Source organism: Neoarius graeffei, chromosome 18 (genome assembly GCF_027579695.1).
Source record: "Neoarius graeffei isolate fNeoGra1 chromosome 18, fNeoGra1.pri, whole genome shotgun sequence".
Classification (NCBI taxonomy): domain Eukaryota; kingdom Metazoa; phylum Chordata; class Actinopteri; order Siluriformes; family Ariidae; genus Neoarius; species Neoarius graeffei.
In genome coordinates, this window is record NC_083586.1 from 6050484 (window position 1) to 6111431 (window position 60948).

At 45.5% G+C, this 60948-nt stretch overlaps 3 non-coding genes across 3 annotated transcripts; 1 reads left to right on the plus strand and 2 right to left on the minus strand.

The window, feature by feature from the left end:
• Positions 1–39322: 39322 nt before the first annotated feature.
• Positions 39323–39394, minus strand: trnae-uuc (transfer RNA glutamic acid (anticodon UUC)). The gene has a single exon. It is a non-coding gene; the product is annotated as a tRNA-Glu (tRNA).
• Positions 39395–46670: 7276 nt separating this feature from the next.
• Positions 46671–46742, plus strand: trnae-uuc (transfer RNA glutamic acid (anticodon UUC)). The gene has a single exon. It is a non-coding gene; the product is annotated as a tRNA-Glu (tRNA).
• Positions 46743–57842: 11100 nt separating this feature from the next.
• Positions 57843–57916, minus strand: trnai-aau (transfer RNA isoleucine (anticodon AAU)). The gene has a single exon. It is a non-coding gene; the product is annotated as a tRNA-Ile (tRNA).
• Between the last annotated feature and the right edge of the window lie 3032 nt (positions 57917–60948).

Genomic DNA, 60948 nt, shown 5'->3' on the forward strand with positions numbered 1-60948 from the left:
AATTACACCACCCCCCAAAAAAAATGCAACCCTGAATATTTATGCAGGCTTTTACAAATGTTGTCAACTAATGACTTTCACTTCACAACATTTTCAAGACAAATTTTGTAATTTTCACTTCACTACATTTGAAATTGATCGTACTCGTTACATTACACACACTAAAAAAAAAAACATTGGATTTACTTAACCGAGTTATGGCAACCAGTCCCACGAAACTGTGTTAACCCTTGTAAGGTCTTCGGGTCGGTGTTGACCCGTTTTCAGTTTTCATCTTAAGAAAATGATACAAATAAATATTTTTTCAAACTGAGATTCATTGGCCTTGGCTCATTTTCTGTGAGGAACATAAATCAGGAAAAAAAATAATTGACCCCCCCCCCACATCCCCCCCTACACATTTGTATTACATACAGGGTCTTCGGGTCCACTGGACCCAGGGCTAGTTAAAGTGTGGAAATCATAGGTCCTGTGTACCCTCATTTCCCCTACCTCCTTTCTGGGCCTTTCTGTGTGTGTGTGTGTGTGTGTGTGTGAGAGAGAGTGTGTGTGAGAGAGGGGGAGGGAGAGAGTGTGTGTGAGAGAGGGGGAGGGAGAGAGTAAAGCAGGTGAATGATGAGCTTAGTGTGAGCCACCAGTGCTGTTCCCACACTAGGTTGCAACATTTCTTGCAACATTTCACCCTCTGCCCTGCAGGAAAGAATCTTGGGGAGACAGTATAAATATCTCGGTCAGTGTGGTTCCATACCACACAAGATGGCAAAGCGATTTTCAGTTCAAACTGCTTTGGAATTGATACTGGAAGAGACAGAAGGATTTGAAGATGATGCAGAGGAAGAAGTTTCAGAAAATGAGGATCATATTTCTGAAAATTCAGAGTCTGACACTGAGTTTGAAGAAGAGGATGAGCATCAGCCAGGTCCAAAAAGTAAAATAGCCTCAGGACCAGACCTTCAGCAGCCTGGACGATATGAGCGGCGAGGACAAGCCTCTGAACAGTTGGCGCCAGGACCAGCCTGTGTGGAGCCAGCCGTAGGACCAGCCCGTCAGCCTGCATCAAAACGAAAGAGAACTTCAGGACCAGCCCGCCAGCAGGAAGTCACAAGATCAGCCACTGAGCAGCCAGGCATAGGATCAGACTGTCAGCAGCTTGAAAATGACAACATATGGATGTCAAAATATGCACACAGTGAAACTCTGCTCCTCATGTGTGGTATAGCCTGGCATGAAAATGGCCGTGTTCAAAGGGCCTAGCAGTCCCAGCATTTTTCTGTCTACCTAGAAGACCCACATAGGGGCCATTTGGCCCGACCGCTTTTCCCCAATAGACTAATCACTCATTTTGTTATGGTAATGAGGCTGTTAGTGGCAGTGTGTGGGGTGAGGGGGTCACATTTCACACACTTCACACTTCAGTGGTGAAGTCATGTTGGCTACTTCTGTGTGAATGTGAGAATGAGGAATAAAAACGCATTCTATTCTAAAATGTGAACATGTGAATGTCCCATGTGACCATAACGACTCATGTGACTGCAACCAGACAATTGTTTGATGGATAAATACCTCAGTGCACATGGACTATCGCTTCAGTTCCCTCAAGAATTTTGTGGTGAAAGAAGCTCCTCTCCAAGGAACGAAGATGCAGAGATTCAACATTCAACAGGCATTGTAAGATTTCATTTCTAAGCTGTAAGGTAACTAACAGCCACATTTCCAAAACAAAATGAATGTCTACAGGGAGGACTTGGGGCCAATTGGCCCTCTTGTGGGTTTTCTAGGTAAAAAGGCCAAATGGCCCCTCTCTGGGACTTCTAGTGTTAAATGTTGTTCAGGCAGATATAGTGTAAACTGACCTGATAAGGTTAAATTTCTGATGAAATAGTTCTGGGCAAACTTGCTTAATTTGTCAATTTGTTGATAATTGTCAGTTGTGGCTGTTTTATGATGCAATTCCTTATGTTTTTACATTTTAATAAAAAAATAAACAAAAACGAGTAGCATTTCTATTCATAATCATATGATTTAACACAGGTGAAGGGAACAAATGTAACAAGTTTTGTTTATATTACTTGCAAATGGGATGAAGTAAACATCTGCTGAGTATTTTAACAAAAAAAGGTTTCAATAGGTTGAATTAAGGACCCAAAAATGCCATGGGTCAACCCGACCCAGCAGCTACCCCTGTGTAACACAAAAACGAAGACCCTACAAGGGTTAATTTAGGCCAAGTTTACATTAGACCGTATCTGTCTCGTTTTCTTCGCGGATGCACTGTCCGTTTACATTAAACCGCCTGGAAACGCCGGGAAACGGGAATCCGCCAGCGTCCACGTATTCAATCTAGATCGTGTCTGATCCGGTGCTGTGTAAACATTGAGATACGCGGATACGCTGTGCTGAGCTCTAGCTGGCGTCGTCATTGGACAACGTCACTGTGACATCCACCTTCCTGATTCGCTGGCTTTGGTCATGTGATGCGACTGCTGAAAAACGGCGCGGACTTCCGCCTTCTATCACCTTTCATTAAAGAGTATAAAAGTATGAAAATACTGCAAATACTGATACAAATACTGCCCATTGTGTAGTTATGATTGTCTTTAGGCTTGCCATCCTTCCACTTGCAAGTGGTAAGTGATGTGCGCTGGGATCACACACACAGCGGCTCAGTCCCGAATCACAGCTTGTCCACTTCACTCGCATGCTCTGTGAGCTGCGCAGGGCCAGAGTGCGCACCCTCCAGAGGGCACTCGCTGTTCAGGGCGGAGTGATTTGGAGCGCAGGATGCCTGCGGAGCTGAGCGTATCCGTGTATTGGTGTTGCTGTGTGCACGCAAATCGTGTATTGGTGTTGCTGTGTGCACACTAATCGTTTTGAAAACGTTAATCTGATGATCCGCTGATACGGTCTAATGTAAACATGGGCTTAGATGTATTGAATACAGTTATGTTGAGTTATTCAAAACATAACTGTATTCAATACATCTAAATTAATACCAGGGGCGATTCTAGCATCTGATCTTTGGGGGTGCTTAGCCAGAGCTGACAGAGGCACCTGGCTTGAACGACAGTGTTTCCACGTTTATTCCCCATTTAGACTAGACTTAACTAGACAAGAAGACTAGACTAGACTTATGCAATGTTTTAACAGAAGCTGACCCAATAAACTATGATATCTACACATTTACAGTACAACCACTGACAAATATTTACGTTATATTTTTAACTAAACAAGACCTACTACTGCATTTGTAATGATGGAGCTATTCATTTTGAACAGTGGTAATTGTTAATTAATGTGTTATTGTGTAATAGTATGTATTATGACTTTACATTAGTTTACATTTGTTCTATTTTGGTAGTGTTCTTTTGATAGTCATTTGTTTAATTGTACAGCTCTGCACAAAAGTATCTCGATATGGATGATAAATGTCGTTTTTATCATTCTGTTCATAGACCAGGGAACATCAATATTGTATTATGCATATTATTGTGTTGTGTGTAACAATTGTAACTCCAGTCCGCACTTTCACATCTCGCTATGCCAGTAATACTCAGGTGCTACTTCGAGTTCCTCATCGGCGTGGAATCCAGTTAAAAAAAAAAAAAAACACCATGTCGTAGCAAGCACTCACACGGACAGGCAACCCAATCAGAGGGGACACAGGAAGGAGAGGTATTTTACTGGTCATAGAACTATCACGTAACAGGTGAATTCAAGAACACACACGCCCGCGCACACATTCATTGCGCAGTGCGCAAGGGCACTTATTTCTGAAAATTACGTCCAAAAGCAGTGTTGAGGGTGCTGAGCTAGAGGGTGCTGAGCTCGTTTTTGGGGGTGCTTGAGCACCCTAAAAAATAGGCTAAACACGCCCCTGATTAATACAGTTTCGTGGGACCGGTTGCCGTAACTCGGTTAAGTAAATCCAATGTTTTATTTTTTTGAGTGCATAGGCCTACCTGAATGCGCTCAACTCTTAACTCTTAATGTTCGAAAGTGGCATTTGATTTCATGAACAGATTGATAGATAGATAGATAGATAGATAGATAGATAGATAGATAGATAGATAGATAGATAGATAGATAGATAGATAGATAGATATTTCAAATAGTTTTAATATCATATGTAGGCTATGACACACTGCGTGGCATCTATACTTATGTAATAACAGATAGAAGGTAGCATTTGTGGATGGAGTTGGCAAAATCTGCCAGAATACCAGAAGGACAAAGAAAATAGCAGAAAAAAACCCACTTACCATAGATTGCTGAGCAGTGGGCCCAGTCATTCGGTTCCAGCGAGAATCATTGTGGTTTGCAGTTCCATCATTCTGAGCTGCTATGCCACTTAATGACTCAATGAGCACATTCACGTTATCTAAAACTTGATGAATTACACTGTTGACATCCACCATTATACACCCTTTAGCTTCGACCAGCACAAAATCTACATTTTCTTGAGTGCATATGCAAATACAGCTGCACCGCCTTCTTCGCGAGAAATTGGCACCAGCATAACCAAGTGATGGCGCCAATGAGAATGAGTGAACCATGACCTTTGATATAGGCCTACGTTTACTCTTTTTTTTTTAAATTATCATAGGTCTGTGTTTTTGGCATTGAAATTATCACACGAGAGGATTACAATAATAATTCATTTCTTTATATTTAGTAAATCTTTCACAAACTACCAACTTCATTTACACATGAGTGGGTTAGTAGATTTGAGTGAGAGTGGCCATTGTCATGTAAGGTGTTTTAGAAATGGTAAACTGACAAGATAAGGAACACTGTACATTTGGAAAAGATTCAAATTATATATTAGATGAGATTTTTTGCATGACCTATACAGTGGGGTAAGAAAGTACAACCCCGATTCCAAAAAAGTTGGGGCAAAGCACAAATTGTAAATAAAAATGGAATGCAATAATTTACAAATCTCAAAAACTGATATTGTATTCACAATAGAACATAGACAACATATCAAATGTCGAAAGTGAGACATTTTGAAATTTCATGCCAAATATTGGCTCATTTGAAATTTCATGATAGCAACACATCTCAAAAAAGTTGGGACAGGGGCAATAAGAGGCTGGAAAAGTTAAAGGTACAAAAAAGCAACAGCTGGAGGACCAAATTGCAACTCATTAGGTCAATTGGCAATAGGTCATTAACATGACTGAGTATAAAAAGAGCATCTTGGAGTGGCAGCAGCTCTCAGAAGTAAAGATGGGAAGAGGATCACCAATCCCCCTAATTCTGCGCCGACAAATAGTGGAGCAATAACAGAAAGGAGTTTGACAGTGTAAAATTGCAAAGAGTTTGAACATGTCATCATCTACAGTGCATAATATCATCAAAAGATTCAGAGAATCTGGAAGAATCTCTGTGCGTAAGGGTCAAGGCCGGAAAACCATACTGGGTGCCCGTGATCTTCGGGCTCTTAGACAGCACTGCATCACATACAGGCATGCTTCTGTATTGGAAATCACAAAATGGGCTCAGGAATATTTCCAGAGAACATTATCTGTGAACACAATTCACCGTGCCATCCGCCGTTGCCAGCCAAAACTCTATAGTTCAAAGAAGAAGCCGTATCTAAACATGATCTGGAAGCGCAGACGTCTTCTCTGGGCCAAGGCTCATTTATAATGGACTGTGGCAAAGTGGAAAACTGTTCTGTGGTCAGACGAATCAAAATTTGAAGTTCTTTATGGAAATCAGGGATGCTGTGTCATTCGGACTAAAGAGGAGAAGGACGACCCGAGTTGTTATCAGCGCTCAGTTCAGAAGCCTGCATCTCTGATGGTATGGGGTTGCATTAGTGCGTGTGGCATGGGCAGCTTACACATCTGGAAAGACACCATCAATGCTGAAAGGTATATCCAGGTTCTAGAGCAACATATGCTCCCATCTAGACGACGTCTCTTTCAGGGAAGACCTTGCATTTTCCAACCTGACAATGCCAAACCACATACTGCATCAATTACAGCATCATGGCTGCATAGAAGAAGGGTCCAGATACTGAACTGGCCAGCCTGCAGTCCAGATCTTTCACCCATAGAAAACATTTGGCGCATCATAAAACGGAAGATACAACAAAAAAGACCTAAGACAGTTGAGCAACTAGAATCCTACATTAGATAAGAATGGGTTAACATTCCTATCCCTAAACTTGAGCAACTTGTCTCCTCAGTCCCCAGACGTTTACAGACTGTTGTAAAGAGAAAAGGGGATGTCTCACAATGGTAAACATGGCCTTGTCCCAACTTTTTTGAGATGTATTTGTTAGGACTAGGACTGTTTTGGCCTCTAGAGGCCGCTGTTATTTCCTTTTCATGTCATGTTTATTTTGGCCTCTAGAGGCCGCCACTGTTCCTGTGTTTTGTGTTTGTGTTAATTGCCTAATTATCTTCACCTGTGTCCTTAATTAGTTTGTCTATTTATACCCCTGAGTTCAGTCCTCTTGTCACGGAGTCTTTGTGCTGTTATGTTTATCTCCAGTTTCCTTTGTACTGTGTTTTTTGATCTTCTTAGCTTTTGAATTTTTGCACTTTGCTTTTCTTTTGGATTATACTCTTTGGTTTTTTTTTTGTCTTTTGTTTTGCCCTGTATATAGTGTATATAGTTTAAATAAACCTTTTGATTCTTTTTCTACTTCCGCCTCACGCCTCTGCATTTGAGTCATCCCCCTGGTGGCCTAGTGGGGGTTTGCTGGATTATCACACCAACGAACCAGGTTCGAATCCCAGCAAAACCCTAACAGAAAGACTCCGTCATGACCGACTCAGCAGAGGCTGCTTCAACTGTCTACCCGGCCAACCTTCAGGGAATTATGGCAGCTTTGACACGCTTCGGAGTGACCATGGACGCTCATGGACGTACACTCACCAGCCAACGTGAGGCCCTCGCTCGCCACGAGGAACTGCTTCAGCAAATTGGGAAAACCCTGGCACAGCTGACATCTCTGCCTGCATCTCCTGCTCCTGATCCAGTTCCTGCTCCTGATCCAGTTCCTGCTCCTGATCCAGCTCCCACTCCTGCTCCAGTGCCTCCTGCAATGCTGCCTTCTTCACCTCGCGAACCCAGCCTTCCTGCACCACAGAGGTATGACGGCAAGCACAGTGAGTGCCGAGAGTTCCTTACCCAGTGTCAACTCACCTTTGAGCTTCAGCCTACCACCTACACTACGGATCGCCGCAAGATTGCCTTTGTGATAACCTTATTAGCTGGTAAGGCGCGAGCCTGGGCTACTGCTATCTGGCAAAGACAGGGACCTGAGTGCTTTGATTTCCAGCTGTTTTCTGAAGAGATGCTTCGGGTCTTCGATCAGGCAGACATCAGTACCGACGCAGCCCGAAAGCTCATGTCCATCCGGCAAGGAGGAAGCGTCGCAGATTACGCCATCTCGTTCCGAACACTCGCAGCAGTAAGTGGATGGAACGAGACTGCCCTGGTGTCAGCCTTCCACCATGGTCTGTCTGACCCCATCAAGGACGGTCTGGCCTCTATTGGATGCCCAAGTGACCTCGAAACCCTCATCTCACATGCTATTCGTCTGGACAACAGGATGAGAGAACGCCACCAAGCCTTGAGCCCCCCCAGCCTCCCTACCTCTACCTGGAGACCGTCTACCTCCTTCAGTGACTGTCCAGAACCCATGCAAGTGGGTCGTACTCGCCTCTCCGCATCTGAGAGGGAGCGCAGAAGGAGGGACAAGTGCTGCATCTACTGTGGCAAGCCTGGTCACTTCCGAGCATCATGTCCCGAACTCTTGGGAAAAGGACCGCCCCGTCCAGCCGAGGGAGGGTTGTGACGGGGCCTACCCTCTCTCCCGGACTCCCTGGCCAAGGAATCTACATCCCGGTCTCCATCTCCTGGGGTGAGTCTGTCCACTCTTGTCAAGCTTTGATAGACTCAGGGGCGGCTGGGAACTTTATGGATATTCACTTCGCCCAAAGCATCAATATTCCGACTGCACCTCTTGAAGTCCCACTGTCTGTGTCTGCCCTCGATGGCCAAGCGTTAGGTGATGGAAGAGTCACTCAAGTTACTTCTCCAGTCTTCCTCCAGTCTCAAGGTCACAAGGAAGAAATATCCCTGCACCTGATTCCTTCACCTGAGTTCCCAGTTATTCTAGGCCTTCCTTGGCTTACTCGCCACAACCCTCGCATAGACTGGGTAACAAGCCAGGTTGTGGAATGGGGCCCTGCATGCCATGCCTCTTGTCTGCTCTCTAGCTCTCCTGTGTCTCCTGCCGAGCCCCCTGATCTCACCGAGTTATCTCAAGTTCCCACAGAGTACTGGGATCTCAAGGAGGTATTCAGCAAGAGCAGGGCCGCCGTTCTTCCTCCGCACCGGGCCTACGACTGTGCCATCGACTTGCTCCCTGGGACTACCCCTCCTCATGGCAGACTGTTTTCACTCTCTCAGCCAGAACGCAAGGCCATGGAGGAATACCTCAAAGATGCCCTGGTCTCTGGGTTTATTCGACCCTCCACTTCACCTGCTGGAGCCGGCTTCTTCTTTGTCGGCAAGAAGGATGGGGGGCTCCGACCATGTATTGATTACAGGGGCCTGAATAAGATCACTGTGCGCAACCGATATCCCCTTCCGCTGATGTCCACAGCTTTCGACCTGCTCCAAGGCGCCACCGTCTTCACCAAGTTGGACCTACGGAACGCATACCACCTCATCCGTATCCGACAGGGAGACAAGTGGAAGACTGCCTTTAACACCCCGTCTGGGCACTACGAATACCAGGTGATGCCCTTCGGACTCACCAACGCACCAGCTGTTTTTCAGGCCCTAATCAACGACGTCTTAAGGGACATGATTAACCTATACGTTTTTGTCTACCTCGACGACATCCTTATCTTTTCCAAGACCGTGCAGGAGCACCGCCACCATGTCCGCCAGGTTCTCCAGAGGCTGCTACAGAACAATCTGTTCGCCAAGGCCCAGAAATGCGAATTTCATGTTCCCGAGGTCTCCTTTCTGGGATTTATTGTACGGACAGGCCAACTCCAAATGGACCCTGCCAAGACCCTGGCCGTCCGGGATTGGCCTACTCCCAAGTCCGTTAAGGAGGTTCAGCGGTTCTTAGGATTCGCTAACTTCTACCGCAAGTTCATCAGGAACTTCAGTTCTGTGGCAGCACCCATGTCAGACCTCACCAAAGGGACAGGTGGATCTTATGGCTGGTCTCCTCAGGCAGAAAAGGCGTTCAAAGACCTCAAGGACTGCTTCTGCACGGCACCCATTCTGGTTCTCCCGGACACCTCCCAACCATTCATCGTGGAGGTGGACGCCTCGGACAGTGGTGTCGGCGCGGTGCTCTCTCAACGTTCGGAAGGAAAGCTGCACCCCTGCGCTTACTTCTCTCACCGCCTGAGTCCTGCTGAGTCCCGGTACGATGTGGGGGATCGAGAACTGCTAGCGGTCAAACTGGCCCTTGAGGAGTGGAGGCACTGGCTGGAGGGAGCACAACATCCATTCCTGGTTTGGACTGACCACAAGAACCTGGAGTACCTCCAGCAAGCCAAGAGACTGAACCCTCGACAGGCTAGGTGGGCCCTGTTTTTCAGTCGGTTTGACTTCACCCTCTCATACCGCCCCGGCTCCAAGAACACCAAACCTGACGCACTGTCCAGACTGTTCTCTGCCACTAACAGGGAGAATGAAGTCGGGCCTATTATCCCTGTGTCCCGGATTGTGGCCCCTGTCCGCTGGGGTATTGAGGAGGCTGTCCGACGAGCCCAACGCCAGGACCCCGGTCCTGGGATGGGGCCACCAGGCCTCTTGTACGTCCCACATCAAGCCCGGGCCAAGGTTCTCCAGTGGGGTCACTCTTCCCCTCTCACCGCCCACCCGGGAGCTCGGAGGACCCTGGACTTCCTGAAAAGACGCTTCTGGTGGCCTAACATGGAGAAGGAAGTAAGGTCATTTGTCCTGTCCTGTGAGGTTTGCACCAGAACCAAGAACCCACGACAGTGTCCCCAGGGTCTCCTGCATCCTCTGACCATTCCCCGGCGTCCCTGGTCCCACGTGGCAGTCGACTTTATCACGGGTCTCCCTGAGTCACAAGGTAACACGGTCATTTTGGTCTTAGTTGACAGATTCTCCAAGGCCTGCCGCTTCATACCACTGTGCAAACTCCCCTCTGCTCTTGAAACTGCGAAACTTTTGTTTAATCATGTCTTCCGAGTCTTTGGTCTTCCACAGGACATCGTCTCAGACCGAGGGCCCCAGTTCTCCTCCCGAGTGTGGCACGGGTTCTGCAAGGTCATCGGAGCCACTGCCAGCCTCTCCTCTGGGTTTCACCCACAGTCCAATGGTCAGAGGGAGAGGCTCAACCAGGACCTGGAAACCACCCTGCGAGGCCTGGCTATGGATAACCCGACATCGTGGAGCACCTGGCTGCCATGGGCGGAGTACGCCCACAACACCCTGCAGTCATCGGCCACCAAGCTGTCGCCATTCCAGTGCCAATTCGGGTTCCAGCCACCTCTGTTCCTGGACCAGGAGGAGGACGCGGGGGTGCCCTCGGTCAACCAATATGTGAGACGGTGTCGCAAGACCTGGAGCAAGGTCAGGAAGACCCTCATACAGACCTCCAGAACCAACCAGACTCAGGCCAACCGCCATAGAAGACCTGCACACGCTTTCCGCCCTGGGCAGCGTGTTTGGCTGTCCACTAAGGACCTTCCACTGCGGGTGGAGAACCGCAAGCTTGCTCCTCGCTACATTGGCCCCTTCAAGGTGGTGCGCAGGGTGAACCCTGTCTCCTACCGGCTCCAGTTGCCCCGGACTCTGAGGATCAACCCCACTTTCCATGTTTCCCTGTTACGGCCCGTACTGATGTCTACGTATGCCCCTGCCCCTAGGAACCCCCCACCCCCCCGCATCTTCCAGGGGCAGACTGTGTTCACTGTGAATCGCCTGCTTGACTCCCGCCGGGTCCGCGGCGGGTTGCAATATCTGGTGGACTGGGAGGGCTATGGTCCTGAGGAGCGCTGCTGGGTTCCTGCTCGGGATGTCCTTGATAAAGAACTATGTCGGGACTTCCATTCGGCCCATCCGGATCGCCCTGGGAACGTCAGGAGACGCTCCTAGAGGGGGGGGTCCTGTTAGGACTAGGACTGTTTTGGCCTCTAGAGGCCGCTGTTATTTCCTTTTCATGTCATGTTTATTTTGGCCTCTAGAGGCCGCCACTGTTCCTGTGTTTTGTGTTTGTGTTAATTGCCTAATTATCTTCACCTGTGTCCTTAATTAGTTTGTCTATTTATACCCCTGAGTTCAGTCCTCTTGTCACGGAGTCTTTGTGCTGTTATGTTTATCTCCAGTTTCCTTTGTACTGTGTTTTTTGATCTTCTTAGCTTTTGAATTTTTGCACTTTGCTTTTCTTTTGGATTATACTCTTTGGTTTTTTTTGTCTTTTGTTTTGCCCTGTATATAGTGTATATAGTTTAAATAAACCTTTTGATTCTTTTTCTACTTCCGCCTCACGCCTCTGCATTTGAGTCATCCCCCTGGTGGCCTAGTGGGGGTTTGCTGGATTACCACACCAACGAACCAGGTTCGAATCCCAGCAAAACCCTAACAGTATTGTTGTCATGAAATTTAAAATCACCTAATTTTTCTCTTTAAATGATACATTTTCTCAGTTTAAACATTTGATATGTCATCTATGTTCTATTCTGAATAAAATATGGAATTTTGAAACTTCCACATCATTGCATTCCGTTTTTATTTACAATTTGTACTTTGTCCCAACTTTTTTGGAATCGGGGTTGTATTATAATCTATCACCAACTGTGCAAGTTCTCCCACTTTAAAAGATGAGCGGCCTGTAATTTTCATCATAGGTATACCTCAACTATGAAAGACAAAATGAGAAAAAAATCCAGAATATCACATTGTCTGATTTTTAAAGAATTTATTTGCAAATTATGCTGGAAAATAAGTATTTGGTCAATAACAAAAGTTGATCTCAATAATTTGTTATATAGACCTTTGTTGACAATGACAGAGGTCAAATGTTTTCTGTAAGTCTTGACAAGGTTTTCACACACTGTTGCTGGTATTTTGGCCCATTCTTCCATGCAGATCTCCTCAAGAACAGTGATGTTTTGGGGCTGTCGCTGAGCATCACAGACCTTCAACTACCTCCAAAGATATTCGATGGGGTTGAGATCTGGAGACTGGCTAGGTCACTCCAGGACCTTCAAATGCTTCTTACGAAGCCACTCCTTCGTTGCCCAGGCAGTATGTTTGGGATAATTGTCATGTAAAGACCCAGCCACGTTTCATCTTTAATGCCCTTGCTGATGGAAGGAGGTTTTCATTCAAAATCTCTCGATACATGGCCCCATTCATTCTTTCCTTTACACGGATCAGTCGTCCTGGTCCCTTTGTAGAAAAACAGCCGCAAAGCATGATGTTTCCTCCCCCATGCGTCACAGTAGGTATGGTGTTCTTTGGATGTAACTCAGCATTCTTTCTCCTCCACGAAGAGTTGGGTTTTTACCAAAAAGCTCTATTTTGGTTTCATCCAACCATAAGTCATTCTCCCAATCCTGTTCTGGATCATCCAAATGCTCTCTATCAAACTTCAGAAGGGCCTTGACATGTATTGGCTTAAGCAGAGGGACACATCTGGCACTGCAGGATTAGAGTCCCTGGCGGCATATAATGTCTTACTTATGGTAGTTTTTGTTACTTTGGTCCCAGCTCTCTGCAGGTCATTCACTAGGTCCCCCTGTCTGTTTCTGGGATTTTTCTCAATGTTCTTGTGATCATGACTGCACCTCCAAGGATCCAGCAGTCAAACTCCTAAAATTTGCAGATGACACCATGGTCATTGGGCTCATCCAAGATGGTTATGAGTCTGCATATCGGCGGGAGGTTGAGAGGCTGGTGCTGTGGTGCAGTCAGCATAACCTGGAGCTAAATACATCAAAGACTGTAGAGATGGTTGTAGACTTCAGAAAGCACCCCACAGTATTACCCCCTCTCACAATATCCAACAGCACAGTATCAGTGGTGAACTTTTTCAAGTTCTTGGGAATCATCATTTTCCAGGATCTAATGTGGGAATCAAACATCAATTCTATCCTCAAAAAGGCTCAGCAGAGGTTGTACTTTCTACAACAACTGAGTAAGCATGGCCTACCACAAGAGCTGTTAGTCATCTTCTATACGGCAACAGTTGAATCCACCCTCTGCACATCTATAGCTGTATGGTTTGGGGCAGCCACAAAAAAGGACAGATGCAAACTACAGCGCAGAGTCAGGACTGTGGAAAAGATCATTGGTGCCCCGCTCCCCTCCCTACAGGACCAAGAAGGGGGCAGAGAACATCATCAAGGACTCAACACACCCTGCACACACTCTCTTCAACCTCCTTCCCTCTGCCAGGCGCTACAGATCCCTGCGCACCAAAACTACCAGACACAAGAATAGTTTCTTTCCCACCGCCATCATTCCCCTGAATTGTCAATAAGTTGGTCACTGCCATCTGACCACAAGTTCAACCATTATAGACTTTATCACTCCAAGTATCTTGCACAACTTTCTATTTGCACTACTACAAGGCTGTGTGCTGAGCCCCCTCCTGTACTGTCTTTATACCCATGACTGCAGTCCAGTCAGCAACAGCAACCTCACTGTGAAGTTTGCCGATGACAGAACAGTGGTTGGGCTCATCTCAAAAGATGATGAAACAGCCTACAGAGAGGAGATACTGAGGTTGGAAATCTGGTGCACAGAGAACAATCTAGCCCTTAACGCCAAGAAAACCAAGGAGATCATCGTCGACTTCAGGAGGCACAACACAGACCTAGCCCCCCTCTACATCAACGGCAAGTGCGTGGAGAGGGTCCACACCTTCTGTTTCTTTGGTGTTCTCCTGGACAGAGAACATCACAGCAATCACCAAAAAGGCCCAGCAGCGACTACACTTCCTGAGGGTGCTCAGGAAGTACGACCTAGACCAGAGTCTGCTGCTTACTGTACTTTCTACTGCGCGTCCATTGAGAGCGCGTCCATTGAGAGGGCGTCCACTGACGTACTGTATCACTGTATGGTACGGCAGCTGCACCAAAGCAGACAGGGGGTGGCTCCAGAGGGTGGTCAAGACGGCACAGAAGATCATTGGCTGCCCTCTCCCCTCCCTGATGGATATCTACACCTCCCACTGCCTCAGCAGAGCAAACAACATCATCAAGGACAGCTCCCACCCTGGCTCTGAGTTCTTTGACTTGCTGCCCTCAGGCAGGCATTACAGGTGCATCCAAGCAAGGAATAACAGACTCAAAAACAGGTTTTTTTTCCAAAGGCCATAACCACCTTGAACACTCACGTGCACTGACTGATGCCACTTGTGGCAGGTGCAACAAATAAAGCACGAGTAAGGACCAAAAAAGGACAATATTCTTACACTTATCTGACAGAGTGCAATCCTCAGAGCAACTTTTTTAGTTTTTACAGATTTTATATATTCTATATTTATAAATTTTTATATTCATATCTAATACAATGCAACACCAAACACAGTGCAATATCCTGCAGGGTAAATTGTTACAGTGCAATATCTTAAACTGAGTTTTGTAGCTGAACTGAGTTTTTTATAACTAATGTGGAATTAACAGATACAACTCAACGCTCACCAGTTTTATATATATATCCTTTTTTTTCTGCTGTGTTATGACATGCACCAGTTGTATATACTGTATATTATTTGTTTTTCTGATGTGTTGTGATATCCCACTGCTGTATGTCCCCATCTAAATGTTTGCACTGGGGTGTGTGCTTTCAATCTCATTATCATATGTATGGTGCTAATTATACATTTGAAAGTGACAATAAAGCATTTTATTCTATTCTATTTTGAAATGTTTTATAACTATAATTTTTTGCACTGCATCTTAGTATAGTTTATGTATATATGTCTATTGTCTTTTGTTTGGTATGCATCTATAGTATTTACCTGACCACTGGATGTACTATTGTTGTATGTTTTGAGAGCTTAGCTAACATCTAGACTACTGAAGAAAAAATCCTTGTATATGCAAGTATACTTGACCATTAAAGCTGATTCTGATTCAGATTCTGATTTTAACCACACGGGGTGAGATCTTGCATGGAGCCCCAGATCGAGGGAGATCATCAGTAGTCTTGTATGTCTTATATTTTCAAATAATTGCTCCGACAGTTGATTCCTTCACACCAAGCTGCTTACCTATTGCAGGTTCAATCTTCCCAGCCTGGTGCAGGTCTACAATTTTGTTTCTTGTGTCCTTTGACAGCTCTTTGGTCTTGGCCATAGTGGAGTTTGGAGTGTGACTGATTGAGGTTGTGGGCGGGTGTCTTTTATACTGATAACAAGTTCAACCAGGTGCCATTAAAGAGTAAAGAGTGGAGGACAGAGGAGCTTCTTAAAGATGAAATTAGAGATCTGAGAGAGCCAGAAATCTTGCTTTTCTGTAGGTGACCAAATACTTGAAAATATATTATTTAAAAATGCTACAATGTGAATTCCTGGATTCTTTCCCCTATTCTGTCCCTCATAGTTGAACTGTACCTATGAGGAAAATTACAGGCCTCTCTCATCTTTTTAAGTGGTAGAACTTGTACAGTTGATGGTTGACTAAATACTTTCTTTCCCCACTGTTCACTTATATTCTTAATAATAATAATTTTATTAACCCTGGAATTACACTCTATTAACACTGCATTTGTAACATGTTTTAAAAAATAATTTCTGAGTAATAGAGCCAAATGCAAAAGGTGTTTCAACAGTCCTTTTCTCCCCTACTTCAATAAAGCTGATTCTGATTCTCTGCTGCTGCACCTCACTCACATCTGGAATGGCCCTGATGATAATGATGGCCCAAAATGTGATTTGTGATGGCACTCCAATGAGAATGTTTCAAGAAGAAGAAGAAGAAGAAGAAGAAGACAGCTTGGAACATAGGGTGTAACAACTATGGGGTGGCCATGTTGCCAGCCTCACTCCTTTGTACTTCGCACTGTGTAAGGACATAGGGTACTCCCGCTTGGTCTTATTTTACTTATTTTTTACTTTTACTATCTCGACCATGGTCTAACGTTGGTGCATTGTGGCGTGCAATAGCGCAACCCATGATTGCAAGGGGAAAAGAATCGCTAATGGACTAACTTTTCACCATTTTCCTGCTTGGAGGCGCCACCATGGAGACCAAGTATCCGAGATACCTGCTGTAAGACGACGAAACATAACATTCCACAGTATCCTGGTGTCGATGAGTGTGTTCTCTGCATTTTCATTCTGGTAAGTTACAGATGGGATATGGTTTTCTTTTCATGCATTGTTTGTCTTTTCACCACATCTACACGTGCATAAGATGGCCCACTGAAACACAACACTACTTCTTCTGCCACACTTCTTATATACAAGTTGCATGTTGTGTTTCAGAGGGACAGCCTGGCCCACTGAAACACAACACTGCTTTGTCTGCTACACTTCTTTTATCATTCAAGTTGCATTGGATAACAATTTTGATTGTTTCACTAGGAAAACCAGCAAATGAAATGTACAACTCTCATTCAGATTGGGCACCATCACTACACTCTTGGGGCACACAGAAATGAAGGTCACAGAGACTGCACACTATGAGAGACAGGAACAAGAAAACGGCAAAGGACTGAGAGCATACCAGCGATGGATGAGATAGCCCTTGTTTCATCAGGTAAGCCTTACAAGACATTATTTTGCTCTTGTTGTAGCTGCATAATGACACATTGAGCTGGCAAAATCCATGTCTGATCCACAGTGGAAACACCCGGAAAAACATCTGCACCAGCTGGCTCAGAGGATGGAGCTGACCAGGAGCAGATGACAGAATGTGACTTCTGACAGAGAAGGCACAATGAAATCAACTGGCTGCTGGAAGAGAACAGGGCCCTGAAATTCGAGCCAGGCCAGAGAACATAGTGTTGCCATGCCAAGATGAAGACACATTTCTTGATAAGATTGTCTCTGTATGTTGTAGTCTGACAAACATGAGCCCAAGTGTTGTGCAAAGATAAATGTGTCTGAAATAAATGTACCATGACATACAGCCAAGTGTGTTGCATCTATACCCACATACTTAAATGCATGTGTCTTATGAACTAGAAGTTGTAACAGTGTCCTGTGCAAAAGCAAGAAGTGTCACACAATCATATTTTTCAGTGTTTATTTAAAAGTAGTGCAACACGACACAGGACAGTCTGAATAGAGATTAGCTAAGCATTAGAATGAATAGACATTATAGAATAGATATGATAAAACAATAGATAATAACCATCTGTGAAATATACAAGATGTATGAAATGTACAAAAGGTGCAAATTCTTCAGACAATGGGGTTTGTGAACTGGCGCTGGGAGTGCATGACCTAAGGAGACATGGATGGACAGGCATTAAGCAGTTCATTTGCCTTAAAGTGCTGATGACACGTTTTTGACATCTTTGGCGATGTTTTATAACATAAAAAGTAATTCCTGATAATCCATATATTAATTCACGAAGGCGCCTATTTTACAAGTTATGATAAAAAAATGCGGCTATTTGGGCAAATTTGACAGGGCTGCAGCACCCAGGAGACGAATGAGGAGGAGGGGCTATATGACGTCAGCGAAAGAATCTTCCTCCTAACTTACCAGTTTGTTGTTGATGCGACAGGTGTTCAGTTTATCATTATTAGCATTATTATTATACATTATATATATATATATATATATATATATATATATATATATATATATATATATATATATATATATATATATATATATAGTTATTATGCCTTCGCATTGTGTTGCCGGCTTTTGCTCCAAAACCCACAAGGATGGCGTAAGTTTATTCAAGTTTCCCAGAGATCCCGAGCTGCATGCGAAGTGGGTGAAGCAAGTCAGGCGCACTCGTGACAAGTGGGAGCCCTCACCAACATCTGTCCTGTGCTCTGAACACTTCAATTTGGATTGTTTTGACACCCTTCCCAGCTTTAAAGAATCTCTTGGGTGTTCAGTTCAGCACAAACGTGTGTTGCTACCATCAGCAGTGCCTACAGTATTCCGGAGGGGGTCTACTAGTAGCTATGCCGGATCCAGCAGTCGCCTGGGACAAGGCGACTCCTCCAAAGACAGTCCTCCTGTCAGAACGTGTTGAGAAACGACATAAGATAAAGGTACATAGAGCTATAGAGTGCTCCGATATGATGCTAAAAATAGTAACCATGCGGTCTGTGTGGCCATCTTGGAAGTGACTCGCTTCAGAGTGCTCATAGAGTACACATCATAGAGTACACATTCATGATAATCATAAATGTAATCATAAAGTCGGCGTGATATCAGTCATGTATTTGCTTGTGAAAGCTTGCGGCTTTCATGTAACTGCCGCCTAGCAACGAGAGCCAAAGGGTAAAGAAGGTAGGCTATCATAGATTCTATTCAGAAGAGATCAATACATGATTGCTTAAAAATTAGGTATTTTAACAATTTGCATCTGTTTTGTGATTATCGTGACACTTGTGTGTTATAGAGAACTGTATGCCTTATCAGCACATCGAGGATCTTCCACCGGAGGCTTTAGCAAGTACTTGTAGCAACACTACACTTTACCCTTTGCCATGCGTTGTTAGGGAACAGTAGCAAGTACCCCGATGACCGACTTCAAGAATATGTACAACCCCGATTCCAAAAAAGTTGGGACAAAGTATAAATTGTAAATAAAAATGGAATGCAATAATTTACAAATCTCAAAAACTGATATTGTATTCACAATAGAACATAGACAACATATCAAATGTCGAAAGTGAGACATTTTGAAATTTTATGCCAAATATTGGCTCATCTGAAATTTCATGACAGCAACACATCTCAAAAAAGTTGGCACAGGGGCAATAAGAGGCTGGAAAAGTTAAAGGCACAAAAAAGGAACAGCTGGAGGACCAAATTGCAACTCAGTAGGTCAATTGGCAATAGGTCATTAACATGACTGGGTATAAAAAGAGCATCTTGGAGTGGCAGCGGCTGTCAGAAGTAAAGATGGGAAGAGGATCACCGATCCCCCTAATTCTGCACCGACAAATAGTGGAGCAATATCAGAAAGGAGTTCAACAGTGTAAAATTGCAAAGAGTTTGAACACATCATCATCTACAGTGCATAATATCATCAAAAGATTCAGAGAATCTGGAAGAATCTCTGCGCGTAAGGGTCAAGGCTGGAAAATCATACTGGGTGCCCGTGATCTTCGGGCCCTTAGACGGCACTGCATCACATACAGGCATGCTTCTGTATTGGAAATCACAAAATGGGCTCAGGAATATTTCCAGAGAACATTATCTGTGAACACAATTCACCGTGCCATCCGCCGTTGCCAGCTAAAACTCTATAGTTCAAAGAAAAAGCCGTATCTAAACATGATCCAGAAGTGCAGACGTCTTCTCTGGGCTAAGGCTCATTTAAAATGGACTGTGGCAAAGTGGAAAACTGTTCTGTGGTCAGACGAATCAAAATTTGAAGTTCTTTATGGAAATCAGGGATGCTGTGTCATTTGGACTAAAGAGGAGAAGGACAACCCGAGTTGTTATCAGCGCTCAGTTCAGAAGCCTGCATCTCTGATGGTATGGGGTTGCATTAGTGCATGTGGCATGGGCAGCTTACACATCTGGAAAGACACCATCAGTGCTGAAAGGTATATCCAGGTTCTAGAGCAACATATGCTCCCATCCAGACGACGTCTCTTTGAGGGAAGACCTTGCATTTTCCAACATGACAATGCCAAACCACATACTGCATCAATTACGGCATCATGGCTGCGTAGAAGAAGGGTCTGGGTACTGAACTGGCCAGCCTGCAGTCCAGATCTTTCACCCATAGAAAACATTTGGCGCATCATAAAATGGAAGATACAACAAAAAAGACCTAAGACAGTTGAGCAACTAGAATTCTACATTAGACAAGAATGGGTTAACATTCCTATCCCTAAACTTGAGCAACTTGTCTCCTCAGTCCCCAGACATTTACAGACTGTTGTAAAGAGAAAAGGGGATGTCTCACAGTGGTAAACATGGCCTTGTCCCAACTTTTTTGTGATGTGTTGTTGTCATGAAATTTAAAATCACCTAATTTTTCTCTTTAAATGATACATTTTCTCAGTTTAAACATTTGATATGTCATCTATGTTCTATTCTGAATAAAATATGGAATTTTGAAACTTCCACATCACTGCATTCTGTTTTTATTTACAATTTGTACTTTGTCCCAACTTTTTTGGAATCGGGGTTGTAGAAAAAATTTAGAAATTATACTTTACAAAAGTCATTTGAGCTTAGTGTATTGCATTTCCATTTATATTGTAGGTTCTTGCGGAGTATGACGCAGCTGCTGAATCAGAAGCTGCAGAGTTTGTATGTACTAGTTGTGAACATTCACATTATTATCAATCTCATTTATTTAAAATCAGATAAAATCATGCCATCATGATCACTGCTTAAAGTACCAGTATTTAGTTGTTCTTTTGTTCAGAACTGTGATGCCAGCTGCCAAGTAGACCGGCGTTTTTTTTTTTTTTTTCCAACTTATCTAAACTATTTAATACAAATAGTGGCACTTGTATATGAGAGAATGGGGATTACAGTTGTTATACAGACAGAAAGTTGATATTTATATTATCAGAGATAAATTAATCATGCTTTCACTGTGCTGCCTGTGCATTTAAATACATTAGCCATACAATGTCACAGTCCGGTCCAGGCAATTAATGCCTGAGTTTTTGGGACTTCCATGCCGGCTCCAGGCTGGATCCGGGACAGGAATTCAGTCCTGCCCTGCTGTAGGCATTTTCCCTGAACCCACACCTGCTACCACTCCACGCCCATCAACCAAGGCCTTCTTTTTTTTTTTTTTTTTTATTCTCTCATTTTTTTTTTTTTTAAATTTATTTGCTAACAAATACAAACAAATACAAAGTAAAAAGGACAGAATGAAACAAATCAATACATACACATGACATACAACAGACGCACTGACGTAACTAACAACAATTTCAAAGGCTGGACAATACTACTAATATGTTAACAAAGAGATGTAACAGAACACATGGAGACAAATTCGACAAAGATAAACAAGAGCTATATTGCTGTATAGAGGAGGATGGGTGGGGTTGATTAGGGGTAATGAATGTGCATATGAGATAGAGGAGGGTAGGTGGGGGAGATTTGGAGGGGTTTTGGGCCTTGAATTATGGGTGAAGGGACAGTGTGTATATGTTGGGGGGGAGCGGGATATGTGAAAGTAAGCACGTGTGTGTGTGTGTGTGTGTGTGTATATGTAAGCAGTGCTGGTCTGTGTCGGGCCAGGGAGAAGGAAACTGGATCATAATGAAGGAGAGAGGGGGAGGGGGATCAGCTTGGGCAGGGGGGGCTGGCACCATAGCCATAACAGGTGCTCAGGTAGTCATCATAATTAACTATTAAATAACTATTATTTTTAGAATTTCTATCTATAAAAAATTTACTAACACAAATGATTAGCAAATAAAATAATACTCCCCCTAGACCGGCGTTTTCATGCGCCATTTCCATTGAGTAGAACAGCCAGTGAACTGCAGCATGTTCTTCCACTGACATCACAGCATGGCCGTGAGCCACGGACCCAGTTTTCTTGCGCTGTGCAATTAAAAGTTGGATATTCGCGTAACAACAGCTTCTTTTCACATAATTATAACAGAAATCTAACATGTTTGCCATGTTGTATAGTTTATTTAAGAAATTGCATAGAGTCATGTTCATGTCATCAGCCCTTTAAAGTGGGAAAACAACAGTAACAGGAAAACATCACTTAACACTGTAACAATGACAAATAAGGGAAACCCAAACATTAACCAAAACCTCTCAGTAATGTAGATGGCATAGAAATTACATTTACAGTGGGGTCAGGAAGCATTTAGTCAACCACTAATTGTGCAAGTTCTCCCACTTAAAAAGAAGAGAGAGCCCTCCAAAGATGAGTTGTTGTTTTTTTTACCAAAAAGCTCTATTTTGGTTTCATCCAACCATATGACATTCTCCCAATCCTCTTTTGGGTTATCTAAATGCTTTTTAGCAAACAACCCAAATCGTTGTCTTTGGAGGAGAAAGAATGCTGAGTTGCATCCAAGGAACACCATACCTACTGTGAAGCATGGGGGAAGAAACATCATGCTTTGGGGCTGTTTTTCTGCAAAGGAACCAGGACGACTGATCCATGTAAAGTAAAGAATGAATGGGGACATGTATCAAGAGATTTTGAGTAAAAACCTCCTTACATCAGCAAGGGCATTGAATATGAAATGTGGATGGGACTTTTAATATGACAGTGATCCAAAACACACCGCCCGGGCAATGCTGTAGTGCAGGGGTGTCAAACCTGATCCATAAAGGGCCTTGTGGCTGCAGGTTTTCATTCCAGCCATGCAGCAGCACACCTGACTTGGCTCATTCAATCAACTGAACTGTCTTCACACAGTCAAATACTTGCAGCCACACCCACCCTTGATTAAAGGGTGGGTGTGTCAGTTGATTGAATAAGCCAAATCAGGGTGCTGCTGCATGGCTGGAATGAAAACCTGCAGCCACATGGCCCTTTATGGATCAGGTTTGACACCCCTGCTGTAGTGGCTTCATAAGAAGCATTTGAAGGTCCTGGAGTGGCCTAGCCAGTCTTCAGATCTCAACACCATCGAAAATCTTTGGAGGAAGTTGAAGGTCCATATATCCTAACCCATATATAGCAAAGTATTAAGATAAACTTTTGTTTTTGACAAAATACTTATTGACCACCATAGTTTGCAAAAAAATTATTTAAAAATCAGACAATGTAATTTTCTGATTTTTTTCCCCTAGTTTGTCTTTCATGGTATACCTCTGATAAAAATTACAGGCCTCTCTGTTCTTTTTAAGTGGGAGAACTTGCACAATTAGTGGTTGACTAAATACTTCCTGACCCATATATAAAGGACAGGAGCGTATACAATCTGCATGTTAATTTGTATAGCTTAAGTACACTTTTAAAATACTTGAAAGCACATGTTTTGAGACAGTAGACCAAAGTCTGGCTAACCTTTGACCTGATGACGGTGTTGTTTGTGGGTTTAATGACCTGCATCTCCAGAACAAATCCATATCAGTTCCTGGCCTCCTTCTTCAGCGTGTCCCAGTAAATCCCACATCCTTTCCTTGATTTTAACATAACTTGTCTTTATTTCTTTCTCTCTCGAACTCTGATTCTTGTCCTCTGCTCCTTTGTCTTTTACTATGCTCAATGAATGGTTTGTTTACATTCGGTGCACTGGCCATGTGGCGGCCATATCCCAGAGTGCAACGCATGTGCCCAAGCCACATAAACGGGGATGGGGTAGGCCCATAGACATGTATAAACCTTGTACAACACTGCCACCTTGTGTAGCCTACTGGTCACGCAAAATGTGCAAACAGGTCAAAAAAGATAATTTGGAAAAATGGCACAATCAAAGGTCTTGTGTGGATGGAATGCATTTTGTGATGTACGAAAGGCAGTCTGTGATTGACGAAATTCATTTTGTGATCTACCATACTGAATTCTGTGGACGAAATGCATTTTGTGATGAACGAAAAAAAAGTGACGAAAGAAATGCATTTCGTGATGGATGAAATGCATTCTGTGGGACGAAATGCATTTCATGAAGGACGAAATGCATTTCATGAAGGACGAAATGCATTTCGTGGGACGAAATGCATTTCGTGATGGACGAAATGCATTTCATCCAACAAAATGCATTTTGTGATGACGAAATGCATTCTGTGATGGACGAAATGCATTTCGTGGGACGAAATGCATTCCGTGATGGACGGAATGCATTTCGTGGGCCAAAATGCATTTCATGATGGACAAAATGCATTTCGTCCGACTAAATGCATTTTGTGATGACGAAATGCATTACGTGATGGACGAAATGCATTTTGTAGGACGAAATGCATTCCGTGATGGACGAAATGCATTCCGTGATGGACGAAATGCATTCCGTGATGGATGAAATGCATTTCGTGGGACGAAATGCATTCTGTGATGGACGAAATGTATTCCATGGGACGAAATGCATTTCGTGATGGACGAAATGCATTCCGTGGGACGAAATACACTTCGTGATGGATGAAATGCATTCCATGGGAAGAAATGCATTTCATGATGGACGAAATGCATTTCGTGATGGACGAAATGCATTACGTGGGACGAAATGCATTTCGTGCGATGAAATGCATTTCATGATGGACGAAATGCATTCTGTGATGGACGAAATGCATTTCGTGATGGACAAAATGCAATCCGTGGGACAAAATGCATTTCCTGATGGACAAAATGCATTTCGTGATGGACGAAATGCATTTTGTGGGACGAAATGCATTTCGTGATGACGAAATGCATTCTGTGATGGACGAAATGCATTTTGAGGGACGAAATGCAATTTGTGATGGACGAAATGCATTTCGTGGGACGAAATCCATTTTGTGATGACGAATTGCATTCTGTCATGGATGAAATGCATTTCGTCCACGAAATGGGCCCTGTGACACATGGCACCCCATACTCGAGGCCAGGGCTGACAAGGCCAAGGCCTTTGAAAAAGTGGTGCAAGTGGACAGAGAACCTACAAAAACCATCAGAAAGGGTTCTACACACCCCTGCACAGTGTTAGCCCACAAAGAATATGAATATGATTTATGAATATGATTTTTTTTTTCAGAAAATCAAAATTTTTTCCCCAGCGCATGCTACCGATGCAAGTACCAATACTGAGAAGTCCAAGTGTCCAATTGGTCAAAGTGGCCAGAAAAAAGTGGTTTATGTTGACAGAAAACTCACAAAAAACATCATCATTAAATAAATCCCAGCTCACATAAGTCGGGAAGTTCAGCATACTTGCTGACCAAGTATGTACAGTGTTAGCCCAAAAAGAATAAGATTTTTTTCTTTTACATTGTCATTTAATAAATCTAAGATCACTCAAGTCAGGAAGGTCAGCATACTTGCTGACCATACCAGGGAGAAGCTGAAGTGGCCCTGCATTACCTGCTGTGACCATCAGATGGCAATAAATCTCATCTCATCTCATCTCATTATCTCTAGCCGCTTTTATCCTGTTCTACAGGGTCGCAGGCAAGCTGGAGCCTATCCCAGCTGACTATGGGCAACAGGCAGGGTACACCCTGGACAAGTCGCCAGGTCATCACAAGGCTGACACATAGACACAGACAACCATTCACACTCACATTCACACCTATGGTCAATTTAGAGTCACCAGTTAACCTAACCTGCATGTCTTTGGACTGTGGGGGAAACTGGAGCACCCGGAGGAAACCCACGCGGACATGGCGAGAACATGCAAACTCCACACAGAAAGACCCTCGTCAGCCGCAGGGCTCAAACCCAGACCTTCTTGCTGTGAGGTGACAGCGCTAACCACTACACCACCGTGCCGCCCCGGCAATAAATCTAAGTTCACTTAAGTCGGATAGTTCAGCACCATTGCTGACCATTCCAGGGAAGAAGCTGAGGTGGCCCTGCATTACCTGGTCTGACCACCAGATGGCAATCGTGGGATATATTGGCCTCCAGTGAGGTTTTGCAGGCAGACTGGTGTACCAGAGAGCCCAAAACAAAGGAAGGGCCATTAAGTAGGACAAAGAGCTGTGGGGGGTTGGGTTGCAGTTCCATGGCCTGATTAGATAAAAAATGTTGAAAAATGGAAGTAAAAGTTAAATCTATCCCAAAGCCTCCAAACTTGTTATATGAATATTGGCCAGTATACTGGTGCTACTCAGTGGGTCCAAGGGTCCAGGGTTGGGTTGCTTTCAGCAAAGTTTTGGCCACTGCTGTGACTGTCTCTCTTGGCAGAGAACAGCAAACTTATGGTTAGTTCCCTGTAATCTAATGTCTTTTTATTTTTCTGTATTTCCTGGTAGTCCTCTCTCTCTCAATCCTCTCTCTCTCTCTCTCTCTCTCTTTGATGATGATTAAGTCCTGACTTTTTTTTACCATGGGCATCAGGCAGAAACATGACAAAGTCCCACAGTTCAGAAAAATGGCAAAGTCCCACAGTTCAGAAAAATGACAAATTCCCACAGTTCAGAAAAATGGCAATGTCCCACTGCTCAATTTTACCATGGGCATCAAGCCGAAAAATGACGAATTCCCACAGTTCAGAAAAATGGCAAAGTCCCACAGTTCAGAAAAATGGCAATGTCCCACTGCTCAGTTTTACCATGGGCATCAGGCGGGAAAATGACAAAATCCCACAGTTCAGAAAAATGGCAAAGTCCCACTGCTCAGTTTTACAATCACACAAACCTTCTTTACTGAGCTAGGACAATAATTGTAGATCTGACTGTGGAAACAACAGTGGTGATGATAGTGATACGCAGTCACATGGTTCCTTAGCTGCAAAAAAAAAAAACACGAGTCAGCATTTCAACTTTAATAACTTCATTACCAGCATGAGCAGAGATCAATTTTCAGATCTTTTTTTTTTTTGAGAATATCTAGAAGCAATTACACTGTACAGCCACACGATGTAATTAAAGTACCAACAAGCTTTTCCTGCCCTTGCACTTTGCCCTGACTGAGCAATTCTCTTCATACTCTCATCTCTGTGAAGGCCACTGGTAAACTGGTGAGGACAAGCCTACAACGTTTGAATAAATCCATTTGATTAAATCAGAATAGGAAATAAAGCCTCACGGTCCGGAATACAAAAAAATGAATACTGTTTTAATAGAACCTGGAGTTCGACTGGAGTTTTGTGTACAGAGTATCACAGTCATCGTGAGCACAACTTCTCTGGAGTTTGCTTTCACATTTACCAAAATGCCCGAAACAAACAAGATCCATTCATTTGTTTATATTCTTTTGAAACTGAGCTTTTCTTCAGCCTTAAAAGACTGAAGAGAAATCACTACTTATAATAGATTTTCTAAATTATTTAATTGCATTGCATATTGCGGGTGCACATAATTTGGTAGGTTAAGCCAGCTTGTGCAAAACAAGTTTTGGCACACAACAATATAGATGCAGTATATGAAAAGCAAGCACTGTTAGAAATGTTGCTTGATGGCTCACTCAGCAGAAAAGCACTTCAGGGTACCTTTTGATAGCTTGGTTGGAAGAGTGGAGGACTGTAGTTGCTTACGATGGCCATCCTTAGGTTGCTGGTTCGAACAAAGCATTTGCTCTGACAGAGAGTCTGATGTTATTTTAGTAATAATGACGGGGAGGTGGAGGTTAAAAAAACCCACACACACACCCCAGCCAAAACTTTTCCCTGACTGGGAATCTAACCCTGGCCATGGCGGTGAGAGTGCAGAATCCTAGCCACTAGACCACCAGGGAGTGACCAGAGGCAAACGGGAATGGCCACAGGACCTCTGCGGTCCTCGAGTGGCTTGGGGCGGTACCTTTGTGAACCTGTCATCATGTCTGTGGCTGGGCACAGTTCCTCCAAGGCCCTCTGGTGGATGTCCCTCTGGTGCTTCTCATGGCTGAGTGCAGTACTTTTGGCTGGGCACAGTACCTTTGGGGCATCTGCAAAAATAAGGCAAATTTTAACTTACATCTTCACAAATTATTCTCTGGGATAGGATTCTGTCATTTTTACAAGTTTGACTGGCCTTGACACCTCGCCCAATGTTATTGCAGTTTTTCTGGCAGGTTGCTCTTTTTGATGCCAGCTTATTGTGCTAATACTACAAGGAGCAAACAAATGCGAATTTACTGATATTCATTCACCAAGGCAGTTAACTCTTGGTAAGTTGCATAACAGTTTATTACTGACTGTATGTCCTCATCTAACCCTCAAATTTGACTTTTATTTACTCAAATTCACTCTTGACTGTATGTCTGTAGTTAACACTCAAAGAACCCAACTGGAACATTGTCATCAGGTTTTCCAAAGTTTTCTTGTATTGCAGTAGTAAGGGGAACTTTAATACAATCAAAAGGGAACGTTCTCCAAAAGCTCTCCCGAGGTTCCCACTTTACAAAAGTTAGGAGAAAGTTAGGAGAAAGATCCATCAACCAAAACATGCAAACAAAAACTGCCGTTATACATGCATGTAGAAATAGTTAAGGTGGGTGGAGCACAGAAGCACGGCAGGCCAGAACTGAGCTTGCAAAAACCCTTTTATTTTTGCTTTTAAGCTTTACATTTATTCTCCCACACACGCATGCACGCACACACACAGACGCACACACAAGTGTTCAGGTTGGGGGAGAGCCCCCTTCCTCTGCTCTCCTTCCCCTCTTATAGGGCGCGGTCACTGGGGAAGACACACAAACACAGGTTAATTCCCATCAGGTGCAGTGATTCTGCCACTTACCTTCCCTGACTCTGCCCTCCATTCACAGACTGATGCTTGACCACGCCCCCACTGCCACATACCCCCACCGCCCGACTCAAGCCGGGGAGCCGTCCGTCCTGCAGCTGACTCCCCACCCCCTTGACGGGAGAGGAAATCTGCCATGACCATCTGCGCCCCCAGCCTGGAGACCACCTCGAACTTAAATGGCTGGAGTGCCAGATACCAACGGGTGATCCGCTCCTTGGCATCCTTCATGTGTTGGACCCACTGCAGGGGTGCATGGTCTGGGCAGAGGGTGAAAGGGCACCCCAGCAGGTAGTAGCAGAGGGTGAGGACCACCCACTTTCTGGTGAGGCATTCCTCTTCTATGGTGCTGTACATGCCCTCGTGCACTGACAGCTTCCGGCTGATGTACAGCACTGGACAGTCCTCCCCCTCCACCTCCTGGGACAGAACAGCCCCCAGCCCTCTGTCCGATGCATCCGTCTGCAAAACAAAGGGGAGAGAAAAGTCAGGGGAGTGTAACAGTGGCCCCCCACACAATGCAGCCTTTACCTTAGAGAAAGCCTGCTGGCATTGATCCGTCCACTGGACCAGATCTGGTGCACCCTTTTTAGTTAGATCAGTCAGTGTGCTGGTGTATGCTGACTCACCAAGCCCATGAGATTTTACACTTGCATATGTGCTTTTCATGTATAAAAACATCAGGGGTTGTTGGGCTTGGGTTCAACACACCCCTCTAGAGTCTTAAATTTCAGATTTTTTTTTTCAGAAATTTTTTTTCTCCCCGGCGCATGTGCTGTCAAGGATAGGGCTCTCGAGGCCAGGGCTGTCAAGGCCAAGGTCTTAGAAAAAGTGGTGCAAGTGGACAGAGAACCTACAAAAACTATCAGAAAGGGTTCTACACACCCCTGCACAGTGTTAGCCCAAAAAGAATATGAATATGATTTATGAATATGATTTTTTTTTCAGAAAATCAAAAATTTTTCCCCAGCACATGCTACCGATGCAAGTACCAATACTGAGAAGTCCAAGTGTCCAATTGGTCAAAGTGGCCAGAAAAAAAAGTGGTTAATGTTTACAGAAAACTCACAAAAAACATCATTGTAATTAAATAAATCCCAGCTCACATAAGTCGGGAAGTTCAGCATACTTGCTGACCAAGTATGTACAGTGTTAGCCCAAATAAGAATAAGATTTTTTCTTTTGCATTTTCATTTAATAAATCTAAGATCACTCAAGTCGGGAAGGTCAGCATACTTGCTGACCATACCAGGGAGAAGCTGAAGTGGCCCTGCATTACCTGCTGTGACCATCAGATGGCAATAAATCTAAGTTCACTTAAGTCAGGAAGTTCAGCACCATTGCTGACCATTCCAGGGAAGAAGCTGAGGTGGCCCTGCATTACCTGGTCTGACCACCAGATGGCAATAGTGGGATATATTGGCCTCCAGTGAGGTTTTGCAGGCAGACTGGTGTACCAGAGAGCCCAAAACAAAGGAAGGGCCATTAAGCAGGACAAAGAGCTGTGGGGGGTTGGGTTGCAGTTCCATGGCCTGATTAGATAAAAAATGTTGAAAAATGGAAGTAAAAGTTAAATCTATCCCAAAGCCTCCAAACTTGTTATATGAATATTGGCCAGTATACAGGTGGTACTCAGTGGGTCCAAGGGTCCAGGGTTGGGTTGCTTTCAGCAAAGTTTTGGCCACCGCTGTGACTGTCTCTCTTGGCAGAGAACAGCAAACTTATGGTTAGTTCCCTGTAATCTGTCTTTTTATTTTTTCTGTATTTTCTGGTAGTCCTCTCTCTCTCAATCCTCTCTCTCTCTCTCTCTTTGATGATGATTAAGTCCTGACTTTTTTTTACCATGGGCATCAGGCAGAAACATGACAAAGTCCCACAGTTCAGAAAAATGACAAATTCCCACAGTTCAGAAAAATGGCACAGTCCCACAGTTCAGAAAAATGGCAATGTCCCACTGCTCAGTTTTACCATGAGCATCAGGCAGAAAAATGACAAAATCCCACAGTTCAGAAAAATGGCAAAGTCCCACTGCTCAGTTTTACAATCACACAAACCTTCTTTACTGAGCTAGGACAATAATTGTAGATCTGACTGTGGAAATAACAGTGGTGATGATATGCTGCTTTTGCAGCAGATGGAGTGACAGCTGGGATAGCCAACCATGTAAGTTAGCGAGAAACAGGTACCTAATCAGAGAATGATATCTATGTTAGAGGGGTGATTATTAGCAGTGTCATACATTTAACCCTTTGTGTACCATATAATCGTTGCACAGGTTAGGACATCGGTTTTATTGATCGTGATTACACAGTAGTGGCTGAATATTGGTAGGGACATGTCCCTAGCGTCCCTACCCAAAATTATGCCCTAGCATCCAGGAGACTTTGTGCTTTTCCTTGTTTGGGAAATAAGTATTTGTTATACATAAGTTCCTGGCGCAACATAGTTCCAAAAGTCTCTGTCCGTTTTCATTTATTTTGCCCACTCCAAAGTGGCCGATGCATGCTGGACAGACATCGTGCTCAGCGCCAACTCTGGCGTTGAAATCGCCAAGCAGGTAGATGTCCTCTGTTGGAGACATTTGACTAATAAGCTCATCGAGCTCATTGTAGAACTTGTCCTTTGTCTCAGTAGGGGACTTAAGCGTGGGTGCATAGACAGACACAAGGTTTACTGGACCGTTTATGGAGTTTAGACGAAGGCACAGTAGCCGTTTGGTACCACCAGAAGGTGCTTCTATCATGGTTAGGAGAGATGTTCTTACTGCAAACCCAACTCCTTGTTCACATCTGTCATCCTGGCATTTCCCCTTCCAGAAGAAGGTGTATTGACTTTCTTGTAACGAGACATCATTTGCAAGTCTAGTCTCTTGGAGTGCAGCAATGTCCACATTTAGTCTGGCAAGTTCAGCATCAATGACAGCTGTTTTTCAGTTGTCATTGATAAGTTGTAAGTCATTTGACAATCCTGTTAACATTGTCCTAACGTTCCAGCTTGCTATACGAAGTGCTGGAGACTTCCTTTGCTTTGTGCGAGCAGGTGTGCTGAGTATCAGCCTGCTTGTCAAGCACGAGCGCCCTAAGCCACTTACACCCAAAGGAGCAGCAGACTGTGACAGATCAGCACCCTATTGACTGGGGGCTGCCCAGCTTCAGGCGGGCAGTAGCTGATCAGTGGAGCATGGCGGCTCCTCCCACCGTCGGAGTCAGCCTGTGGTGTCCTTTTTCTATGCCAATTGAAATAGGACTTATTACCCATAACTGCTGACTCCCGTGTTGTGCCCTTGCTTGTAACCACAAAGATGGAGTGACCTCTCCATGATGCAAAATGCCTGGGCAGGGTTATGGAGATCCTGAGTTGCCCAAGCATCAGGACCCCCCTCTCGGCCTCGGCCGCCCTCTCTGTTGTTGCCCAAATGAGGATGGGTTCCCTTTTGAGTCTGGTTCCTCTCGAGGTTTCTTCCTCATGTCGTCTGAGGGAGTTTTTCCTTGCCACCGTCGCCACAGGCTTGCTCATTGGGGATAGATTAGGGATAAAATTAGCTCATGTTTTAAGTCATTCAAATTCTGTAAAGCTGCTTTGCGACAATGTTTATTGTTAAAAGCGCTATACAAACAAACTTGACTTGACTTGACATGTGGTCCAGAGGAAAGCAGTGCAGTACATCTGGCACCAACTTGGCTGCAGGAGCTGCTGGAAGAATTGACTGGTAGCCAGGTCAAACCGCCTAACGGGGCTCCGCTCCAAGTTTTCTGTCAGGGTTTACTTCCTTAGCCTTCCACTATCCCTAGCACTCACAAGGCAGTGAGACTATTTACCCATAGTTGGTGCCCTTGACAGGTGCTGTCACTCCGGGCCAGAGTGAGCCTGGGAGTAGTGATAGCTAAGGGGTCACTCCACTCTCCCCACAGCTGGACCATGGCCCTATCAACGGTTGCAGTGTAATGTCATACCAAGGACATATATAGATAGATAGAGGCGGCACAGTGGTGTAGTGGTTAGCACTGTCGCCTCACAGCAAGAAGGTCCGGGTTCAAACCCCGTGGCCGGCGAGGGCCTTTCTGTGCGGAGTTTGCATGTTCTCCCCGTGTCTGTGTGGGTTTCCTCCGGGTGCTCCGGTTTCCCCCACAGTCCAAAGACATGCAGGTTAGGTTAACTGGTGACTCTAAATTGACCATGAATGTGAGTGTGAATGTTGTCTGTGTCTATGTGTCAGCCCTGTGATGACCTGGTGAATTGTCCAGGGTGTACCCCGCCTTTCGCCCGTAGTCAGCTGGGATAGGCTCCAGCTTGCCTGCGACCCTGTAGAACAGGATAAAGCGGCTGGAGATAATGATATATATATATATATATATATAGAGAGAGAGAGAGAGTTTATTCCAAAGATACCATTTATTGAAATAGCTGACATGAATTAGCAAACTAATACTGATCGTATATAGCAACGATAGCAGCCAAGGAATAGTTCAATATAACTGGTGATACAATATGTACAAATAAGAATCAGTAGTGTATATGATGATAACCAAGGCACCAATGGTGACCAGAAGTAATAAGGTATATCCAAGTTTGCCATGTAGGGGTGAGTGGATGTTAAAAATGTGATAGGGAAACCACATGCTTGTGAGAGTGTGTGTGTGTGTGGAATGCGAATGGAATGCAGCCGTGCCCAAAAGGTGGATGGTCAGCACAGAAAGGGCGTGCGAAATTGAACAAAGGAATCTGTAGTTCAAACTAGACTTGGCTCGGCCTTAAACCCAAATTCTACTCAAATCCCAATGTTGAGGAGTGAAGTACAATGGAGGGAGTTAAAAAGAGAGAGAGAGAGAACACATGCACAAAATAACTAAATACTGATCATAAATAAAGTAAATCAAACAACACGTGGTCTAAGACCGACTTTCATATGAATCAAAATGTGAACATTTAAATCATAAATGAATTCAAATAAAGAACACTATTAACTAACTGCAAGTAAAAACTAACACATTTTGCCCAGATGCTAGCCTCACTTGGGTGATCGCTCTTGTTAGCAATTGAAGTGTGCCTTCTCCGAAGATTGCGCGGGATGCGGATCCAGGATGAAGACGATTTTGTTCCTTACAGCTCGTCAGCTGAAGATCCTCTGTGTCCTGTTGGCTGTCCGATAATCTAGAAGGAATCTTGTTTATAATTCATTGACACTGAAAAAGGGAAAAGGAATCTGGTTGCCTTTTCTCTTTGAAACACTGTGTGAGCTGCAGTAACTAATCAGTTCAATTATTATTACAACTCTGCAAAGGTCAAATACATTGAACTTTGGCTAAAGTCCGGTATCAATAGCTGGTTCTTCATTCTCTGTCCTTCTGTAGCACCAATGCACGGCTTCTCTTTCACTTGTGGAATCCACTGCCAGAGAGGAAATCCACCACCAGAGAGACAGAATTTTGGTGCCGCCACTGGTTTTGGTATCTGGTATCATCTCTGTCCAATACAGTTACAGGGATTCAGAAGAATGGGCGGAGATAGAACATGGCGTTGAGTACAGAGATTAGTGTGTTCAAACTGTACTGTGAAAGGGTTACTATGGTTATGGGCATGGTAGCCGGCCCTACATCAGATGTTGGAAGAACAGCTGGATGCACTGGCACACATTTTGCCTGGTGTAGTGAAAACCTGGACCCTTACCCTTTCCCTCTGTACAGGTTTGAGCCCACAGTGTTAAAAAATAGGTGTGTGGCAGCAGGGGCGTGGTCAAGCGCCGGTCTGTGACAGGAGGGCGGAGTCGGGGAAGGTAAGTGGCAGAATCGCTACACCTGAGGGTAATTAACCTGTGTTTTGTGTGTGTTTTCCCCAGTAAACCGCGCCCTACTTAAGGAGGGAGAGGGAGAGTGGAAGGGAGCTTTTTCCCCAGCGGAGACGACAGTGTGTGTGCGTGCGTGTCTCTGACTGTTGGTTAACATTGTTAGACTGAAAAGTACGGCAATAAAGCCTTCTGTTGATCTTGATCTCTGTCCTGCCGTCCTCTGTGTTCCACCTTCACGCTATTCACGCTACAGTGGTGCCAAAACCCGGGAAGGTGGAGCATCAGTCCTGCAGCCCCATGGAATCCTCCCCGTTCGTGGACTTGGTCCACGCCCTCGCCCCGGCTCAGCAGAGCCAGCACCAGGCACTCGTCACGCTCCGGAAGGAGCAGGAGCGCCGCTTCGAAGCCCTGGTGCTGGCTCAGCAGGAAGATCGAGAGGCGTTCCGGCGTCTCCTCACGTCGGCGGGGTCCACCAGCGCCCCGGCCGCGGGCCCGTCTCCCCTCACCTTAACCAAGATGGGCCTGCAGGACGACCCCGAGGCTTTCATCACATTGTTCGAGCAGGTCGCCGAAGCCTCGGGGTGGCTGATGGAGCAGTGCGCGGCGCGCCTCCTCCCCCTCCTGATGGGAGAAGCGCAGCTGGCCGCACTACAGCTCCCCACCGATCGCCGGCTGGCCTACGCCGACCTTCACCGGGCTGTCCTCCAGCGCGTGGGGCGCACGCCGGAGCAGCAGCACCAGCGCTTCCGTGCGCTGCGGATGGAGGAAGTTGGCAGCCTGTTCGCGTTTGGCCAGCAGCTCCGGGACGCCTGCTGGTGGTGGCTGAGGGCTGAATATCGCGACGCCGAGGGAATCATCGACCAGGTGGCGCTGGAACAGTTCATCGCCCGCTTACCAGCCGGAACCGCGGAGTGGGTCCAGTGCCACCTCCCGGCGTCGCTGGATCAGGCCGTAGGACTGGCGGAGGATCATCTGGCAGCTGTTCCGGTGGCAGGACAACCAACGACATCGTCTTCTCTCTCTTCTTCTCTCTCTCTTTCTCCCCCCCTCCTCCCGTGTCCCGTCCTCGCCCCATTCCCCCACCACGGAGGCGGGGGCCAGCTCCACCCCAGCCGGCCCGCCACACCCGTGGTGCCCTCCCGTTTCTCCCTTCTGTGTCTGTCTCTCCCCCCCCTCAGGTGAGTGAGCCTCAGAACACAGCTGCAGAGGGAAGGCCCGGGCCGGTTTGCTGGCGCTGCGGGGAACCGGGCCACCTGCAACAACAGTGTGCAGCGATGGAGGTGGGGGCGGTGGTGCGGATCCCCTACGCGCCAGAGGCTGCCCTCGATCGGGCCGGAGCGTATCGCATTACGGTAAGTGTACAAGGGGCTACATATCAGGCGTTGGTGGATTCAGGCTGCAATCAGACCTCGATCCGCCAAAGCCTGGTGCAAGACGAGGCATTGGGGGGAGCACAAGGGGTGAAGGTGTTGTGTGTGCATGGGGATATTCACAGCTACCCGTTGGTGTCGGTCCACATATTTTTCAGAGGGGAAAAATCAATAGTGAAGGCGGTGGTTAATCCTCACCTTACCCACTCTTTGATCTTGGGGACCGATTGGCCGGGATTTCGGGGTTTGATGGCACACCTAGTAAAGAGTGGGTCCTGCCGGTTGATAGGGGAGGGTCCCGGTGTCGCTTTGGCGGGAGCTGCGGTCGCAGAGCCATCTACGTCATCTCCGCGACAGAGGGAGGAGCCCCCGGCCCCTCCTCTTTCTATTGGGGAATCCCTCGCGGATTTCCCACTGGAACAATCACGAGACGAGACTCTGCGACACGCGTTTGACCAAGTGAGAGTAATCGATGGTCAAACGCTCCAGCCGAACACCACCCCGTCCTTCCCCTATTTTTCCATTTTGAAGGATAGGTTATACCGAGTGACGCAGGACACTCAGACGAAAGAGCGAGTCACCCAGTTGTTAATTCCAAAGAGCCCCTGGAATTGGTATTCCAGGCGGCTCACTTTAATCCCATGGCTGGACACCTCGGGTAGGATAAGACACTCGCCCGGATAATGGCCCGATTCTATTGGCCGGGGATTCGTGGCGACGTCCGTAAGTGGTGTACGGCGTGCCGCGAATGCCAGTTAGTAAATCCAGCGGCCATTCCAAAAGCGCCCTTGCGCCCCCTACCATTAATCGAGACCCCGTTCAAAAGAATTGGGATGGATGTCGTCGGGCCATTAGATCGGTCAACACGAGGGTACCGCTTTATATTGGTTCTGGTGGACTATGCAACGCGATACCCGGAAGCGGTGCCTCTTCGCAATATCTCAGCACGCAGTATTGCAGAGGCCCTCTTCCACGTCATCTTCCGGGTTGGAATCCCGAAAGGGATTCTGACTGACCAGGGCACCTCGTTTATGTCACGAACACTGAGCGAACTGTATGGGCTACTGGGTATTAAGCCGATCCGCACCAGCGTTTATCACCCACAGACGGACGGTTAATTGAACGGTTCAATCGCACCCTCAAGAATATTATCAAAAAATTCGTAAGTGAGGACACACGTAACTGGGATAAGTGGCTCGAACCCTTGTTATTTGCAGTGTGAGAGGTCCCCCAAGCCTTCACGGGGTTCTCCCCATTTGAATTATTATATGGGCGTAAGCCGCGCGGCATCTTAGATGTGCTGCAGGAAAATTGGGAGGAGGGACCTTCACAGAGCAAAAACGAGATTCAGTACATTATGGATCTGCACGCAAAACTCCACACGCGCACCCACCTAACTCAGGAGAATTTGCGGCAGGCCCAGGAATGGCAAACCCGCCTGTACAACAAGGGCACGCGCCTTAGAGAGTTCACTCCGGGAGATAAGGTACTCGTCCTGTTGCCCACGTCGAGCTCCAAATTAATCGCCAAGTGGCAAGGACCATTTGAGGTCACACGGTGAGTCGGGGACGTCGACTATGAGGTTAGGCGAATGGACGGGAGGGGGCGCTACAGATCTACCACCTCAATCTGCTAAAACTCTGGAACGAGGAGGTCCCCATGGCATTGGTGTTGGTAGTTCCAGAGAAGGCAGAGCTGGGGCCGGAGGTCCAAAAAGGGACATTGGCATCGCGTACCTCTCCGGTCCCCTGTGGAGACCACCTCTCCCCGACCCAACTCACGGAGGTCGCCCAGTTGCAGGCCGAGTTTTCGGATGTGTTCTCGCCCCTGCCCGGTCGCACTAACCTCATAGAACACCACATAGAGACGCCCCCGGGGGTGGTAGTGCGTAGCCGTCCTTATAGATTACCCGAACACAAAAAAAAGGTGGTTCGGGAAGAACTTCAGGCCATGCTCGAAATGGGCATCGTCGAGGAGTCCCACAGTGACTGGAGCAGCCCGGTGGTCTTGGTTCCTAAGGCCGACGGCTCGGTCCGGTTCTGTGTGGACTATAGAAAAGTCAACGCGGTGTCTAAATTCGACGCGTACCCAATGCCTCATATTGATGAGCTGCTCGATCGACTAGGCACGGCTCGCTTTTACTCGACACTGGATTTGACGAAGGGATATTGGCAGATCCCCTTGACTCCATTATCCTGGGAAAAAATGGCCTTTTCCACACCGTTCGGCTTACACCAGTTCGTCACACTTCCGTTTGGGCTGTTTGGGGCACCCGCTACGTTTCAGCGGCTGATGGACCGGGTCCTCCGGCCCCACGCCACCTACGCGGCCGCTTACCTAGACGACATCATTATTTATAGTAATGACTGGCAGCGGCACCTGCAACACCTGAGGGCCATCCTTAGGTCACTGAGGCGGGCGGGGCTCACTGCCAACCCGAAGAAGTGTGCGATTGGGCGGGTGGAAGTATGGTATCTGGGCTTCCACTTGGGTAACGGGCAGGTGCATCCCCAAATTAATAAGACAGCAGCGATTGTGGCCTGCCCGAGGCCCAAGACCAAAAAGGGGGTGAGACAGTTCCTGGGGCTGGCTGGCTATTATCGTAGGTTTATACCTAATTATTCGGACGTCACCAGCCCGCTAACTGACCTCACTAAAAAGGGGGCGCCAGATCCGGTCCAGTGGATGGAGCAGTGCCAGCGGGCTTTCTCTGAGGTAAAGGCTGCACTGTGTGGGGGGCCACTTTTGCACTCCCCTGACTTCTCTCTCCCTTTTTTGTTGCAGACGGATGCGTCGGACAGAGGACTGGGAGCCGTTTTGTCCCAGCAGGTGGAGGGAGAGGATCGCCCCGTCCTATACATCAGCCGAAAGCTGTCAGTGCGTGAGGGGTGCTACAGCACAATCGAGAAAGAGTGCCTGGCGATCAAGTGGGCGGTCCTCGCCCTCCGTTACTACCTGCTGGGGCGCTCTTTCACCCTCTGTTTGGACCATGCACCCCTCCAGTGGCTCCACCGCATGAAGGATGCCAACGTGCGGATCACCTGTTGGTATCTGGCACTCCAACCCTTCAACTTCAAGGTGGTCCACAGGCCGGGGGCGCAGATGGTCGTGGCGGACTTCCTCTCCCGTCAAGGGGGGGAGAGTCGGCTGCGGGTTATGTGGCAGTGGGGGCGTGGTCAAGCACCGGTCTGTGACAGGAGGGCGGAGTCGGGGAAGGTAAGTGGCAGAATTGCTACACCTGAGGGTAATTAACCTGTGTTTTGTGTGTGTTTTCCCCAGTAAACCGCACCCTACTTAAGGAGGGAGAGGGAGAGCGGAAGGGAGCTTTTTCCCCAGCAGAGACGACAGTGTGTGTGCGTGCGTGTCTCTGACTGTTGGTTAACATTGTTAGACTGAAAAGTACGGCAATAAAGCCTTCTGTTGATCTTGATCTCTGTCCTGCCGTCCTCTGTGCTCCACCCACACGCTATTCACGCTACAAGGTGTAACGCTGAACACTGGCTGCTGTGGTCAGATTCAGAGTACAGCCTTTGTTGGAGTTAACAAAAACCCAGGCCCAGGATCTTAGATGGGGTAAGAGAGAGCTAAGCCGAGTAAGCCAAGAGTGAATCCTGGAATCTTCTGCACTATCATGAGACTTCTTGTCCCATCATGACACCAAAAGGACTCGAAAGCATGAGCTGATAGAATGAAGATTTCACTCAAGGTCATGTGACTTGCAACTCAAGTGACACAACAAAGACTCATTCCCATACCAGGAGTCGAACCCAGGCCTCCTGGGTGAAAACCAGGAATCCTGACCACTCGACCATATGGGACAGCCTTCATGTGTAAAGGCCGCCTTTGAAGTGCTTAGGTCATTGGTGAGAACTCAGGCATTTTCCAGAAAAGTAGCTCATCTCTAGCCGCTTTATCCTGTTCGACAGGGTCGCAGGCAAGCTGGAGCCTATCCCAGCTGACTACGGGCGAAAGGCGGGGTACACCCTGGACAAGTCGCCAGGTCATCACAGGGCTTACACATAGACACAGACAACCATTCACACCTACAGTCAATTTAGAGTCACCAGTTAACCTAACCTGCATGTCTTTGGACTGTGGGGGAAACCAGAGCACCCAGAGGAAACCCACGCGGACACAGGGAGAACACGCAAACTCCGCACAGAAAGGCCCTCGCCGGCCATGGGGCTCGAACCCAGACCTTCTTGCTGTGAGGCGACAGCGCTAACCACTACACCACCGTGCCGCCCGGAAAAGTGGGCATAAAAGTGGGTGCTCAGTAGTGGCCTTGAGCGTCGGCCGCACTGGCAGGCTGCTGTTCATCCAGGACACCACCTCTGGGCGCTGTTTCTTGTGTGACACTGGTGCGCAGAAGAGCATTCTACCTGTATCGATGCTGGACATCCTAGCGAATGGATTTGGCCTCCCCCCCAGAGGCCGCTAACGGCAGCCCCATATGCACTTACGGCATGCATCACTTGGAGCTGTGTTTCAGCAGTCAGCGGTTTAACTGGAACTTTATCACGGCCAAAGTGGCTGTCCCCATCCTGGGTGCGGATTTTCTATGCACTTATGGCTGCTGGTGGATGTCAAAAACCGTTGCTTGATTGACGCCACCACGTTCTCTTCATACAACTGCACTCTCAGTGGTGTAGACTCCATCAGACTGTCTAGTGTGCTCTCATAGGCTGACGAGTTTCATCGCCTGCTCGCAGAGTTTCTAGCACTCACGCAGCCCACATTTTTGTCATCTACTGCCAAGCATGGGGTGGAGCACCACATCGCCACCACTGGCCCACCTGTCTACGCCCAGGCACGATGGCTAGATCCAGCTAAGATGGCCATTGCCAGGGCTGAGTTTGACAGCATGGAACACCTTGGCATCATCCGCCGCTCCAACAGCCCATGGGCTTCGCCCCTCCACATGGTTCCCAAGCCCGCCAGCAGGTGGCGCCCCGTGGTGATTACCGCAGACTTAATGATGCTAGAACGTCAGACCGCTATCCAGTGCCTCACATCCAGGATTTTTCAACATGCCTGGCAGGCAAGGTTATTTTTTCTAAGGTGGACCTCATCCGTGGATACCACCAGGTTCCTGTCCATCCACTTGATGTGCCCAAAACAGCAGTGATCACCCCTTTTGGACTGTTCGAGTTCTTGAGGATGCCTTTCGGCCTTAAAAATGCTGCCCAGACCTTCCAGCGCCTCATGGACTCCGTACTGTGTGATCTGCCTTTTCTGTTTGTTTACCTGGATGAAATCCTTTTGGCCAGCACTTCCAAAACCCAGCACCTGGCCCACCTGCGGATCCTTTTTGAGTGTCTCAGTCAGCACGGACTTATCATCAACCCAGCTAAGTGCCAGTTTGGTTTGACCACTGTTATCTTCCTGGGTCATCGCATCACCAAGGACGGGGCCATGCGACTCCCGTCTAAGGTTGCCGCGATCTCAAACTTCCCACGGCCCATCATGGTGCGGTCCCTGCAGGAGTTCCTGGGAATGGTGAACTTTTACCACCACTTTATTGATGATGCGGAACAGCGCCTCTGCAATACTGCATGCTGAGATATTGCGGAGAGGCACTGCTTCCGGGTATCATGTTGCATAGTCCACCAGAACTAATATAAAGTGGTACCCTCGTGTTGACTGATATAATGGCCCGACGAGATCCATCCCAATTCTTTCGAACGGGGTCTCGATTAATGGTAGAGGGCGCAAAGGCACTTTTGGAATGGCCGCTGGATTTACTAACTGGCATTCGCGGCACGCCGTATACCACCTATGGACATCGCCGCGAATCCCCGGCCAATATAATTGGGCCATTATTCGGGCTAGTGTCTTATCCTGCCCTAAGTGTCCAGCCATGGGATTAAAGTGAGCTGTCTGGAATACCAATTCCGAGCGGCTTTTTGGAACCAAAAGCTGTGTGATTTGCTCTTTCGTCTGAGTGTCCTGCGTCACTTGGTATAATCTATCCTTCATAATAGAAAAATAGGGGAAGGACGGGGTGGCATTCGGCAGGAGCATTTGACCATCGATTCTTCTCACTTGGTCAAACGCATGCCGCAGAGTCTCGTCTCACGACTGTTCTAACGGGAAATCCGCCAGGGATTCCCCGAGAGAGGGAGGAGGAGCCTGTGGCTCCTCACTCTGACACGGAGATGATGTAGACGGCTCTGTGACAGCTGCTCCTGCCAAGGCAACACCTGGACCTTCCCCTACTGAAGTATGGCAGGACCCACTCTCCACTAAATGGCTCATCAACTCCAGAAATCCCAGCCAATCAGTCCCCAAAATTATCAAGTGGGTGAGGCGAGGGTTAACCGCTGCCTTTACTATAATTTTTTCCCCTCGGAAAAAAATGTGGACCGACACCAAAGGGTAGCTGTGAACATCCCTGTGCACACACAACACCTTCACCCCCTGTGCTCCCCCCAATGCCTCATCTTGCACCAGGCCTTTGGTGAATTGAGGTCTGATTACAACCAGAATCCACCAACGCCTGATATGTATCCCCTTGAATACTCACCGGTATGCGATACGCTCCGGCCCAATCGAGGGCAGCTCCTGGCACGTCGGGGATCCGAACCACCGCACCCACCTCCATTACCATGCACTGTTGTTGGAGGTGGCCCGGCTCCCCGCAGTGCCAGCAAACCGGCCCGGGCTTCCTCTCCGCACTGGTGTGCTGGGGCTCACTCACCTGAGGAGGGGAGAGACAGACACAGAATGGAGAAATGGGAGGGCACCAAGGGTGCGGCGGGCTGGCATGGGTGGCGCCAGCCCCCGCCTCCATGGTGGGGGAATGGGGCAAGGACGAGACACAGGAGGACAGGGAGAGAGAGAGAGAGAGAGAGAAGAGGAGAGGAGAGAAGAGGCTGTCTGCTGTCCTCCCGCCGGGACAGCCGACAAATGTTCCTCCGCCAGCTCGATTGCCTGATCCAGCGATGCCGGGCGGTGGCACTGGACCCACTCCCGGTTCCTGCTGGCAAGCATGCGAAGAATTGTTCCAGTACCACCTGGTCGATGATCCCCTCGGCATTGCGGTTGTCGGCCCTCAACCACCGCCAGCAGGCATCCCAGAGTTGCTGGATAAACGCGAATGGCTGGCCGGCTGACTTCCTCCAAGCGCAAAGCGAGGAAGCGATGACACTGCTGCTCAGGGGTGAGTCCCACACGCTGGAGGACAGCCTGGCGAAGGTCCGCGAAGGCCAGCCGGCAGTCGGCGGGGAGCTGTAGCGCAGCCAGCTGCGCCTCTCCCATTACCAGGGGGAGGAGGTGCACCGCACGCTGCTCCATCAGCCACCCCGAGGTCTCCACGACTTGCTAGAAGAGCATGATGAATGACTCGGGGTCGTCCTGTGGGCCCATCTTTGTTAGGGTGAGGGGGGACGGGCCCACGGTGGGAGCATTGGTGGACCCCGCCGACGCGAGGAGGAGCCAGAATGCCTGACGATCTTCTTACTGAGTAAGCACTAGGGCCTCGAACCGCTGTTCCTGCTCCTTTTGGACGGTGACTAGCGCCTGGTGCTGGCTTTGCTGGGCCGTGGCGAGGGTGTGGACCAGATTGGCGAACGGGGAGGACTCCATGGGGCTGTTCGGCTTCTGCGCATGAGCAGATGACCATTTGCAGATGGATCTTTGACTTTCTGATAGGCAGACCCCAGGTGGTGATAATTGGTAGCCACACTTCCTCCTCGCTTATCCTGAACACAGGTGCGCCACTGGGCTGTGTGCTCAGTCCCCTCATGTACTCCTTGTTCACCCACGACTGCACTGCTAAATACAGTGCCAACATCGTCATCAAGATTGCTGACGACACAACCATCTCGGGCCTCCTTACAGACAATGATGAGACGGCATGCAGAGAGGAAGTGAAGGCGTTAGCCAGCTGGTGCCAGAACAACAACCTCTCTCTCAACGTCAGGAAAACTAAGGAGATGATAGTGGACTACAGGAGACAGCAAGGGAGGACACACTAGGCCATCTACATCAACGAGGATGAGGTCGAAAGGGTCAGCAGCTTCAAGTTCCACACTGTGGTCAGGAAAGCTCGACAGCGGCTGTGCTTCCTGAGGAGGCTGAAGAAGTTTGGCATGAAGGCAAACATCATTTCAAACTACTACAGGTCCACAATCGACATATCACAAGACTCTGTTTATATCACAAGACTCCATTTACATATCACCAACATATGTAAACAGAGTCTTGAGATATCACCAAAACATATACATATTTACTGTTTCCACATTTACCAACACATATCAAAACTCTGTTTACATAGTCAGTACTTCATTGGTCTTCAACAAAGTGGAATTACTGGTAGCCGCACGTGTCAATTTTTGTGATGTGCAATACAGGTGCTTGTGCTACACCCCCTCCCCACACTACCACCCTGAGACAATGCATGCATACATCTCAGTTATTTTTATTTTCACTTGAATTTAACTTCCGTTGTTTTTTTTTATCTTTAGGACTTTGAATCTTTTTTTTAACTGCTATTCTGTTAAACTCCTGTCAGGCTCCAGTGCTGAGAGACTTGTTTCTGGTTCTTATCTGGTCAACTGCATTTCATTGCAAGTTGGCCATGTGTTTACATAAAATGAGCAATGAAAATGAACTGAACTGAACTAAAAAGCTGACTGTTCTCACAACACCAGGCCAAAAGTGGGCCAGGATGGCCCAATCCATGTCTAGCCACTGAGTTTGTGGCAACGTGATCAGACACTCTGCCCTTGGGGGGATGGAGTGCTGTGATAGTATAGTGGTTAGCACTCTGCGTTATGACTGCAGCAACCCTGGTTTGAAGTTGGGTCATGGCATTGTGTTTTCTGTCTCACTATTGAACAGTGACTAAATGGAAATTCGTACGTAGTTTGGAGCTCACTGATCATGGCTCTGCTTGGGTCAGTGGTGCAATGGATAACAGGGCTGACTACAAATTAGAAGATTCTCTTTCAGATGCTTGGCTGACCACAAAATGGTTCAACCAGCAGCTGATTTTCTGGTAGGGGAACACAGATAACTCAGAGTCTGGAGAGCTGTAATCAGAGAAGCAATTGGATTCTGTTCTGGCATCTCTGTAACCCTGGTGGGAATCTGGGTTATATCATAGATTTTTCAGTTTCACTGAGTCACTCTTCATCTCTGAGCTTGTCCATGGATTGCAACTGTTAGCATGGCTTGTGAGGGATAGCAAAATGAGAAAGGATCACCACTGCTTGAAACCTTACGTCAGCTTGGGGCACGATGGTTAATGCGTGTGACCTCAGATCAGATGCTTCTTGCATTGCTGCTTGGTTCTCTCTTACCCCATACAGCACTTTGTACAAGACTTGTTGTTCACACTGACAAAGGTGGAAGCTTCTGCTCAGAGTCTAACCATGGGCTTTGACCAGCAACCCTTTGAGAGAGGGAAAATTTTCTTACAGATAACATCTCCACTCAGTTCTGCATCACTCTTACAGTGGTGCTTGGAACTTTGTGAACCCTTTAGAATTTTCTATATTTCTGCATAAATATGACCTAAAACATCATCAGATTTTCACACAAGTCCAAAAAGTAGATAAAGAGAACCCAGTTAAACAAATGAGACAAAAATATTATACTTGGTCATTTATTTATTGAGGAAAATGATCCAATATTAGATATCTGTCAGTGGCAAAAGTATGTCAACCTTTGCTTTCAGTATCTGGTGTGACCCCCTTGTGCAGCAATAACTGCAACTAACATTTCCGGTAACTGTTGATCAGTCCTGAACACCGGCTTGGAGGAATTTTAGCCCATTCCTCCATACAGAACAGCTTCAACTCTGGGAAGTTGGTGGGTTTCCTCACATGAACTGCTTGCTTCAGGTCCTTCCACAACATTTCCATTGGATTAAGGTCAGGACTTTGACTTGGCCATTCCAAAACATTAACTTTATTCTTTAACCATTCTTTGGTAGAACGACTTGTGTGCTAAGGGTCATTGTCTTGCTGCATGACCCACCTTCTCTTGAGATTCAGTTCATGGACAGATGTCCTGACATTTTCCTTTAGAAATCGCAGGCATAATTCAGAATTCATTGTTCCCTCAATGACGGCAAGCTGTGCTGGCCCAGATGCAGCAAAACAGGCCCAAACCATGATACTACCACCACCATGTTTCACAGATGGAATAAGGTTACTAGGCTGGAATGCAGTGTTTTCCTTTCTCCAAACATAACGTTTCTCATTTGAACCAAAAAGTTCTATTTTGGTCTCATCTGTCCACAGAACATTTTTCCAATAGCCTTCTGGCTTGTCCATGTGATCTTTAGCAAACTGCAGATGAGCAGCAATGTTCTTTTTGGAGATCAGTGGCTTTCTCCTTGCAACCCTGCTATGCACACCATTGTTGTTCAGTGTTCTCCTGATGGTGGACTCATGAACATTAGCCAATGTGAGAGAGGCCTTCAGTTGCTTAGGAGTTACCCTGGGGTCCTTTGTGACCTTGCCAACTATTACACACCTTGCTCTTGGAATGATCTTTGTTGTTTGACCACTCCTGGGGAGAGTAACAATGGTCTTGAATTTCCTCCATTTGTACACAGTCTGTCTGACTGTAGATTGATGGAGTCCAAACTATTTATAGATGGTTTTATAATCATTTCCAGCCTGACTAATTAAAATAAAAAATAACAGCTACTTTTCCAGGCAGCACGGTGGTGTAGTGGTTAGTGCTGTTGCCTCACAGCAAGAAGGTCTGGGTTCGAGCCCCATGGCTGGTGAGGGCCTTTCTGCACAGAGTTTGCGTGTTCTCTCTGTGTCTGCATGGGTTTCCTCCAGGTGCTCCGGTTTCCCCCACAGTCCAAAGACATGCAGGTTAGGTTAACTGGTGACTCTAAATTGACCGTGAGTGTGAATGGTTGTCTATGTGTAAGCCCTGTGATGACCTGGCGACTTGTCCAGGGTGTACCCCACTTTTCACCTGTAGTCAGCTGGGATAGGCTCCAGCTTGCCTGCGACCCTGTCGAACAGGATAAAGTGGCTAGAGATGAGCTACTTTTCTGGAAAATGCCTGAGTTCTCACCAATGGCCTAAGCAGTTCAAAGGCGGCCTTTACACATGAAGGCTGTCCCATATGGTCGAGTGGTCAGGATTCCTGGTTTTCACCCAGGAGGCCTGGGTTCGACTCCTGGTATGGGAATGAGTCTTTGTTGTGTCACTTGAGTTGCAAGTCACATGACCTTGAGTGAAATCTTCATTCTATCAGCTCATGCTTTCATGAATCCTTTTGGTGTCATAATGGGACAAGAAGTCTCATGATAGTGCAGAAGATTCCAGGATTCACTCTTGGCTTACTCGGCTTAGCTCTCTTTTACCCCATCTAAGATCCTGGGCCTGGGTTTTTGTTAACTCCAACAAAGGCTGTACTCTGAATCTGACCACAGCAGCCGGTGTTCAGCGTTACAGCTATTTTTTTAACACTGTGGGCTCAAACCTGTACAGAGGGTAAGGGTAAAGGTCCAGGTTTTCACTACACCAGGCAAAATGTGTGCCAGTGCATCCAGCTGTTCTTCCAACATCTGATGTACAGTGGTGCTTGAAAGTTTGTGAACCCTTTAGAATTTTCTATATTTCTGCATAAATATGACCTAAAACATCATCAGATTTTCACACAAGTCCAAAAAGTAGATAAAGAGAACCCAGTTAAACAAATGAGACAAAAATATTATACTTGGTCATTTATTTATTGAGGAAAATGATCCAATATTACATATCTGTGAGTGGCAAAAGTATGTGAACCTTTGCTTTCAGTATCTGGTGTGACCCCCTTGTGCAGCAATAACTGCAACTAAACGTTTCCAGTAACTGTTGATCAGTCCTGCACACCGGCTTGGAGGAATTTTAGCCCATTCCTCCATACAGAACAGCTTCAACTCTGGGATGTTGGTGGGTTTCGTCACATGAACTGCTCGCTTCAGGTCCTTCCACAACATTTCCATTGGATTAACGTCAGGACTTTGACTTGGCCATTCCAAAACATTAACTTTATTCTTCTTTAACTATTCTTTGATAGAACAACTTGTGTGCTAAGGGTCATTGTCTTGCTGCATGACCCACCTTCTCTTGAGATTCAGTTAATGGACAGATGTCCTGACATTTTCCTTTAGAATTCACTGGTATAATTCAGAATTCATTGTTCCATCAGTGATGGCAAGCCGTCCTGGCTTAGATGCAGCAAAACAGGCCCAAACCATGATACTACCACCACCATGTTTCACAGATGGGATAAGGTTCTTATGCTGGAATGCAGTGTTTTCTTTTCTCCAAACATAATGCTTCTCATTTAAACCAAAAAGTTCTATTTTGGTCTCATCCGTCCACAAAACATTTTTCCAATAGCCTTCTGGCTTGTCCACGTGATCTTTAGAAAACTGCAAATGAGCAGCAATGTTCTTTTTGGAGAGCAGTGGCTTTCTCCTTGCAACCCTGCCATGCACACCATTGTTGTTCAGTGTTCTCCTGATGGTAGACTCATGAACATTTACATTAGCCAATGTGAGAGAGACCTTCAGTTGCTTAAAAATTACCCTGGGGTCCTTTGTGACCTCGCCGACTATTACACACCTTGCTCTTGGAGTGATCTTTGTTGGTCGGCCACTCCTGGGGAGGGTAAGAATGGTCTTGAATTTCCTCCATTTGTACACAATCTGTCTGACTGTGGATTGGTGGAGTCCAAACTCTTTAGAGATGGTTTTGTAACCTTTTCCAGCCTGATGAGCATCAACAACGCTTTTTCTGAGGTCCTCAGAAATCTCCTTTGTTTGTGCCATGATACACTTCCAGAAACATGTGTTGTGAAGATCAGACTTTGATAGATCCCTGTTCTTTAAATTAAACAGGGTGCCCACTCACACCTGATTGTCATCCCATTGATTGAAAACACCTGACTCTAATTTCACCTTCAAATTTACTGCTAATCCTAGAGGTTCACATACTTTTGCCACTCACCGATATGTAATATTGGATCATTTTCCTCAATAAGTAAATGGCCAAGTATAATATTTTTGTCTTATTTGTTGAACTGGGTTCTCTTTATCTACTTTTAGGACTTGTGTGAAAATCTGATGATGTTTTAGGTCATATTTATGCAGAAATATAGAAAATTCTAAAGGGTTCACAAACTTTCAAGCACCACTGTAGGGCCGGCTACCATTCCCATAACCATAGTAACCCTTTCACAGTACAGTTTGAACACACCAATCTCTGTACTCGACGTCATGTTCCATCTCTGCTCATTCTTCTGAATCCCTGTAACGGTATTGGACAGAGACGATACCAGATACCAAATACAGTGACATCACGACTGCTTTAAACCAGTGGCGGCACCAAAATTCTGTGTCTCTGGCGGTGGATTTCCTCTCTGGCGGTGGATTCCACACGGGAAAGAGAAGCCATGCATTGGCGCTACAGAAGGACAGAGAACGAGGAACCAGCGATTGATACCAGACTTTAGCCAAAGTTCAATGTATTTGACCTTCGCAGAGTTGTAATAATAATTGAACTGGTTAGATACTGCAGCCCACGCAGTGTTTCAAAGAGAAAAGGTGACTGGATTCCTTTTCCCTTTTTCAATGTCGACAAATTATAAACAAGATTCCTTCTAGATTATCGGACAGCCAACAGGACACCGAGAATCTTCAGCTGACGAGCGGTAAGGAACAAAATCGTCTTCATCCTGGATCTGCATCCCGCGCTATCTTCGGAGAAGGCACAGTTCAATCGCTAACAAGAGCGATCACCCAAGTGAGGCTAGCATCTGGGCAAAATGTGTTAGTTTTTACTTGCAGTTAGTTAATAGTGTTCTTTATTTGAATTCATTTATGATTTAAATGTACACATTTTGATTCACATGAAAGTCAGTCTTAGACCACGTGTTGTTTGATTTACTTTATTTATGATCTGTATTTAGTTATTTTGTGCATGCATTCTCTCTCTCTCTTTTTAACTCCCTCCATTGTACTTCACTCCTCAACATTGGGATTTGAGTAGAATTTGGGTTTAAGGCCGAGCCAAGACTAGTTTGAACTACAGATTCCTTTGTTCAGTTTCACACGCCCTTTCTGTGCTGACCAAACACCTTTTGGGCACGGCTGCATTCTATTCGCATTCCACACACACACACACACACACACACACTCTCACATGCACACCCACCCACAAACACATGGTTTCCCTATCACATTCTTCATATTCACTCACCCCTACACTGCAAACTTGGATATAGCTTATTACTTCTGATCACCACTAGTGCCTTAGTTATCATCATATACACTACTGATTCTTATTTGTATATATTGTTTCACCAGTTATATTGAACTATTCCTTGGCTGCTATCGTTGCTATATACGATCAGTATTAGTTCGCTAATTCATGTCAGCTATTTCAATAAATGGTATTTTTGGAATTAACTCTCTCTCTCTCTCTCTCTCTCTCTCTCTCTCTCTCTCTTTATATATATATATATATATATATATATATATATATATATATATATATATATATATATATATAGAGAGAGAGAGAGAGAGAGAGAGAGAGAGAGAGAGAGAATGGTTGGTGTTTTGCCTGCATCAGTATTAAGACGTATGTCATTTATAACTTTAATCAGCACTGTTTCAGTGCTATGATTGGCATGAAATCATGACTGAAAGTTATCAAAACAGCTGTTTGATATCAAGAAGGCAGTTAATTGATTGAAGACAATTTTTTCAAGGATTTTCCCGATGAATGGTAGATTTGATATTGGCCTGTAGTTGTTCAATACTGAAGCATCTAGATTATTCTTTTTAAGTAGGGGCTTTACAATGGCTTTTTTCAGGGACGCAGGAAAAATGCCAGTCTCTAGGGATATATTTATGATCTGAAGCACATCTGTAATTATAAGGTGAAGAACAGACTTAAAAAAGTTGGTGGGCAGAATGTCCAATTCAGATGTTGAGGAACTGAGATTTTGTACAGTTTTTTCAAGAGTCTCATAATCAGTCAAACAAAATTCTGACATTGTGTTGAAATTGATATATTATGAGCAATATTCTGCCGTATTTTATCAATTTTACCTTTGAAGAAGGATGCAAACAGGTGCAAAGTTGCACTTAATAAGTACAAACTGCCTCGGTATGAGCAGAGAAAATGAAATCATGACGAAATATTTCATGATTTCATCAGGAGATGACCATTTGCAGATGGATCTTTGACTTTCTGACAGGCAGATAATCGGACAGGTGGTGATAATCGGTAGCCACACTTCCTCCTCACTGATCCTGAACACAGGTGTGCCACTGGGCTGTGTGCTCAGTCCCCTAATGTACTCCTTGTTCGCCCACGACTGTACTGCTAAACACAGCACCAACATCATCAACAAGTTTGCTGATGGCACAACCATCTTGGGCCTCCTTACGGACAACGATGAGACAGCATGCAGAGAGGAAGTGAAGGCGTTAGCCAGCTGGTGCCAGGACAACAGCCTCTCTCTCAACATCAGGAAAACTAAGTAGATGATAGTGGACTACAGGAGACAGCAAGGGAGGACACACTAGCCCATCTAGTCATAGACATTTTTAGGGTATCATTTGTGACAAAATCACAGACAGATGGTCTTCTTCTTTGTATCTTCTCTTCTCATATTCACCTTGAATAAAAATAATAGTAATAAAAAAGCCCCAAGACACGGAATGACACTTTCAGCCTTGACTTTGCTCCATTTTGGCAACCGCTCAGGATTAATGCATTGGACCTGAAATGCACTGGGGTTCTTTTCAGTGCAAGTTGAAGCCTGTTTATTTACAGTTTACATCAACATTCTGATAGCGATCAGTTATATTAGAGCTGAGCCAGGAGAGGGCTGTTCCCTTAACTCCCACAACATTTTCTAGTCTATCCAGAAGAATGGAATGATCAGCGGTATCAAATGCTGCACAAAGGTCAAGCAACACAAGCAGCGAGACACAGCCCTGATCAGACACCAACAGTAGGTTATTTACTACTTTAACCAGTGCTGTCTCTGTGCTATGATGAGGTCTAAATCCTAACTGATACATTTCATGGATGTTATTCCTATGTAAATATGAGCATAACTGCTGTGCCACAGCTTTTTCAAGGATCTTGGAGATAAAGGGGAGGTTTGATATTGGACAGCTGACAGGGATCAAGGTCAGGTTTTTTAATCAATAACTGCTAGTTTAAAGGATTTGGGTACATCGCCAATCCTAAGAGAAGAATTTATTATTTTTAGAAGTTGTGCAATTACTTTGGGTATTATCTTTTTGAATAGACGTGTAGGCAAGGGATCTAGTACACAAGTTGAGGCTTTTGATGCGGAGATTAATGAGAGTAATTCAATTTCTCTAAGGGGAGTAAAACATTCTAATTGCTGATCTGATACAGTTCTATCAGTTAACTACAGGGTCACTTACATTCACTACGTTTACATGCACATAGAGAGAATCGAATTTCTGCCGTTGCTCGACTGAAATCGAAGTTCAAAATGCCATGTATACACCTTAATTCGGCTGAAATTGAACCGAACTTGATTTCTCGGAATCGAGCTACACGACCTAGTTTATGCGATTTCTACCGAGCTACTTTGTGCATGTATACCCTATCGAGCTAGTTGTCGAGCTACTTCCGGAAGTGACGAGTGACGAGACCACAAGCGGGAAACACAACAGCCTCGGTCGGCATGACAACAGTAGTAGTGAGCAGCAGAAGAGGTCAGGAGGAACAAACGGAGAAGAGAAAATGGCGATGTAGAGCTCTCTGAAGTGTGGGTGGAGCACAGAGGACGGCAGGACAAAGCTTCTGGTACTAATAGGCTTTTTATTGTCAGACTTTTCAGTTTAACAGCCTACTTTTATTCTTGAGAGAAGCGCGCGCGTGTGCGCGCGCACACACACACACACACACACGCGCGCGCGCTGTGTTCTAGTCCCGGGATGAGCTGTCCCCACTGCTCTCCCTCTGCCTCCTTAAATAGGGCACGGTTACTGGGAAGACACACAAACACAGGTTAATTACCGTCAGGTGAAGTGATTCTGCCACTCACCTTCCCTGGCTCCGCCCTCCTGTCACAGACCGGCGCTTGACCACGCCCCCACTGCCACAGGCAAGCAGAAACTTGCACTTCTGGAGCAATGAGGAGACAGAGCTCATGCTCATTCAGCTTAAGGAGTTGAATATATTAAAATTCATGGACAGGAGAAAAACACGCAATGGAGAACATGGAACTGATAACTTTGTTTACACGCTTGAATAGCTCTTCTTCATGACGACAACCAGAAGTGTACCAACACGATGGGGCGTGTAGTGCCACCTGTGGCTCGGGTGCACAATGCACCTCACACAATAGCCCGATTTCATTGTGTGCATGTAGGACTGGATTTCTCTGGCACCCTGCTGGGACCTTCAGCTCGATTACCGACAGCAGCTCAATTTGGATGTGCATGTAAATGTAGTCACTGTCTGACCTTAAATTAGTAGTTTGAGTCTTTTGTTGGGTATTCTCAATTTTGTCATTTAAGAAATTCATGAAGTCGTTGCTACTACATACTACAGGTATGCACGTGTCTATAGTGGACTTATTCCTGGTTAATTTTGCTACAGTATTAAACAGGAATCTAGGATTATTTTTGTTATCTTCTATTAGGGAGGGGAGATAAGTTGATCTCGCAGCACTAAGAGCTTTTCTATACTTCAGGAAGCTCTCCTTCCCTGCTAATTTGAAAGCTACCAATTTTGTTTGATGCCATTTATGTTCCAATTTTCAAGTGGTCTGTTTTAAACTGTGAGTGTCTTCATTACACCAGGGTGCTAATTTTTTGTCTCTGAACATTTTCCTTTTAAGAAGAGCTACATTAGCTTATGGTGGATAATGAGGTCAAATATGGCAGAATGTTGAATCTAAGCCAGGGGTGTCCAAACTGATCCATAAAGGGCCGTGTGGCTGCAGGTTTTCATTTCAGCCATGCAGCAGCACACCTGATTTGGCTTATTCAATCAACTGACACACCCACCCTTTAATCAAGGGTGGGTGTGGCTGCAAGTATTTGACTGTGTGAAGACAGTTCAGTTGATTGAATGAGCCAAGTCAGGTGTGCTGCTGCATAGCTGGAATGAAAACCTGCAGCCACACGGCCCTTTATGGATCAGTTTGGACACCCCTGATCTAAGCATTCAGTTCCCTGATGAAGTTCTGCAGGGGCCGACAGTGACCCAATCAAAGTTGATAACTCTGGGAGATCATTTATAATGCTCTGTGCAGTGGTTGACGTGAATGTACATTTAATACAGTAGTGTGGTGAGGTGCATTATTATTACTCAGACATATTTTGAATGAGATGAGATAATGATCTGAGATAACTTCAGACTGTGGAAGTATGACTATATTTTCTATATTTAACCCGAATGTTAGTATTAATTCGAGGGTGTGATGACCATTATGGGTCGGTCCTATGACATTCTGATTAATCCCTACTGAATCTAAAATGGACACAAACGCTGTTTTCAAAGGGTCTTCTGGATTATCGAAGTGAATATTAAAATCTTCGACAACTAAAGTTTTGTCTAAGTAAATAACCAGATCTGAGATAAAATCTGCAAATTCAGAAAGAAACTCAGAATATGGCCCCAGGGGCCTGTAAATAATAAGTCACCATGAACCTGTTTTTTTTTTTTTTTGGATGCCTTCTTTCCAGTAGAATATAGTGAATGGAATCATTGTAATAGTCATAAATCATGGAGAAATAAACACAAGATTTTCTTGCTAGTTATGATAGTGGACACAATGTAGCGTCTCTCCTGGGAATCACAGGTCCTACTCCCTAACTCGAATCACATACCAAGACAATGAAGTTACAGCCCTTGTTGAAAGCAGTAAAATCAGTAAAGCCATGCAGATTTTGTGAAGAATGCAAAGGTGACATGAACCTGCATTCACGCAGATATCTAATAGAACAGGGGCTAATAGGGGCTTCATGCCCCGAATAGAAAGATGGCCAAGATGGCTTTTGTTTCCCCTTCACATGAGTGTTAGTGCTATTGATGCTGGTCATTTGAGGTTAAGGCCTATGCCACACTGGCCTCATCGATGAGGCACTGGACTCTTAAGCCAATGTTTGTGTGTCAAATTTGATGAGAGAAAGGCTTTGTCCAGGGGCTTTTGAAATTCGCGATTGCATGTGTTTAGCAGAGAGGGGAAAGCAGATTTCTTCTAACATCAAAATTTCCAAGATCCCATTAATTGAGAGTACACACAAGGATGCAGCAGAAGCATGGCTGGCTTGCTAAACAAGAGGAAGCACATCAGTAGCAAAAATGTGTCACCCATTTCAGTCCAGACAAATCCAGGTGTTTCCAGTTTCTTTTCTTCTTCTGTCCCATGTCAATTTGCACCACGTATAGGGACCATTACAGCGATAGAGACAGGTTCCTAGCACTTCATCCCCCCCTGTCATTTGCCATCAGTCTTCTCATGTTGGACTTTTCAACATAAGTTTCACGAATGCCTCATCGGCGACGATCCATGTCCTGTTTGAAACCATTCACCCGTACAACTGGGTTTGGGAATGCCTCACCGGTGTTTGCATCATGCAACAGTATTAGCTCATTGCACAAGTGCACAATGGACTTGTCAGGATTACTCGAAATCATTTCTGTCAACCATTGCACGCTTAGTCCTGGGTCATCAATCTCAGGCAGCCCTGCTCTTATAACAGAATAGCCAAAGGGGCCCCACCAATGGTGCCAGTTGTCCACAACCCTTTGTTGGCTGTCCATTGCTAGCGATGATGCCTGCTTCAGTAGGATGCACAGAAACGCAGATGGGCCGCGAGGCCTGCACCAGAGCGACAGAGTCGTCCGCAGCGGTGGCATGAATGGCCCGGTTGAGGTGCTATGGAATGTCTAGTTTCGTGAGCTCTCCTATACTCCCTTTGATGCTTGTCTTCAATTTCAAACACTGAGCTTTTAACTTTGCTTTGCTATGTTGCTCTAACCGAGGCATCCCTTTCTCACGTCTGATCGATAATGACGGCATTCTTCATGTTCCTCTTCCAAACGTCTTTGTACCTCAGTTTCTGTCCTCCTTGTTTCTGTCAGCCTCTTTCCTAGGCTCAGTTCTCCGTAGAAAACGGCTTCGGGTAGTCGCGTGTCAAGCGTGCACCAGACGTGTCCAGCCCAACGAAGTTGGGAGGCTGTGATAAGGGTTTCCACGCTTACTGTTTTGGCTCGCCTGAGGACTTCTACATTGGGGACCTTGTCCTGCCATCTTATTTTGAGGATTTGATGCAGGTGTCGCAGTTGTAGCCTGGTCAGATACTTGAAGTGTTTACCGTATAGTCTCATACATTCGTTGGCGTAAAGCAGAGGTGATAAGACTGTGGCATTGTATACTTTCAACTTGCTGGTTCTCTTGATGTCATGGCGAGACCATAGTTGCTTTTGTAAAGCACCGAAGGCTTTGGTGGCAGCTTGAATCTGGCGGTCTACCTCCAAGTCTGATGAGTTGATGTTGTGCATCTGCTTAATGCCTATAATGTAATATAATGAAATGTGATCTCAAAAACAAATTTCTGCTTGCTGCATACATTTCACAAGGGCCAAAGGCTGTATCCGACTGCATGGAAGAAGCCATGAGTTAAACCCTGTAGGGCATGCTGAAATGGCTCAGTAGGGAGAGCGTAAGACTGAAGGTCCCTGATTCATTCCCGGATATCGGGATTGGTGGTTTGTGTACACCTTTGACCAAGTGAGTGCTAAATTTTTTGCCAGAGCGAAGTCAGTTATATGACAGTAATTTGATAGTAAAAACAATCTTATAGCTGTGTCTTGGTTCCATGGTGTAATGGTTAGCACTCTGAATCCAGTGGTCTGAGTTCAACTCTCAGTGGAACCTCTGAAGCTGCTCTTTGCACCTCTTTAAATAATATATTACACCTGAAGGCTACTTTTGAGCAAGCTTGCATATCCCAAACCCTTTGTTTCCATCAACATGGAACAAGTTCTCTTCAAGATAGGTATGGTCCACTTCTGCAATTTTGGATCTGAGGTTTATTCCAGTACCATCACAGCTTCAATGATATTGGGCACTATAGGTCTGGATTTGGGTGCAACATGGTGGCTCGGGGAGCATTAGAACAGTTGGCGGTGGCACAGTCATGTAGTGGTTAACGCTGTCGCCTCACAGCCAGCATGTTCTGGGTTTGAGCCCAGTGGCTGATGGGGGCCTTTCTGTGTGGAGTATGCATGTTCTTCCTGTGCCTGTGTGGGTTTCCTCTGGGTGCTCTGTTTTCCCCTGAAGACATTCAGGTTAGGTTAATTGGTGGGTCTAATTGACTGTAGGTGTGAATGGTTGTTTGTCTTTATGTGTTAGCCCTGTGATGATCTGGTGTCTTGTCCTGGGTGTGCCCTGCCTCTCGCCCATAGTCAGCTGGAATAGGCCCCATCTTGCTTGTGACCCTGTACAAGATAAGTGGTTACAGATGATGAATGGATGGATGGATGGATGGATGGAAAGCATAATTGGCTGTGCCCCTAGAACCAAATCAGAGTGATAACTGCCCATCAATGTTTAACTCACTTGGTCTGCTCACATGGCGTGATGGACCATCCATTGTACCCTCTGTTGCCACATTGGATTGTGTGGGTTGGGCTGTGAACGAGCTCAAGTTCTGATCAGATCCTGTGCACTTTAAATGAAAAACACCTGAGTCAGTCCCCTCAGAATGAAATAGTGGTCAACTGGTGAATTCTCACTATGGACTTTCTGGAAAAGCAGTCAGCTAATGACTGTATTATTTAGTGGTGAATAAGAGAAGAGAAAATACAAAGAAAAAGACCATCTATCTGTCTATCATACCCTAACAATGGCTACTACCTTCCTGGATCCTTCGGTAATTGCTATGTTGTGGAGTGGTTTTGAGTGATTCAAGCAACTAAAGATACCTTTTAGAGTTTATGAAATTAAATTTACTTTCAAAATGAAGCACAATTAGATTAATTGAAAAAGGAGCACTGATTTTTACGAGATTCATTAGTGCTTCTCTTTGAGGCAATCTCATGCGTGTATTTGAATTTCCTGCATCCTGCAATCAGTTGAGTTACTGTATTTCAATGGCACATCCAGATACAAGGAATCAGTTGACATTTTGCAAAACAACCAGAGAAGCTCTTGTTTTGCAGAATATTTCCCTCAACAGAAAAAGGCTTCCCCTGTCCTGACAACAACAGGACCTGTAAAGGAGAGAACTGGCCAGTACAGGGATTGAACCTGTGACCTTGGGGTTATTAGCACCACACTCTAACCAACTGAGCTAACTGACCATAGAAAAAAAATGTCATGGCTGCTGAGGTGCTTCACTAAATATTGATGTGGCAGTAACTTTGCCTTGAACAGATGTCTTTTCTCTTGATTATTGTTTTGAAGCCCTCAGTTCAACCCACTCACATACAGTATTTACACAAGGGGATGAAAATCCCAACATCCAGTCTGAAAAACGTATTCTATCTACTGAGCAAAGTCAGCATGGATAGCTTTAACAATGTGAAAGAAAGATGCACACCTACTTCCCTTCTTCAACATGGTGGTCCAAAAGCCACCATGTGCTCTGAAGAACCACTTCTCACCAACCTCGACCCAATTGCTCACACTGAACAATAAAGCAACATCTGCTTCCTGAAACATGCGTCAAAAGAAGGAGAAGCAGGCCAAGGATCCCATGTCAGGAAATTAGGTAGTTTTAAAAGACTGGAGCCTTGAAGATACCGAGGGAAAGGCTTCTTCCTGTCCTGAAAACAACACATCCAATAAAGGATGGAAATGGCTGGTACAGGGATGCTTTATGGCTGAGGACTACAGCTGACTGGCTAATTTTCGGACTGCAGTTGTCATGAACAGTTTTGCACTCAAGTTTCCATCAATGAACAGTTTATAACATCAAAAAAACAGACTCGATGTAAAAAAAAAATTATAATCACAGTATCTGTTATCACCCAAATGAGCTTCATCAAAAAAAGCTTCTGCTCACAGTCTGACCATGGACTGTGACCAGCAACCAAAATCAAGTCAGGTTGCAAGATCTTGAAAGGATTTAGGCAAGGCAAGTTTATTTATATAGCGCATTTCATACACATTGGCAGTTCAATGTGCTTTACAGAGGTAAAAGCAAAACAGTAAACAATAGAAAATAAAATTGCATAAAATAAAGGGGGACGAAGAGAGAAAGTTCAGTAAAAACAGCAGAATAAAATGGAAAAGTTAAGTAAAGTTTAAGACATGCAAAGACTGTAAAAGTTAAGTTTAAAACATGTAAAGATGATGATATTTATCAATTAGCAGAAAGCATCTGAAAACAGCTTGGTCTTTAATCTAGATTTGAAGCTGCCAACAGCAGGAGCATTTTTAATGTCCTCTGGGAGTTGGTTCCATAGCTGTACTGCATAGTAGCTAAAAGCTGCTTCACCACACTTTGTTTTAACAACAGGTTTTACCAGTAATTTTTGCTGCTGCGATCTGGTAGATCTGATTGGGTTAGGCCGCTGCAACATATCAGAGAGAGAATTGGGCCCTGTACCATTTAGAGATTTGTACACCAGCAGCAATGCTTTAAAGTCAATTCTGTAGCTTACTGGAAGCCAGTGAAGGGACCTTAGAATTGGAGTAACGTGCTCTGCTCTTTTTGTTCGTGTGAGAACCCTAGCCGCTGCATTTTGAACCAGCTGAAGTCGTTTGATCGTCTTTTTTGGCAGGCCTGTGAAAAGGCCATTACAGTAATCAACCCTACTAGAGATGAAGGCATGTATAAGTTTTTCCAGATCATTTTTTGACATAAGTCCTCTTAGTTTGGAAATGTTTTTTAGGTGATAAAATAACGATTTAGTGATTGCTTTCATGTGACTGTCAAAGTTTAGCTCGCTGTCAATGAAAACACCAAGATTTTTAACCATATCTTTTATTTTAATCCCCTTTGTGTCAAGAACAGTGGTAATCCTGAGTCTTTCATCTTTTTTTCCCAAATAGAATTATTTCTGTTTTATCTGTGTTCAGCTGGAGAAAATTTTGTGACATCCAGTTGTTGATTTGGTTGATACACTGGTAGAGACATTCAAGGGGGGCATAATCATTAAGTGATAGAGCAAAAAAAATTTGGGTGTCATCTGCATAGCAGTGATACAAAATTAAGTTGTTCTTGATAATTTGTCCAAGTGGGAGCATATAAAGGTTGAATAGTAATGGTCCAAGGATCAATCCCTGGGGGACACCACAGGTCAAGGACATTGATGTTGAGGTACAATTTCCCATGGTAACAAAGACACTTCTATCTTTTAAGTATGATTTTAACCAATTGATAACTTTACCAGTCAACCCAACCCAGTGTTCAAGTCGATATAGCAGTATGTTGTGATCAACAGTATCAAAAGCTGCACTGAGGTCCAGTAACACCAGGACCGATGTTTTGCCTGCATCAGATGTATGTCATTTATAACTTTAATCACTGCTGTTTCAGTGCTATGATTGGCATGAAATCCTAACTGAAAGTTATCAAAACAGCTGTTTGATATCAAAAAGGCAGTTAATTGCTTGAAGACAATTTTTTCAAGGATTGTCCTGATGAATGGTAGATTTGATATTGGCCTGTAGTTGTTCAATACTGAAGCATCTAGATTATTCTTTTTAAGTAGGGGCTTTACAACAGCTTTTTTCAGGGATGCAGGAAAAAATGCCAGTCTCTAGGGATATATTTATGATCTGAAGCACATCTGTAATTATAAGGTGAAGAACAGACTTAAAAAAGTTGGTGGGCAGAATGTCCAATTCAGATGTTGAGGAACTGAGATTTTGTACAATTTTTTCCAGAGTCTCATAATCAATCAAACAAAATGATGACATTGTGTTGAAATTGTCTGTCTGTGTCACTGGTGATTGCAGTTTTTCAGTTATTTGCAACTGAGATATATTATGAGCAATATTCTGCCATATTTTATCAATTTTACCTTTGAAGAAGGATGCAAACAGGTGCAAAGTTGCACTTAATAAGTACAAACTGCCTTGGTATGAGCAGAGAAAATGCAATCATGACGAAATATTTCATGATTTCATCAGGAGATGACCATTTGCAGATGGATCTTTGACTTTCTGACAGGTAGATAATCGGACAGGTGGTGATAATCGGTAGCCACACTTCCTCCTCACTGATCCTGAACACAGGTGCGCCACTGGGCTGTGTGCTCAGTCCCCTCATGTACTCCTTGTTCACCCATGACTGTACTGCTAAATACAGCACCAACATCATCAACAAGTTTGCTGATGGCACAACCATCTTGGGCCTCCTTACGGACAACGATGAGACAGCATG